Source organism: Rhipicephalus microplus, chromosome 4, assembly GCF_043290135.1.
Source record: "Rhipicephalus microplus isolate Deutch F79 chromosome 4, USDA_Rmic, whole genome shotgun sequence".
Taxonomy (NCBI): Eukaryota; Metazoa; Arthropoda; class Arachnida; order Ixodida; family Ixodidae; genus Rhipicephalus; species Rhipicephalus microplus.
This window is the reverse complement of record NC_134703.1, coordinates 110414869-110486957: the sequence shown is the minus strand read 5'-3', so window position 1 is coordinate 110486957 and position 72089 is coordinate 110414869.

The window sequence follows — 72089 nt, the reverse complement described above, 5'->3', positions numbered from 1 at the left end:
CCCCCCTCACTTTTTTTCGCTGATTTGCCATGTGGTCTTCACCGTCTAGGCTTGATGCGATCTCGGCTCCAGGCCTGAAAAGATTGCCTACCCCTAGTCTTCCGCGCACAAAGTTTATTCTCACTTTCGTTATATCTGCAGAAATGACCATGCGTCTTGATTTGGTTCTGAGGAGACATTTCAAATTGCTACTATCAATTTTGACGCTAGATAAAACAACGCTACGTGATTTATTGTATGTTATTTGCTGACAACAGGCCCAGGTAAATATACCACGGCAAACAGATATGCTGAAAATTCCTAGTGGAGGATCATTTACGACACAAGCGCCATGCACATTTCTGCATTACAACGTACCGACTATCAGAAATTATTGGTTCTTTATTGGTCTGTCAGCTGCCTTGAGAGAGGTTGCGACTGTCACAGAGTAGCACGAAACGGCCCCTGCAAGGGATGTCACCACAGTTTATTATTAGTGGGCAAAGCTGGATAGAATCTCGGACACTGCTTCTGGCGCATTCACTTACGTCAGATTGCTCGACATAGGCCTGGTCAATATGTTATCTCAAAAGCTCCCCGCGCAACGTTACATGTCACCACAGACAGTGCTTACGCGAAGTGCATGCGGATGCAAATAGAGATTTCGTGCATAGCAAACCTGTAATACGTGAAAGCTGAGCCATCTGCACTTGCGCAAGAGTGATGATAAAGAGAGATTGCGCAGCAAAGCTACAGATATTGTGCAATTGTTCATCGAAAGGACATTTGTAGAAACTCCTGGTACAACACTTATTAGTTCGTTTTTTTTGTAACCTAATAATTCATGAATACGTAAATTCATTTGCTAAATGCATCGAATCGAGAGACGCTGTTTTTAGTTATTTTTAATTGCTTAGAATGATGCGATAAGGGTCATGTGCAACGCAGATGTTTAATTCAATGGGTGCTACTTTACTCAATAGAATAAGAGCAATGTCAACATACACCCTAGCGTGAAATTTTAGAACTGCACTATGTGCCTGTTTACTACAGACATAAGTTCTGAAGAATTTCGCGATCTGGTACTTCTAAATCAGTACTGTCAATGTTTCGACGTAAGAACGCGGACAGTCTATTAAATTGAGGATTCTGAAATGCGTCAATGAAGAGTACATTGTTCTGCCTTAGAATGGCCGAAAACAGCACGCGGCAATGTTCACACTGTTCAATTAAATATCTGCACAACGCTAAGCTGAGCGAAATTCAGTACACAACTCGGTGATAAAGCGCAACAACGGATGGAGTAATTACCCCCTGAGATAGCCAGGCTAACATTACCTGGGGAGGGCCTACCGACTGACCAGTATCCGTCCAGTGTCCTGTCTCATTTTTTCAGACATCTTCAGCAGAATTTGTTCTTTGGAGGCCAGTTGTGATTCTTATTGGGTTGCGGCTCGAAATGATCACAGCCAGTGCATTTTGCACCTTTCTTTAAATGACACTCAGGAAACGCTTTCGAAACAATTGCGTTTTAGAGTTTCTCCGGATCAAGAATTTCCTAGCAAAACGTGACGGCCACAGTCGTCCGTAAACTTCTCATTCCTATTTCAACTCCTCTGCCACTTTCGATTGTGTCTAGCTACTGCGAGTCACTGAGAAATAATGCCCGATGACCATCAGAGTTGCACTGTCTTTTTATAGCAGAATTCTCTACTACTATATGCCGATCAACGCAAACTCATATGAAGTAATTTCTCTCTGCCCTAAGACAATGTTTCAGTTAAACACACTGACTAATTAACGCTTTATAGATTCTCACCGGTTACTCACATATGCAACACAGCTGTTTCAGTTAAACACACTGACTAATAACGCTTTATATACTCTCACCGGTTACTCACATATAAAACACAGCTCTAACGAATCATGATAAAACAAGTATTCGCGCTTATAAAGAACTTTTTTCGGGTGTAATAATTGAAATTGCATGCGTCTATGAATGGAAAGGGTGACACAAAAAAGCATAACAACATAAAAGCAAGATGGAAACTTGTTACCCGATATCGATGTTAACAGCCAACATTTGATTTCTTTCTTTTATTTGTTTTCGTATTTGCCACCATACCATTTCGATAAGAAAGTCTTGAAAGCTTACCATTTATGACTTCTTGTGGTCTGACAAAAGAAAGCACAGGCTGTTGTGTCAGCATCCTTATACGCTTCTCTCTTTTGTTTTTTCGTTACATCCGTAATGTTAGTACTTTAAAGCCCTACTTAACGTTTAGGTTAAAGTAACCCTGCTTCTCGCATCACGAAGTTTAGCTATCACAATCAATTTTCTTCGCCCACTATAATCTTCCAAGCCAGACTGACAGTTACTGAGCTTCGGGATGAACTTTCTATTTTGCGCCGGCAGAAACGTCCCGCTTTTTTTATATGCGCATGTCTGGTGAAGGCCAAAAGTATGCGTCATGGCTAGAAAAAGACAGCAGATCAAAAGATAAGTGTAAAACGTATATCTCTAAGTGCATGGACTGGACCACTTCTCTAAGTACTCGCGTCATCAACCTCTACAGAGTCGGCCAAGGACACAGCCTGCCAACGATCCGAGCATGTGAGGACTCTCTGCTAGAGACGTGTGTAGCGATAGCGCAGCATGATGCTCCACTGCGAGGTTACTGGTGAAATAACAACGGTGACCGATCGTTTGTAATAATAGTACAATGCTCGACCGTATACCCGGTGCGGGAAAAGAGTGAGTTTACGCCCAATGGAAGTGCACTTCAGCTTTTTTTTTCGACGTATGCCAAAACAAGGGTGTCCTTGTCATTTCAGATTCGTTTCTTTCACGGCCATGGCTATGGCCGGAAGAATTAAGAATCTGTATTTTACAAGAATTAGTATTAAGACAGGTGTACAAGTCAAGAAGAAGGCGATACTTATTATTCGCTGTGAATGTCTTTTGTAGAACAGGGTAAAACAAGCAGAAATGAGAAGAAAAGCAACTCGTCGTAGATGTTGACCTAGAAAACTGCAGGATGCTTGAGGCTCGATCAATCAACGCCACTTGCGAAAGATTCAGGAGTGGCGGCGGCAGGCGCAGAATCCTCAACGAGCTTCCAGGATCTCCAAACAAGTCCCATAGGCGTACAGACGTGACCTGGTAACACATTCAGTGCGTGCCACTACTTCCTTCATTTACTTTTCTTACTTTTATTTTTTTGGTAGCTTGTCACATGCGCTTTGTACCATCCTCTATTAGAAAAAAATGCTAGAAAGAGACAAAACATAACAAAACGAGCAAAGTCGACCTCACAAGCACGGTTCGTTTAAGACCATCACTCGTTTCTACCTATGAAGGCGCCGCTTTATTGGTACACTGGAGTGAACTTGTCGTTGCACCCTCGAATGAACTAAAACGTGGGAATGGTCGTTAATGTTATCAAATATTAGAAAACCACGGCGTTACATACTTAGTGTGTTACCTCAGGTATAAACCATACAGGCCACGTTACCTGAGACAAGTGGAATGACTACAGATAAATTAACAAATTTATTGTGATTTGCAGTGAATGCTGAAGTGCGTTCATGAATGACGATACCTATGACAATCAACATTTAAAGTCGTCACCCTCAGAGCCACCACAGAATCAGCAGCACACAACCTCATGACATACACTACAGATGGGTTGAGACTCGTAAATGTAGGACTACATGATACAAAATACCTAGGGTTTTACGTCCCTAAACCTTCATGTGATCGTTAGAGACGCCATAGTGGAGGGCTACAGAAATTTCGATCATATGGTGTTATTTAACGGGCATTGATGTCGCACTGTACATGGGCCTCCACCATTTCGCCATCCCTGAAATGCGACATCCACGGCCGGGATCGAACACAAGGTCTTCGGGTGAGCTGCATATAGCACCCCACCTGCTACACCACCTCGGCTGACTGCTACACGATGCCCGTACTTCGGTTGTAATCATCATAAGCTGGTGTTACGTCAGCATTATTAAGTCAGGAAGTCAAGGATAAAGGAAAAACATGGCCCTGTATTTACATGTCTTACTGCAAATGTCGTCGAAAGACGATAGTCTTGCGTGTGGAGAGAGTGAACAAAGCGTTTATTTGATGTCCTGCGCGAGAAAATTGGTGAATGAGTGAATCGGTGAATCGAGGAATTGGTGCTTAGAGTTTCGATCCGTGCAGCAAAGGTGAACGAGCGCACTGTTGTGGACACCCCGGGGCAAGATCATCAACTGTGCCTGGATTCGGACGACGGACCCCGAGGCGACCAAGCAGGTGGCTATTGCACTCACTATGCAAGATGGTCGGAGAGACATCGTGTATATCTACTCCAAAGCAGCCGTCAGGGCAATTCAGAAAGGCCGGGTAGCATGGCAAGTAGTTCATATCCTGAGGGTCACCAGAAACAGTGACAGCGCCACACACAGCATCTTCTGGTTCCCTGCTCACATCGGAGCGATTGAGGGGGTTCCTCTGAATCTTAACGAGTCTGCCCAAGAGGCTGTGCGTGGCTTTACCTACCGCGCTGCCCTCGGATTGGGAAACTTTCCTCCTGGACACAGGGACGCTCCTAGTACGCACAATGGGATAGCGAAATTCTTTTATTTAGATAGAACGCTCTTCCCGCCACCACAAACCAAGCTAAACAGAGCGCAGGTGGTCACGCTCAAACTCCTGCAAACCAACTCTTACCCTAATCCTGCGTTCCTTAATAATATCTATGCGCAAATTTACACAAATAGTTCTTGCTCGGCTTGTGGTGAAGTAGCTGCCTTGCCTCACGTGCCCTGGGAGTGCGGGTAGTTGGGTCTGACGTTCAACAAGCAAAAGTGGTACACGCTCCTGCAAAGTCCGATCTTCAAAGATTGAATCCTGGCCCTCCAGCATGCCCGTGATCGAGCCGCCAGGCTAGACTTGTCGGTTTCGTCGTTGGATTAGCCAAGTGTGCGTTTTGTTGCGTTTTTCCGGACCAAATAAAGTTCATTCACTCGCTCACTCACCAAGGCACGTTAGACATGAGCGCCATGTGTCAGTTATTTTCGAAAACAAAGGAAGGCATGAGCGCCCACCGCGAAAGATGCGCGCCTGTCTCGGAGGCGATAAGGTGTAGAACGCAAAGCGAGAGGCAGGTGCCACCACCATGTCGTCTTCGCCTTGGTCTTAGCTAAGCGTCAAACACTTGCCTTTTTGAGCGTCATGTTGCACTGCGAGCGCAGCGTGATAAACACTACGGTCCTTAAAATTGCTTATGTGTGCCTTTTATAGTTTCAAGACACAGATACAAAGCATCGACGTGTTGTTGTGGTGCATCAGATATTCGCAGTAATTGCTTTTCAATTGACAATCACACAAGTATGAACGGTGAAACTTGAGCTATATTGGTGGGCACTGCGGATAGAGTTGGCCGTTTGAAGTATCGCTTGGTGCCGTTAGGGGGATTGTTACCGCGGACAAACAGACGAATGTAGAGATGGACAGAGAGAAAGACAGGCAGACCAAGGTTTTGCGTTGAAGTTCCCCAAGAAACACTATCGTCTTCAAAAGTCACAGCTTTGCCACAAAGACAACCAATCTTCCAATTTTAGCGATCAGCCAAGAATAAGGCAGGCTGCCAGATTCAACGTAATCTCAATATTTCTTCCCACGATCAACACGGAGACGAACATGAAATACCACGCACTGTCCGTGCCAAGCTCACAGTACCACCCATACCAAAAAACATGCACCCTGAACACAACAAGGACAGACGTGTCAGTAGAGCAAGTGTCATGTCGAAGATGTTTGGGCGCTACCATGAGGCGGTCTTGGTGAACGCAGCACGCTACCACACATCACCGCTTCGTGGCTGCTGTCATAGACCACACAAAACAATCCAAAAGCAGCGCGTCATGGAACGTAGAAACGGCAGAGGAAATAGCTATGGCGATGGCCATCGCTCACAATGAGGCGTTATTGTGAGCGATGGCCATCGCTCACAATAACGCCTCATGTGTAATTAGTGACTCACAGACAGCCGTTCAAAACTGCGTCAGCGGTAGAATCTCCCCCGAGGCACTGAGGATTCTTAGTAAAGGCAAAATTCACGAGGTGGACGGATACGTGCATATATTTTAGTTCCCTGCCCACTCACCTCTAGGTAATCCGAAGAGCAGCCCTAATGAAGTGGCGCACAACGTGGCTCGAGGTCATACGTTCCTAGTTGCGTATAGACGAAGCGGCCACCCAAACAGACTTTTCTGCCCGATGTGGGAATGGGACAATTGGCTCACTAAATTTAATGACCAAACACTATCGACTACAAAGGCGGGAGTACTCACCAATTCACCGTAAGCTAAATCTGGCCCAGTTCGTTCAATGGCAGCAGCTACAAACACGCAGATACACGAACCCCCTTATCATGCACCACATATATCCCGACATCTATAGTTGTAATCTATGCCAGTACTGTACCACCAGAGTCACTGTTGACCTTATCATATGAGAATGTCTAGCATTATTAAGAAATTCTGAGGTCGTGGCCTCAAATGAAGACCATCGGGCGCGTTGGCAGATTGCGCTGCTCAGTTCAGTCCTGGACAAGCAACTTTGGGCAATTCAGCAGGCCAAGGAAGCTGCCGACAGACACAGTCTCTCTGTTAGCTCCTAGGTGGGAGCCCAGCCCAGCAATCTGCCAGAACTTAATAAAGTTTACCTCTCTCTCTCTCTCTTTCTCCTGCCACAAAGGTGAAGCAATTAACGCGATAGCATCAAATTGGAAGGTCAAGCACAGAATGGCAAGGAGATCGAAACGTGCTCTGCGTTTCTCCCGCACAAATGACGCACTAAACGTACTCACAGGTACAGATAAGCTCGAATAGCGTCTCATTTGTTACTCCGCTGTGTCTCAAAAGCGCACCCTTTTCTCAAACGTAGGCTGTGCAACGATTGGAGTGACCTTTGTGCACCCCGTAACTACAGCAGAATCGTTCCAGTACAAGCCCAACACCAGCCAAGACATATGATCTTCCTCTGAGGGAGATAAGGGCGCGCGAGAGATCGTCTACTCCCCTCCTCTCCACAGGCCAAAGTACGCGTGAGAGATGAGGGCCGCCGCGCGCTCATTGCGCCATCTTGGTGATAATGCTGAAAACACGATAGTTCCCTCCCGAGATGCCCGCCAACAGCGGTAAGTGGTAGATATAAACAGCTTGCCGTTTAAATATTCAAGAAAGTACCTCTCGGTAGCTCATTAGTTAACGCCTTCACGACGTAAAGGTCCAACGTTCGAGTCCGCGCGCCGGGGCATTTTTTTCTGGATTTTCTCTTTCTCACGTTTTCATATATATAGACACGTAAACGGTGCATCAGATCGATGCCGACGGCGTAATCCAGCCGAGAGTGTCCATATAATAGTCCTGTTCTTGTTTGTAAACAGTGTGACGTCACTGCGGTCACCCCGCCCACCATACCCTTTCTCGGAGCAGGTGCTGGTTGGCAAGAAAGTTTCGCCAGCGGCATCTTTCTGCATAGCAGAGCAGTGTGTCTGCATTCCTTTGACAAAAAATTCTTCCTTGCTATGTTCTAAAGTCACAGCTTTACTTTGATGAAGGGGGTCGCGGAAAGGTCACTGGTCATAGAGCGGAAATTTGTTCGTCGTAGTTGGATGGATGAAGAATCTTTATTTAGATTACTGAGAGACGTCACGGACACGCAGTTGGCTTCACCCACGTACATGGCAGCCATAAAAAAATCTGATTTTTTCCGAAAGCGAACGTTTTGAATGTACACGGTGACTGGCACTTTGAGAAATATTTGCATGGCATGGATGTAAACTTATTTCAATTTTCACAGTGACATAGGCAATGCAGTTTTAAACGAGGTGGAGCATTGGCGACATAGATTTGAGCTACTGTGCGCGACGTCACGGATAAGATTCTCACTGATTGCGCAAAAGTCGGATCGGAAATGAAAGAAAAAAAAGAAACACTTTTTGCCGTGTGGTAGCTGAGGTTAACATATTCTCGTGAAAAGTGAAGTGCCGCTGCGTTTCTGCCGCTGCGTTTATCAATAACCCAGAGAAAATCTATCTGATGCAAAACCCGACCACTTAATAATATATATGTTATCTGGCACAGCTACTTTGCTGCATTTGACGACTAAACGTGTTTTTGTACCTATATTGCTTCTTTAGCCCTGATACACAATATTTAATGCACATTGTTTACATGATAAGGATTGAGCCGTAAAAGTGCAAAAAAGATAAGAAACGAAAATCTCCACTGTTTGCTTTAAACGTATTAGGTATCCGATAATACGAGTTATAACCGTAGAGAAGCGTATATATGCAGATTCCCCAACGCTACAACATGCTTAGCTCACGCGTAGTTGTATATATCACCCGGAGATCATGCACTTAATAAAAGTTTATCCAATAAATAAAAGTTTATCCAACAAATAAAAGTTTATCCAATAAATAAAAGCTTATGAAGTAAATAAAAGTTTATCGAATGAATAAATGTTTATCCAATAAATAAAAGTTTATCCAATAAATAAAGGTTTATCCAATAAAAAAAACAGTTTATCCAATCCAATGCACCTATATTTTTCTGCATGCCGCGCATACGCTGAGATGTACCCACTCACAGATGATCGCGTCAAATGGACTTTACCTTGACTGAATTGTCAGATCGTAAAGTTCCATCGACAACCGATTACTTTAACCAGCCCACAACGAATATCAGTGTTTTCGCACACAGGTCGCATCACATTATTCTCACTTTACACACCACGCACAATATTCCCAGTTTCACCATCCGTAAAGGTGAACCAATATTGTCGATGCCTTTCAGCGCACCCAATATACCCGCCACAGTCAACACGGCACATTTTCGAAGACGATGCCCCGGTTCCTCGCACAGGCTGCCACGTGTGTTCAGTTTTCCGAGATAAACAGCCAGCCAACGTGGCAAGTATTTCATCACGCACTTTACCACACACCTAGATGTTCGGTGACACATAACACAGTTAATTTCGCCACTGTGAGGTGAAGATTACGCTTACAAAAAGGAAAAAAAAAGCTTGCCGCAAGCACCGAGTGACTGCACCCTATCCAGCCACTGGCGGGAGTGTTTTGCCAAGCGCCGCCTTACACGTGCACCGGTAACGTCAGGCTGTGGCGTACGCCGGTAGAGATCTATTGCTATCGCAATAATGAACTTTGTCGAGAACCAGCAATTCGAGCTGCACGGCTTAAGCCTCCCAAGTGGGGACATTAATGCATTGCCTTTTCACCGTCTCGCGGGCTTGCTGGTTGGCCAACAGCTGATTGTCGATAGGGGAGCTGCGCGCAGGATGTCACATTATTTTGACGAGGAGGTTTCGGCATTAACATTATCATGGTGAACTTAGCAGTCCGAGATCATGTCGGGAAGCTATGGTATACTGATTTCTTGCATATCTTACAAATACTGGTAATGCATATGAGGCAGTTAATCTTCTGATAAAAGGAGAAACCTGATTTTGAGTAACTAGATTCTCAGCGAGGTTGCGTTGTTATCTCGACAAGTGTGCTTAACGCAAGCGACACCGCATCTTTTTGTGTCGTGTTTTGTTCCGTGAAAACTGAATACATGAAGCTTCCGAGCCGCGTACACAGCTTTGATATTGCTGCATGAGTTATACCTGTTCGTATTAATGCTAAGCCGCCCCAATACGTTTGGGGGAGCTCCTTTTTTTTGTCATGCATTAGTATTCCTTACCTTTAAAAAAACACATTTAGGGACGTGTCTGAAAAAGAGAATGCCGGGCAACAGGGAAAAACAGAATTGCATGTATAAAGAATTCCTCACTTCATATTCATGTAGAAGTACCGTTGGCAGGTTAATGAATTTGTTGTCCCCATCTCATTCATGAAATGTATCACGTAGTGCCATGTAGTAGAGCCTGCCATAGACCTTTTCACTCAGGGCTCCCTTAGCTCCACCATAGTCCTCTTTGGGCTGCTTGATGCAGCCCAAAGAGGATAATATGTGTAATATGAGGGTAATATAAAGAGGTAAATATGTTGGGGCGCGTGACGCCCCAACATATTTACTGCCGAGGCTGTGACCTCGGCTTTTGTACTCTCGCGCAGCAGTGCAGAAAGGAGGATATCCTCCTCTCCGTAAAAAAAGTGCATAGAAGTAGAAGATAAATCTGAGTTTGTGGACGTGGCTATACATTTTTTTTGCTTTTGTGTTCACTTAGTCACTCGATGTGTTGTCACGTCACTTTTTCGTGTTGTGTCTCTGCCGAAACTATCGCGTATTACAGAGCTTACAGCCATCGGAGTAGCGCCATCACGAAGACGGCGCTCCCTTAATGCCAACTGTCAGAGTTTCCAAGCGACGCGCTTGGCGCCGGTTTCCAGCAACGAGCAACAACATCGATCTCAATTCGTCGCTGTCATTTGTGAGCGAAGCAGCGATGTTTCATAGACGTGAACATGTATTGACCGTTAACTGTCTGCGTTCGCTTATTTATTTTATACAATTCAAGAACGTTTTCTCGAGCGTTAAACATAAATAAAGACTTTCACTGACCAAATGAAACACACTGCGTCGTACATGAAAGTCCGTAAATCGTAGCGCTAGCTGATTAAAGTGTGTTGTTTACTCCATTTACTCAATAAAGACGCTTTCAATATAGGCGCTTCCCCAACACCATCTAGGTGTTCTTTACTCTATATACTCCATAGAGACGCTTCCTTGTTGCGATGTCATTACTAGTGTTGTGGAGTTGCTGCTTCAAAATAGGAAAAAATGAATGGGAATAGAATTGCGGGCATTTTCCGCGGAATTGGGCACATTTTCGTCGACCTGCTGTTTTTTTAACTTCAAACAATAATAAACCAGACACTTTAATTTAACAATGAAGCACGAAATAAAAAGACTTGCCTGATAACAAGCATGGCACATTTATAAGCAACGCATATACTGTAATTCTGTCCTTATAAATGCGTTGCTCTGAAGTTTTCTGCTATTTTTTGCGTAACCACGACTCCATGCAATGGCATCCGTCTCGCGAAGGTATATGGTGGCGGCATTCCCACCTTACACCTTGCGATACTTTGCCCCTCGGTGGCGCCTCAGCCGCTTGCTGTTTTCCCATCCTTAACTTTGTTTTTGCGTCTGCTGCCATCGGCGACTCTGACGCATATTCGAAAAAAAAATGCTAAGTTGTGATGGATATTGATGCCGGTTCGATGCTTGCATATACTGCAAGCTTTCGTATAACAGCTTTCGCGCAGCCTCGCCACGTTTTAACACCCACATCCCCTTTTTTTTTGCAATACTGACCCTCCTTCTTACTCATATTGGCGCATTTGCCTGAAACTATATTGCAAAAGTTTATATATAGGTCCGTGCATTACACATTCGTGCGCGATGAACTGTGTGCGGTGTGAGCTGCTTGTGCGAAGAACTGTTGTACAATATGAGCCGTACAGAGAGGGATAAAATAGATTTTCGAAAGCATTCGTTGGCGTAGCCAGCCAAAGCAGGCGATTTTACGTAACCGAGATGGCGCCTCCCTAAATCCCTACGTGACTCTTCGTTAAGTCGTCATTTTAGCGTTGACACATTTCAGCTTGAAATATTTAAAAAGACATCATTTAAACAGGCACGTTCAGAAAAAAAAAGGCCTGGTTATTCACTCCTTGCTAAACACTGATTGTTTAGTTGTCGCAAAAAACACTAACTTCCTAGTAAGTGCAGGTAGTGAAATGCTGATCAGTGAGACTTGCTAGCCTGCAAAATTGTTCGTAAATAGTGCCGACTCAATTAAGCAATACATTACTGAATATTTAGTTACGTGGCATATATATGTGCATGTACATTCTTCGTTAAGAAAATTCAATTACACATGTATATATAAGGTAATAAGCGAAGGGCAACTGTTCAAGTAAAATAATTAGTGGGCACTAATTAGTTCATGCAATTACGATGACAAGTATGCATCACAGCAACATATATATAGGCATGAATGAATCACAGACGAGTGCCCCGCCGCGGTGGTCTAGTGGCTAAGGCACTCGGCTGCTGACCCGCAGGGCGCGGGTTCGAATCCCGGCTGCGGCGGCTGCATTTCCGATGGAGGCGGAAATGTTGTAGGCCCGTGTGCTCAGATTTGGGTGCACGTTAAAGAACCCCAGGTGGTCTAAATTTCCGGAGCCCTCCACTACGGCGTCTCTCATAATCATAGAGTGGTTTTGGGACGTTAAACCCCACATATCAATCGAATCACAGACGAGTACGGACACGCAAACACGCACATAGTATATGAAGACCTAGCCGGTATCTTATACTGTATACCAGCCGTTTGAAGGTTATTTACGCTTTTTCTTTGGAATAGCACACTATGTATTGGTTATAAGTCATATTTTAGCGAAATAGGGGACGTTTCGTACACATCATCGTCTGTCTTTTTAGATATCTGTGTTACCATATAGCACGAATGAAGAGATCTTATTCCGAAGATATCGACAAAATTAGGAGATGTCTAAATTTTTCCTAAGAGTGTCACGATTACTGCAAGATATACGCTGGTGCTTATGAGAGATCTGGCAACGTATGTGGCTTTGTAGTTACCTAGTTAAAAGACAAAGAAAGCATTATTGGTTAGTTGCGGCAGATGTTTCAAGCATTACTACCTACTGGCTATAGTGAACAGTTGTCGCAAATATAGCAAAATTATGCGTCTTATGCGTCTGATAGATTATGCGTCTCATGACATCGGTTTTACGTTGTTACAATCATTCTTAGCCCGATAAAGCTATCAAAAGATGCCTTTCCGACATTGAGAAAATGTAGGAATGGAATTGACCTGCCTGGCCAATGCCGGGTCGGGAATGGGCCAAGTTTTTTTTTTTCTTAGGAATTGAAAAGAATGGAACTATGGTAAGTTACGATTCTCCGGAATCGAATTAAAGTTGAATGAAGGTACACATTCCACCACACTGGTCCATACACCTTTTTCTGAAACTTTCAATATTGTCGTACACCCGTATTAGTAATGGTGGTAAAACAACCATATCAATAATAGATGGAGCAAGATGTGGCACACATAACGAAATATTTAATACAGTTTTCATGTATTGAATGACCAGCATGACAACCATAAAAAAGTAGGGTCTAGCTCACTCACTACACCACGTATTTATAATACGCTGCATGTATGCATGCCTTCCTGGTTGTACAGAAAAAACACATTTCTAGAAATCAAACCCAACAGGTCTTTCCACAGACGGCCTCTGGGGCACCACCATAGTCCTTTCCAGGCTACAATAAATAGACCTGACCCCCCTCAAATGCATTGCTGAAGATTTAACTTCGGCCTTCTCAGAGGGCGGTAATATAAAAGCGCATGTTAACCTCGAAAACATAGCCTTGAAAAAGATCAGTCTCATATAAAAACGTTCATGAAATGCTAGGAGTCATTCAGTGTACAAATACAACCTACGAATTAGGCTTCTTGAAAATGGGTTGCAAAATACTACTACGCGCCTGATCTGCTGGCTTTTCTTTAGCTCGGCGCACTTAATCGGCTCAGCGAGCTTCGGTGGCGACGGCGCTGTGCGGGCCTAAAAAGCATCGCTCCTAAAAAGTTGTAGGACGCTTCAGCTTCGCCTTCAATAGTAGGTCGCGATAGCTTCAAAGGGCCTCGTATGCATCACTTTCTGAAGTTCCGTAACCTCCTTCGATTCTCGGTGTGTGCCTCAACCGTGCCGTAAGGAAATGAAAGTAGCTATAAATGCATATTGCAAGTATACTGTCATGCACCCTCTCCCATCGGCGGAGGGTGAAGGTGTATCGCAGTACCTCCTCTCTATAATGTCACTGTATGGTGCCGACTTTGCACCCCCCTCTTGCCCCTTTTTGACATATTGCCATTGTATGGGACAGGCTTTGCACCCCCCTCTCATCCCTCATCGTTGTAATGTTGATGATTAGGCTGGAATTGCACCCCCTTCACACCCCTCCACGCCATAATGTCAGTGTATGGGGCTGGCTTTGCGCCCCATTTCACCCATTCTTATATAATGCCAGTGTTGAAGCTGGCAGCTCTCGCCCCCTCCCCCCGTGCGCCCGCTATGTTGACTATGCCAGAAATATTTTTTTCTGATTCAGTGAAGGGCCCCCTATGCGTCCTTCGGGCATCACGTGAGCCCTACGCTTTGTAATGCAGTTCCGCTGAGCGAAATGCACAAATGAGTAACGGTGCGATGAATAGGACAGGTGGTGCGAGAAATTTCAACTGCTTATTTTCGCAAAAGCACATAAAGGATACAGATGAAGACATTGAAAGAAACAAGAGATCTTAGGGCACCCATGTTCAACGTGTGTATTTCAAACTTCCGTGGCGGTTGTCGTTAAAAAAAAAACTTTCTCGCTAAAAACGATAGATGCAGAGCTGACCTAACTGTGAAATTTAAATATTAAACTTGTCTCTATTATTTGAATATGCCTTCATTATTTCTCGTGTACATTCGAATACCTACTAGCCATAATTAAACCTTTGGTGAACCCTACGCGGCTGTTGGCATAGTTGAAGGCTTAGCTAATGATGATGATTAAGTATGCCTGAGCACTCTGAGGTAAGCGAGTCTTTGAAACACCTACTGATTGCTCAATTCACTTCTTCCAATACCTGGTGGCACAATTCTATGCTTCTGCCACACAGTATATGGTGCGTTAAAGCAGCCCTGCAACACATTAGCAGCGTGGTGAGACAACACTGCCAATCGGTAGTAGAGGCTTCCTGGAACACGCGAATACAAATAATATAGTGCTTTACGCCGCCTGAAATTCACAATAAATTATCGTAATCAGCGAAAGACTGCTTTTTTTCTCTCTACAAATGACGGAGAAATCAATTGTCACAGCCATTCGCTGATTTAAAGGTGGCGTGCTCGGTCGTTACAGTGATCGCCGCGGTAGTCCGCGACTTGTCCACGTGTGCCCGCGCGATCGCACCGAAAAAGCCACGTATTCGAAGAAAAATAAAAAAAAACAAGTTCTGGAGGTTGCGAGGCGTGCGTGACGTACTTTCTTTGGCCGTGCCATCTCTCCCTGCCTATTCCTGCTTAGTTTCGAGCACTTACGTTGGGACGAGGTGAGAGATAGTGGACGTGCAGCGTGGGACAAATTCTTGGAACTACGCTCGCAAAGGGTGGATTCTAAAAATTTTTGTGGTCATAAATTTGTGAGGCAATAAGCTCTTTTATCCATGGCTACTTGAAAGAGTGTTTGCAGAGCCCCTTCAAGAGACTGCATGCGCTACATGTCATTCATACAATGTTTTTTTTTTCCAAAGCTGTTAAAACAAATTAGTGGTTCTCAAAGACCTAAGAGATGACGGGATGAGAATCGCAGAGCAGGTTCAATTTGTAAACTCAGTTTTTGACCTTGTTGTTTTTTCCAACTTTTTCGCACAGCGGTGTTTGACGATGATTATGCAGAAAGTCTACTTTGCAGTTGGTTTTATTAAATCCCACTTTTCAAAAGAGTACTCGTATACAGTACCACATACATTATATAAAAACATTGTATCGATGCTCTTCCCTCCTTCATTCTACCGCTGATCACACTATTATTTTCAAGACAGTGATGTGTTAAGCCGAGACGCAAAATGTAGATATCTCGCAATGGAAAAACGTTCTGCTACAAACGCTATTCTCAAACACTACCCGTTTAAAATTAGCTTATTCGATGAAAGAGTTTTATTTTTCATCGTTTAACTGCGGTCTTCGTGACGTACTTGAAACAATAGTGCACTGCGTCATGAGCTGCAAAGACGCCACTTTATCATGGAATGTCGGATACTTTAACAAACTTTGCAGGAACAATTTGCAATCAGTCGTACACAGTTCGTTATCTTATGCCAACATTTCTTGATGGAGTGCCATGCGTTATATTTTTCTTTATCGGTATAAACAATCTGTGGAAGAGGTGTGTGCAAGCCGCCACGCAGAGCCAGTCGCCTCTTCGCGCACCTATTTTATTCGAATGACTGTTCACTTGTGCCCCGCCGCGGCGGTCTAGTGGCTAAGGTACTCGGCTGCTGACCCGCAAAGGCGGGTTCGAATCCCGGCTGCGGCGGCTGCATTTCCGATGGAGGCGGAGATGTTGTAGGCCCGTGTGCTCAGATTTGGGCGCACGTTAAAGAACCCCAGGTGGTCTAAATTTCCGGAGCCCTCCACTACGGCGTCTCTCATAATCATATAGTGGTTTTGGGACGTTAAACCCCACATATCAATCAATCAACTGTTCACTTGTTTACTTAAAGAACGTTTGCGATAAACCTCACTGCAGGCTGGGTTGGTACTGCTCGGAGTCGTTTTCATCTTGGCATGGTGCTTAGCTTCGCCATACTTTTTTGGCAAATCATAATATCAATAACTCTCTCTGGAATAGCGGACATTATGTTAGCCTTCGATTTCACGCATAATAATAAATACTACTGTTTTACACATTCCATTAAATACCAAGATCGAGAAATAATTGTCAGGAGTCTATAGTACACCTGTTTGCCACACAAACGGCCTGGGCTCGGTCTTCACTCAGACCCAAGAATTTTTACGTTAATTGAATCTTTCTCAATTTCTTGTAATGGGCAGATGATTCTTTAACACTCACAACTAAAGATGCCGACGTATAGACCAGAATTCGTGCGAAATGAGCTCTGTAACGCTATCGCCTTAATGGATGATTTAACCTGTTTGACCCTTTTGACCCTGGCGTCCTATAAAGAAGACCTTTTTCTGTTATATGTGACATAATGATTTCCGACATCGAAAAAGGTGTTCGAAATATTCTCATTACATCTGCGTAAGCATAGGTAGTATTTTGTCGTCGTCGTCTTCTTTGGAACTCTGCAAAGTGGAAAACAAAATGGTGGAATGCGATAACGTTGACACTCACCACAACCAAATAATAAATCAAGCCTTACTGGTTAGGTATTAGATTAGTAGCTATCATATTGTTTTGTTGTTTCTAAGATATTTACCTTGCTATTTTCACAGTTGGTTTATCGTAAAACTAACGTATCGACCGCAGCAGTGGGCTCAGTGTTTGTCAGACCACTGAATGCATTCAGGCTCATCCAGGTTTCTAGCTGTTGTAAAAGGTCCCGATTTGTTGTTATTCTAGTCGAGTAACCTGCCCTCGTCAGTTAGATAATATGTAAGGGTTGTCTAATAGCGAGATAGTGTGTAATTATTTTAATTATTTTTATGAAATTTAAAACAGAAGAGGACGACAATGAAATGTAGTTCAATCAGCTTGCCCTTGAAAACTAGGGTGGAATGATTTCTGGCGCTGCGAAGCAGGATTCGGAAATATTTTATGATGCTGGATCTTCCAAAGTGTTCAATAAGTAGACGGTGGCCATTCAAGTGCAATGAGGGCCTGTGTATTACGAGCGCAAGGATGTGCTATTTGACAGTTTTGGTGCTGTTACTAATACGCGGTTGTTTTATGTTAGTTTCACAACGATAACTTGCACTGACAGGGTTAAATAAATAAATGTATTTAAATTCATCATATTTCACTTTACAACCACTAAGACATGGTGTACTGTAGAACATGGAGCTATTTTCCTTGTATACTGAAGGGATGCTCAGAAAAATTATTTTCGTGTTCTTGAGGTTGTAGTAACTTCGTATCAATGAAAAACAAAAATATCTGCCAGTTAAAAAAATTCAGGACTGAAAGGGTTAAGCTAGCATAAACTCCGTTAGCGGCGAACTAAAATTATCACCGTGAACTGGCAGGCACTCTCTTCGTTTTTTTATTGTTTGATTCGCTCTAAGAAGACGAGCCCCGTTTCAGTTCGGCGTGCGGTGCGAGAACTTTTATGGGCGGAAAATGGACGTTGAGAGAGAGAGAGAGAGAAAGAGAAGCAGAAAATGAAAAAAAGGAAAAGAATGCAGGAAAACATAGTAAGAGAGAGAGAAGGAAATAGACAAAATAAGACTGAAATGAAGGAAGACAGTGACTCCGAAAATTCGACACAAAAAAAGATAGATGAAAAAGACCAAAACTGAAAGATAACAAAAAAGAGAAACAAAGTCGATGAAATTAGACAGAAGGAAAGGGGAAGGAAAAGATAGACAGAAAAAGGATACGAGAAATAGAAAGGAAAACAAGAGAAACGATTGATAAATTCAAGGCAAGAGAGAGATAAATAAATGAGAAAGTTATTTGAAAATACAGGCGGAAAATAATTGTTCGAGGCAAGATTAAGGATACCATATATCAACCCCCCTTTTTTGACATTGTGCAAAAAAATGTGATGTTGCTAAGGTCTCCTTGCCGTAGTGAAGCTTTGTAGTTAGCTTTATTGCGCACTGTGGGTATCGTGTCTTGACTGCAATTGCATCCAGCGTGTTTAATCCATGTATATACCGTAATTATTACTCAGTATATGACGCTGTGCGCTCGGTGATCAGCCAGGCTAACGTCCCCGTGAAGGTAATGTCGACGGCGTCGATATCCGACACGGGATTTCTGTGATTTAAAGTGCGTAGTTTTTCACACTCGTTGCTATATCAGTTAGTACTATAAGCCTAAACCATCCCAACTTATCACAATACACGAAATTATGCTGTAACTTACCATTGCAAAATATGCATTCAAACTGAAGTGTGCTGGATTGCAAGGAACTTGGCAGAGCCCAGCTGCCTACTTTATAAAGCTGTTATAGTTAATGAAATCAATTACAATATCAAGCACATCGAGATCTTTTACCGTGGCACGAACATTGCACCACTCTTTTTCTTCAATTCTTTTATTTCTGCATGACGATAATAATTGTGTAAAACAAAGACGCGTGCATTCATCCTTTACCCCCCCCCCCTTATACACACATGAGCGTAACAACACGTAATCTACGACTTCAATAACACCTCTACCTTCAAGTACACTTCACAAACATTTCACAAACATTTTGCTTGCTAGCTTTTATAGGGAAAATATTGTGTCATTATAATCTTTCATTGAACGCATTCAGAGCGTTTCTCTCATGGTTTTTATTGGTACTTTAATTTTGCTGAGCCACATTTCGGTGACAGTACACAGCCTATATGTACAAGTTTGCGGCAAATCTGCTTTATAATTTCCACCATTTCTCCCTCCTTCATTCTTCTTAAAAATGAGCTGTTTCACCCTTTTGTACTGAACATATCATTCGAATGTTTTTAAAATACTTTGTTTGCCCCGCCGCAGTGGTGTGCTGGCTAAAGCCATCGGTTGCTGAATCACAGTTCGCGTGATCGAATCCCATCTGTGGCGGCTGCATTTTTAATCGAGGCGAAAACGCTGTAGGCCTGTGTGCTCAGATTTGTGTGCACGTTGAAAACCCCAGGTGGTCAAAATGTCCGGAGCCCTCCACTACGGCGTTTCTCAGAACCATTTAATAGTTTTGGAGCGTTAAACGTCCGTCATTATTATGAAAGATTATTTTTTTAAAGCAATACATTCTTTGAAGAAGCAACAGGGCTATCCTGTTGCCTTATTCAGTGGTTTAGGACGTGTCAGGACAACATGCTTTCTAATCGTAAAACTTTTCAAGTTTTTTTAAATATCGAACTGATCGCACTATTTACCAAAAACAATACATATCATTACTTAAAAAAATCAAATCCTTGGCGCACGAAGTTCAGTCTTTCTAGATTTTATGACAATGTCTACTGGAAGTGAAGAAATACGCAGCATGAAAGCTCCGGCATAATTTGATTATTTGCCCAGTGGTTTTTCGCTTTGCCGAAGACATTTGTCACCCTCGTTTCCTTCACGTAGACTGCAATAAAAATTTTATACGTTTATTCCGCTTGAGCTATTCAATTTTGTTCCTCTCTATCTTGCATTATTCAGCTGAGGGGCAGTGATCGATTGCATGTCGCTGAAGACCCCAGTTCTGTACTTTCGTGGAACACTCTTGTACTGTAACGTCATTCATCATGAAATTCACCGTCCTTCTACAACTCCATTGCTGTTGTTCCTCAAAAGAGGGCGGCAGCAGACTTGAAGGTCGTTTTTGCCAATAGCATTTACGGTGGCTTGGCCAGCTATAGAGAACGCGGACGCCTCGAGCTGCCTTTACTGTCATACAACTTAGGCCGGGCTGGGCAGGCACTGGCGTTAACGACAAGTCAATCCAGTCTGGCCGTGCGACAACGTGCACCCGTCAGCAAAAGTTTACGGACGTGCGTTCAACAGAAAATGCGAATTTCTGTTTTGTTAAATTATGGCGCTTCTAATAAATTGGCTAACTGCATATGTCTCGACTACTACTACATGCTAGAAAATTTAAGTAAATGATATGCTTCAACGCACAGTGAGAATACAGCTTTCACTAAAATTTCCAATACGGCAAACCATTAATTGAGAGTGAACATAAATGTGTTGGTGCTAACTTATGTACAGTGATTCACTCAGTTATATTTTTTGCAAGTCGCAGCATCTAAACTACCAGAACTACCAACGACCATATTTCAAGAGTGGACGATTAAAAACGGCATCTACTTTTTTCTCGCGCACTTTCGAGATAAAATATTTGACAAAATCACAACCAGGCATTGCATACACTGCTTCACTCAATCATCACCGATTTTATATGGTAAAAGGATCAACCATGTTTTTTTTGTTTTTTTCCTGTAATTGTGATAGCCTACAAAATCAGCCAAGAATTATTCGCTAAACTCGTTCGAGCAACGATTCTAACTTGCCACATTTCATAGATAAATCTCATGGCCCTCCATTATTTTGCATTTTTATTTTTTTTTATTTAAGTGTACAGTTGCCGAATGGAGGTCGACACCTTCATATACGCATAAATACCTGAGGCGTTTTACATCACTATTACGTGTAAAAAGAAAGACGCAGTGCTATCCCAGTGAGGTGCGCACTATCTAACTTCTATTTCATTCGTAAATAAATAATTTATTTCAAATCAAAGATCGTAACGTTTCTTTCATTTAAGAAAGGAAACAATTGAGAAAGGGTACTGCTACAATTGCCCCTTCAGAACGCCTGTGAAAGCACTTTTCATATCTTCAATTTAAGGGAATGTAATGTAAATGAAAGTGTCTACTTGAATCTACTGAACGTTTCCATCGTAACAGGTGATAGCAACCATCGGCTGACATCAGTCAATAGCAACCGTCGGCTGATATTAGTCAAATGTAGGCAATATCAGTTAACAGTAAGGCAACGTTAGCCAAGAAAACTAGTGAAAAGTTTACTTTTCCCACAGCTGTAACTATGTGAGTACGCAATTTACGTAGCCAAGAATGTATCTTCTTGAGACAAGTTTGATTCTGTATAAAATCATCATCGATATCAACGTTCGCCTCATGGATATGGCCGTGCTTCACCCCTGAGAAAGCAAACACTTGGGAGCGCAAAGTTTAGGAAAAAAACTCACCTATGTTGTCGATGGCCGGTGAGATGGTGAGGGTAACGGCGATGAGCACAACACTCATGAGCAGAATGAAGAACGCCACTGAACTGATCACGAATATGATAATCCGACGCTTGGGAGAGTCAAGTTCATCGTCGGGCTTGCGCTGTTGGCCAGTCTCCTCGTCGGTGACCAGGAGGGATGGTGCCTTGGAGGCCCTTCGGCTACCGGCGTCCCCATCGGGCGGAAGCAGGGAACTGCCCTTTCGTCGGCAGGCTTCTGGTCCGGCGATCAAGGACTCCCGCCTGTGCGGGTGGTGCGAGCGGTGGTGTTGGTGGTGGTGGTGGTAGTGCCTATCCTCTGAACACCGCCGCTCGTCGTCTCCGACACTTCGCGACGAGCGGCGACTGCTGTGTCCGATGCCACCGGTTTCGTCTGTCGCGCGTGACGAACGTCGACTTTCGTCGCACTTGGAGGACCTGTGAAATTAGGAAGTCAGAATACCTGTCATATTTCGTTGAACCTGTAGTGCGGCACAGACGATGGACAAGAAAATATGTTAATGTATCAAATCGCACAACTTGCCGTGTTATTGCGCAGCCCTTAGTTATTTTGGGCACGTAGAAAAAATAACGCATAAAAGGCGATTTTATTTAAAGTAAGAAATTTAAAGCTTGCAAGAACGTAAATCGTAGAGACCTGTAGGAGCCACTTGTAGGTGTATGAGAAGCAAATAATAGGGAAGGAAAAGTATTTAGAACAAAGTGATTGTCTGAAGCATTAACCACAAAATATAGAGGCAGCTTTGCTCTGGGGTGCCAAGCCTGATTAAAGTGCGTAGCTGGCTGGCCTTATCTGTACCGCTTTGTTTTCGTTTTTTTTCTTTTTCTGTTTCTTCTTTTAACACTAAAAGTGAGTTATGCCGGGGTCCACAAAAACTTCAGTGACTTATTCTTGCCACGCATACGACGTTGTAAAATTAACGTTACTAAACTAGAAAGGAAAGAAAAAAGATTCAAGAAAACGTGCGCCCCATGGTCGTCGAACCCCTGACTTCTCGCGAAACAATGAAGAGCACTTGATGCTCTACAGACTGCGTTGTTGAGATAATCTGAGCCGCGTATGAACGCGCCTCATATCTTTTACACATTCTCTCTGACCCCATGCTCTGACATGACGAAGCGGGACGGCGCCACCATCTGTGAGTGCTTAAGAGAAGTGACGCGTGACGCACACAAACCATGGCGTCTGAGATTTCATACCAGCGCACAGTTTTGGAGGCTATGGTTAAAGCTTCTCAATAGCAGCGAATAACCCTCACTGAGCTGTCTACCTCACAGCGAACTTTTTACCTCCTCGGTGCTCAAGGGATGCCCCGTCGATATTGTTAATGACCTTCGTCAGGCCACTCCACCTCACCACACCACAGCTAGTACGCAAGCCTGCTCGAGGCCGATCTCCAAGCGCTTATTCAAAAAATTAAGCTCAGCAAGCGGTGGAGGTCTGGAAATCTTGACTGCTGGAGGCCACTTGATAACGCCGGTTGGAGTTTGCACAGCCACGGTCACAATCAACAAGTGGACTTATCGTGGGAGCTTTTTTTATCATACAGCAGTGATCCAGGGACGCGAGACTTGGATGAACTTCTTAAGTCACCACGGACCTGAGGTCTGAATCAATAACACTAACCTCAGAAAAAGTGCTGCCACCCTACACGGCACCTTAAAACCATGCCTTGAGTGTAATAGAAGAGCAAGTCAGCGTGCCGCCTTTCTCAAGCGTCATCATTTCCGATGGCGCCCTTAAAGCTGAAAACCTCGAAGGCATCAAGAATCATGGAAATCGGCAGGATATATGATCCAACCACCATAACCAGTGTATCACCACAGTGGGTTGCTGAAGAATCACGTAGGTAGTCTATGGCCACACGAAAAGACCTACAGGGTATATAGAAACGAAAATTTGAATGAGATTTTGATTTGCTGCAATTGATAAGTATTCAGAAGCAATTACGTTATTCAATTTCACTGTGAATAAATAACCTGAGCGTACGAATAAATAGAATACTCTTCTTTCAGTTGTCATGCATCTCAATGTCTTATTCGTTCGTACGAATAGAGCAAGGGAAAATGCGCGGCGCCAACAAACCTGCGGCTTCCGTCGTCCGCCCGGGACGAGCGACGACTGTGTGGGCAGCTCTCGCTGTCCCGGGACGATCGGCGACTCTGGCTGCTGGCGCTAGAGCGACGCGAAGACGAAGGCGTTACGCTCATGGACTCGGCTCCACTAGACACCGTCAGGGCGTGAGGAGCCATCGGGCTTCGACTGCCGCGTCGACGTCGGTCCGCCGAACTGCTCATGTCGGGACATGATCGCTTGCGGTCCCGATGCCGTCGATGGTGGTGATGGTTGTTGTGCGCACTTCGGCCATCCTGCATAGAGTGTCTCCGGTGTTCGCCGGGACTCGGCAGGTTCAGGAACTGATTGGGCGTCGCGCACAGAGAAACGGCCGCCGAGTTGCCTCTGGAAAAGGGCAAGTCTGGAACCCTAAGTACAACGCCGGACTCGACATCGGGGTCGATGTTGATCACTGGAGCCTGGTGAAGGTTGCTGTTAGCGCTGACGTTTACTTGGACGTTTCGGAAGTTTTCTCGATCAGCGCTTTCCTGAACCGCACCATTTTCTCCGAACGCCGTTGTCCCGTTTACTTCATTTGCGGCACTCATGGCTCGGAATCAATGCAGAGTACGTGTCGCCAAGTTATTTTACGCTTTCACTATTCTTAACTAACGTGATCGTTACCATGCTCGCAGCTCTGGCTCCGAACGTGAACTTACTAGCCAATGGCACCAATGGCACATGTTTTCCTTAATTTGTATTCATCGCGCATTTGAGTTTGTTATTGCTTCTTTTTTCGATCAGCTATAATCACCTACTCACATAATTAGCTTAATTAAGGTCAAGTAAGATAACTTACAGCGTACGATCATGACGAGTATTAACACTGTACTGTACTTATAGTTTTTTCTCGTTTATTTTAACATATCTCGCAACAAAATCAATGACATAGGGTGCACATAAACCAATTGCATTGCTGCAGTTTTCATCAGGCTAAATATTTAGGAGTGTCATAACAGCTGTAGCGTATCGCTGCTGTTTGCTTACTGGGTATTCATATGCTTGTGCTGCTTTTTACTTTCGCCCCTTACTGATGTGCAGGACACAGCTTTGAATAAGCCGTCCAATTCAAATTTCTGGTCAAGTGATATCATAGTTTGAGTTATTAGGTAGTGAAAACGTTAACGAAACTTTCATTCGACTTTCATTCGAGAAGGCAGCCGCTGTACCCTCAAACAGGCCGTTTGGCGTCGCATCAAAAAGCTGACGAGTCGTTGGACACCACAAGCGCAAGAGGCAGCCGACACGGAGGGATCTCGTAGATTCACACTGTGTCACATCTCGGCACACACACACGCGCGCGCAGAGACTCGTGGGTCACTGTTATCCAATCGCGAAGAGCAGGAGCGTAGAAGTTCAGGAATCCCACGTGCACGCGGCGCGCGCGAATCGAAAAGGGCCCGCTGGCAGGTCCTCCCGCTATCACATCGACATCGCGCTCCAGTCTCCTCCAGATTGCGTGCAACGAGTGAGCGTCCTCAGATGGAGAGAGACAGCTCTCGCCGCGGCGACGTCCAGACGGCAGGCGCAAACGTCTGCACTTCTTGTAGGGTTGCTACGATGCTCGCGCCAACAGCGGTGTTCTCTCGAAGTACGCTGGCAAGAGCGCGAAATTTGAACGCTGCGCAACTGCAGCACCACTTCAACAACTTTGATCCGTTGCCCTTCGACGACATGCGTTATTTCTACTACATTCATTTATAGCTTGTTTGCTTAACGTGCTTCAAAACATCATTCATTAAAGACGCCACATGATTCAGTACTTAAACGTCGCATCACACAGCGACCCTATGGCTGCCCGCGGAGCAAAACTCAGACACAAAAACAAAAAAAAAGAGCCAATCAATCTCGCTGCAACTGTCAGCGGTTAGTGACAAACTTTTTTCAAAATTCTTTGGTTTGTTTGCAGTGGCTGGAGTGCTTTTTGTTTTATGTTTTTTTTTGTCGGCGCCTGCATAAATTGTACTGGGGTATGCGCCCATGAGTCTGTTTTGGCTTTGGCCACAGTTGGAAACTTCCAAATAATTTTAGGTTAGAAAATGTTTTTTAAACCACAAAACACTCGTGCTCTTCTATACCGTTGATGGAACCCACAGTTTGAGAACCCAAACTCTGATGCAAGCATCGTCGCCCCTACCATCTGCGCATAGCCTTTTTCTACGATGACGTCACTACCAGCGCAGGGCTTAAGCGGGTGGCTCTGCAACAGGTTCTTCAGTGGGCATGGAGGCACGCACCGAGACTGCATGCTGCAAATTCCACGTTTCTGCCTTTTACAGGTGTGTAAACCATGCTCCCTGTATGCTAAGGAAAGTGATATTCGATGTTTGATTCTGCTTCCGTGCCTGCAAATGCTTGCTGTTATTTCATGCGATTGTTTTCGATGGTTTACCTGTTACTTCTCTCTGGTGATATTGAAGCTAATCTGCGCCCTGACAAGCGTACGAAGCTCTTGCTTGATATGCATTCATTACCTGATGATCCCTCCAAAATGATTGCAGTCATATTTAACCTCATAAAGGACCTTCAAACCCGGTCAACTCAGTCAGCCGAAGTGCAAAGCACGTTAGCAACCGACGTCAAAGAAATAAAGTCAAGCCAGAAGAAAATCGAAACTCAAGTTGCAACGAAGAAGAAGAGGCTGAATGAGTTAGAAGCAAAAACTAATTATATCAAGCACTTAGAACACGCTGTTAATGATGTGGAGGCGTCGATGAGATCGCTGGATAAACATCTTGAGAACTTGAAAGCTCGCCTAAACGAACAGGAGGACCGTTCCAGGCGTAATAACGTAATCTTTTGCGGTATTCCAGACTCCCAAGAATTGTGGCAACAATCTGAAACCAAGATAATGTCCATCCTAACAAGCACACTCGGTGCGCTACCAGACAACGCAATCATCGGTTCGGTTCGTACGCACCAACAAAATGTCGGCCAATAATTGTTAAATTTTCGGACTTCAAATCTAAAGAAAAAGTGCTTTCTGCACGAGTAGCTCTTAAAGAGTAAGGTATAGGTGTGACAGAAGATTTATGTGCAGCTACTCGTGATGTGAGATGAAAACTATTCGAGTTTTCTAGCAATCAACCTAGCGTAAACACATATCAAGTGCGCTACAAAACGTTAATCATGAATAACAAGCAGTGCATCCACGACTCGATAAGCCAATGTGTAAAAGAAGTCGAGGCATTACGAACACCCATAGCTATGGCCGGCAACACAACACATGTTTCACCGTCCGCATCTGGTACCCGGCACTTCAATCGCTCTGTGAAATAGGAATGCGACAGAGTTAACAACCGTGAACCGCTCAATACATCTTTCCTTTTTACTTTTCTTTTTACTAGAGAGGAGGAAGATGAAGTGATAATTTGTAGAACACCTATCGCTCGTCTCAGTGCTTTTCTGAACTTTTCGCTGCAGTTGTGGGTTGTATTGCCCCCTAGGTTGCGGTAATTGATGTACAACCTCACGAGGTGACGTCCGATTCTAGTTCGACCACGGCCATTACCTCGAGGAAGCGAGGAAACACATCCAGTGAGAGCGATGACACTGAGCTGTACTCCGCATCTTGCGACGAGTCCTCAGACGACGGCTTTCAACCTGTCCTGCACCGCAAGGCCAAGCGACGGATCATCAATCCATCGCCGGTGTCAAGTACAGCCACCGTGAAAACGGCGCCCCAGCGATGGCCCCATTCCATCCTGTTTGTGCCAAAGAACGCTTCCGAAAGTCTGCGTGTTGTGAACAGGCAAGCGCTTTCGCTCTATTTCGAGAACACTGTGCCGAACGAGATCAAAGACGTACGACTTAATTCAAGGAGAAACACCCTGGCTGTCGATGTGCGGCACCCGAGTGCGTTGAGCACGCTGCAACAAGTAACACAACTGGGAAACATTGCAGTTAGGTCCATCATACCAGCCGATGGTGCGACCACACCAGGAGTCATTTACGACATTAACACGGAAATCCGAAACGCAGACCTTCCAATACTTATAAAACCAGCGAGTCAAGACAACGTAATTGTCAGCGTTGGACGGCTTGGTAACACACGCTGTGTGAGAGTAACGTTCAAAGGCGACTGTCTTCCCGCATACGTGAAGGTTGGCCACTTTCGTCAACAGGTTCCACCGTTCATTCCTAAACCCGTGCAATGCTTCAATTGTCAGAAGATCAGCAATGTAAAGGGTGTTTGCAGGAGCTCCGCAGCGGGCCCCGGTGCGCCGAACCACACGCGGAAGAGAACTGTAGCGCTACCACACTGAAGTGTCCTAACTTTCAGGATGCTCACAAGGCTTCTTCGAAAGAATGTCCACAGATAAAGAAAGAATTTTCTATTCTGAATCAAATGGTACGAGACAGGTCAACCCACAAAGAAGCTGCCGAGAAAATCCGGCGAAGACGACGTCGCCGTCGAAGGTCTTCACGTCGGAGAGCGCCAACTTCAGGCGATAAGTCAACGCATCAGGAAAGATCGCCAGCTGCAGTTTACCGCACGGCAAACACACACGTTGGAAAAGAGCAAAGGGGCAGACCAGTTCCTACAGAAGAGTGGCCTCCACTTACGCGTGCACAAGGCTCAGAAGAGCCACAGCAGAAGCCGTCTTCATCAGAGCAAGCTGCTGCAATGGAGGACTTGCGGAACGCAGATCAGCAAGTGATAGCTCTTTTGCGACCCTTAATTAACGCCATCCGCTTGTTGTTAAACAACATGCACACACCGTCAGCAAGAAGTGCATTGCAATTACTGGACGCTTTGAGTCCAGTACTCGCAGCGCTTGAGTTAACAATGGCTCACCAGCCACTGACTTTCAGAGAAGAGGTCCGAAAAGCAACTATTATTCAATGGAATTCCCGGGGACTGAGGTCACGCATCGCCGATTTCCGTCGGTTGGTATACACCAATAAGTTCCCCATCATTGTCATCTGCGGGCTAAATTTGCAGAAAGAAATCAGACTTTCTGGTTATGAGTCATTCATGTCGTCTACAACTGCAGACAATAGCAGAGTTTTGATGTTTATTCGCCGCGACCTCACCTACATTCATCATCCGGTGTCACCCCACGACGACAATCAATATATAAGTATAACCGTGAAAAAGAGACTTACCATTACGGCTGTGGGTGCCTACCTCTCTCTGTCAAGTCGTTTCGACCATACAAGACTACAAGGTATCCTGTCAGCAACTTCTCGCCCATACATTATAATTGGTGACTTCAACACCCATCACACAATCTGCGGAAATTCCAAGACCAATGTTAAAGAGAGAAAGTTGGTATCCTTCACCTCCGACAACCAACTTTTCTTGCTAAATGATGGCAGTCCAACGTTCCTACGTGGTTCAAGGTATAGCAGCTGCCTTGACCTGGCCTTTGTCTCACGAGGCCTCGTCAGGCATGCTGAGTGGTTTCCAGACATAGAAACGCATGGAAGTGACCGCATTCACACTTACGTCAAAATCGAAGGATTGTCCCATCCTAAGATACGCGATAGTGTTCAGAGAGTGGACTGGTTGAAATTCCAGCCTCGCATGGAAGAGCAATGTGAAGCAAACATATCCCTCGACATAGAGGAGATAACTAAAAGCACAATACACGATACTACGTGTACCCTCACCTGCTCTCCCAAAGTAACGGAATTTGACATCGAGCTAGAACGACTTCGAGCAATCCGACGGCGTGCTGAACGAAGATACCGACGCACGGAGGCAATAGAAGACTTACGGATTGCTCGACGTATACAAAAGAAGATTCAGCGCCGGATAAATAAACTCGAGTCACAACGTTGGACTGCTGTTTGTGATTCACTTGACCCACGAAAACCTTTATCCCAATTGTGGAAGACGGTACGAGGTCTCCGCACAAAACCCACTCAGTGGTCACCATTCAGGGCTCTCGCACTTTCTGAACAGAGACGCGGCATTGACGTGGTAGAAGACTTCTGTGCCAGAGTGTCTGGGCCACTCGCAGTGCCAAATAGCCTACTGCCCTCGACTAACTGTCCACAAACACTGGATTCCCGCATGGATATGCCTTTTTTCATCGTGGAGCTCAGAGCAGGACTAGCTTTGTGTGGACGCACGTCGGCATCAGGGCCGATAGAATTTCTTATAGGGTCTTGTGTCATCTGGGTGAACGCGCGAGAATCGTCCTTTTGGGGTTGTACAACAAATCCTGGCAAGATGGAACGCTCCTGACAAGCTGGAAGACAAGTCGCCTAGTTCCACTTCTGAAGCCAGGCAAGTCACCGTTGGACCTCTCATCTTATCGTCCGATCGCATTGGCCAGTTGTGTAGGCAAAGTTATGGAGAGGATGATCCTTGGACGCCTGGAGTGGTTCTTGGAGTATAACAACATCTACCCAGATGCCATGGCAAGATTTCGGCATGGTCGAGCATCGATTGACAACGTAGTAGACCTGGTCACTTACGTCCAACACGAGAAAGGCCGTAAGCGTCTCTGCGCATCTTTGTTCCTAGACGTCAAAGGGGCGTATGACAACGTTACGCATGAAGCTGTTCTCACCGCTCTCGAAGATATAGGAGCAGGTGGTCGGATGTATCGCTGGATACGTAGCTATTTGTCAATGCGATCCTTCTTTTTGAGCACTGAAGATGGTCCAACCTCTCCACAAGCCACCGTGGCGTCCCCCAGGGTGGCGTACTCAGCCCTGTGCTGTTAAATCTTACGTTAATTGCTCGCACTGAGCATCTGCCAAGCAAGGTCAGGCTATCAATGTACGCAGATGATATCTGCGTTTGGGCATCGGCTGTAACACGCCTGCAGTTACGAGGGAGAATTTAAAAAGCTGCCACTGAAACATTACGCTACCTCCGAAATCAAGGCTTGGAAATTTCTTCCGAGAAATGCGCCCTCGTAGCTTTTACACGAAAGCCTATGGATAAGTACAGTATAAGCATCAATGGTCAAACTGTACCATACGTTCGATCGCACAAGTTTTTGGGCGTCATAATTGACAGGAATCTATCATGGAGCAATCACGTTTCGTACATGAAGAAACGGTTAATGGACATCTGTAATATACTGAAGTTCTTTGCAGGGAAGACTTGGGAAATGTCTCCCTGTGCAATGCTACAGCTGTACAGAGTACTTTTTCTCGGTTCCTTGCGGTACAGTTTACCGGCATTGACCAATGCAAGCAAAACAAGCCTTCGAACGCTACAGAGTGTTCAGTCCCAGGCACTCCGGATTTGCCTCGGCTTGCCTAGTAGTGCGTCAACAATGGCTACTATAGCTATCGCCGTTGACCACCTCATCACGACACATATCGACGTTGAGGCACTCAGGACACATATAAGGCATATTGCTCGGACACCCTACCACCACCTAGCCTCTTTACCAGCAGACAGACCACGTTCGTCTTTTTGCCAAACGGTCACCACATACCGCGATTCTTTACCAACATGCTTCACACCCGCCGCCAGGCCTTCGACTCCTCCCTGGTGCCTGACTCAGGCTAATATCAAGCTAAATATACCTGGCATCAAGAAAAAAGCAGATATGTCGTCACCTGCTCTTAGACAGCTTGCTCTGCTCTTGTTATACGAGACGTATCAAGGCTGTATACACGTATACACCGACGGCTCCGTCTTACAGAAGAGTTCAATGGCATCATTTGTTATACCGATAAAAGACACGACAAGAAAATTCTAGACCTCCCACCTCACGAAATCAACGGGAGCAGAGCTCACAGCTCTTCGTGCCGCATTGGAATTCATCAGCGATCAACAGCCACAAAAATGGACAATTTTCAGTGACTCAAAGGCGGCACCGCAATCCCTTTTATCACCTTTACGCCACGGCCCGTACGAACAGCTGGTATTTGAGGTTGCAGAATAGACTCACAAACTTATTGAGGAAACACATTAAATAGCCTTTCAATGGCTTCCAAGTCATTGTGGAATAATTGGCAGTGAACGGGCCGATCAAGCTGCCCGTTCTGCCCATTCTGAAAGCGATGAAATATCCATTCCGCTTTCCAGAACTGACGCTGCACGGAAACTCCGCATGCTTGCTCGCAAGCACGCCACGTCACAATGGAACGAGTCACATTTCATCCATGCACGGTTAGGTACTTTAGACCCAACCCTCAGTCTTCGAATTCCTCCGGAATTACGCAGACGAGACGCTACCATGCTGTGCAGGTTATGTTTGGGCGTCGCATTTACCAATGCGTACGTGTTCCGCATAGGAATGGCTGACACTGCTTCATGTGACCATTGTGGCAGTGATGAAAAAACTTGGCACATTCTGTGTGAATGCCCACAATACTGCTGGCAGAGACAGTCACTCTGCAGTGCACTAGATGAACTGGACAATCAGCCTCTTTCGGAAAAAAGACTCCTGCGCTGCCGACAGGAATTTATGTCGCAGAAGAAGGCTGTGAAGGCGCTCCTGCGCTTCTTGCGTTCAACCGGCCTGTCCAAACGACTGTGATCGGAACTCCCTGAATGTGTGTGCATGTTTTTTTTCCTAATTTATTTTATATCTCTCTATATCTATCCTCTTTCCGGCCCTTTTCTACACCTCCGTACAGGGTAGCAAACAAGTTCGTCTAGGTTAACCTCCCTCCCTCTTCCTTTTAATTATTTCTCTCTCTTCTTTTTACTAACATCAGAAGCATTATCAACAAACGCCCTTTATTGAACTCGGCCATTGATACATGCGAACCGGATATAATCACATTGACAGAAACGTGGCTTCAACCAGCAATCAGGGACCATGAATTATTTGAAAATTCACGCGATTTGTCTATTTACTGCGGTTACCACAATAATCGTTCTGGTGGTGGCGTGCTTTTGGAGATAAATAAAAGGTTGCCTTCAGACTGCATTCAAACGGCTTCAAACTTGGAGATTGTATGGGCAGTCGTAACACTAGCCCACCAAAAAATAATTTTGGGTGTTTGTTATCGCTCCCCATGTTTCACTACAACGTTTGTGTGTGATTTACATGATGCAATTATTTGTGTTTTTTTCCTAATACACCACACGGCCGATTTTCCTACTTGGTGATTTCAATATGCCTAATATCTTATGGAAAAATGAACCCGTCACAGTGTACCCAAACTATTCTATGGCGCAAGACTTCTTAGAGCTGTGCAGTACATTTTCTCTAGCACAGTTGATTAAAGAACCAAAAAGGATAACACCGTTCGTTTCAAATACACTCGATCTTGTATTGACCATGCAACACGATCTTGTTTCTGATGTAACTTACCTGCCTGGAATAAGTGATCATGCCTTTTCTCGTTTAACATTTGCCTTCCGCAACCTAAAGCCGTTAAAACGAATAAAACACTACGAGATTACAACAAGGCCGACTTTCTTACCATCAACAATGAACTTGCTGTATTTCTTGATGATTTGTTGAATGATTTCGACTATTGATTGATTTTTGGGGTTTAACGTCCGAAAAACACCATATGATTATTAGAGACGCCGTAGTGGAGGGCTTCGGAAATTTCGACCACCTGGGGTTCTTTAACGTGCACCCAAATCTAAGCACACGGGCCTACAACATTTCCGCCTCCATCGGAAATGCAGCCGCCGCAGCCAGGATTTGATCCCGCGACCTGCGGGTAATTTCAACTATCGTGACGTTCAGTTAAACTGGAGTATCTTTCTTGCTAAGGTTGTGGAACTAACAGATAAGTACATACCTGCTTACGCTATCTCCTCCAACCTAAAAAAAAAACATGGTATAATCACCAGCTTAAACGCTTGTCTAATAAAAAGAAGCGTCTCTTCGAATCGGCTAAAGTTATCAATAGTAGGGCTCGTTGGTCAGATTACAAGAATAGCGCTGAAGTATACGCGCAGGCCTTAATAGTTGTCAAAGATCGTTTTCTAAGCAACACCTTACCTACGATGTTGAAGACTAACCCTAAAAAATTTTGGCGAGTGATCAATCCTCAAGAAAGTGGTCTTATAGTACTTAATGATCTTAGCGGTAACGCTATATCGACCGACCAATGCTCAAACATGCTTGATGATGTTTTTTCAAAAAAAATTTCTTTACCCACCGCCACCAACCCTCCCCATGTGCAACCATATCACCACGATCATATGTTTCTTGTCATTCTCAGCTACGATGATGTCGCAACCATTATTAAGTCACTGAAACCATCCTCGGCACCGGGTAGCGATCAAATAAGTAGCGATCAAATTCCTCCTAAATGCTGTCTGTTATTCATCTATAATACTAACCAAAAATTTTCAACAGTCGCTCAACGACGGTGTTCTCCCATCTGAGTGGAAAGTCGGGAAGGTAGTTCCAGTCCACAAATTGGGTAACAAGCATTCTCCCTTAAACTGCAGACCCATTTTTATCACTAGTATACCATGTAAAATATTAGAACACATTTTGACTTTTCACCAAGCAATTTTTTTTAAGTCACACTCATTTTTCACTCAATCGCAACATGGATTTTGCATATCCTACTGTGGCGAAACTGAATTAACACTTTTCGTGCATAAACTAAACACCATTCTCTGCAACAGCTTTCTCACCGACTGCATTTTCCTCGATTTTTCCAAAGTTTTTGACAAGGTGTGCCACAAACAGCTCATTTTTAAATTACGACTACTTAACCTTGACCCCTGCCTTGTAACTTGGATGGAATGTTTTCTTACTAACCGCTCACAATTCGTTTTGGCTAATGGAAATATTTCCGCGGAATGTGCGGTACATTCTGGTGTACCACAGGGCTCCGTTCTTGGTCCGCTTCTTTTTCTAATTTATATTAACGATCTGCCATCTTGCTTCCCCTCATCTGTTCATCTTTTTGCCAATAATTGCGTAATTTTTCGTGAATAACTGGACCTAACGACGTCGCCCTTCTTCCATCTGACCTCACTGCCGTCCTTAACTGGTGTAACACATGGCTCATGGAATTAAACAGTAAAAAATGTAAATTCATGCATGTGTCAAGAAAGATCACCACTTTACCTACTTATAACTTACATAACACACAATTAGACAGTGTCACCTCACACAAGTACCTCGGAGTTCATATCAGTAACAACCTAACAAGGAATACTCATATTAACTATGTTGTTTGTAACGCTAATAGCATGCTCAGATATCTTCGTCGTAACTTCATCAAATCACCTTCTTCTGTCAAGCTGATGTTGTATAAAACACTTGTTCGTAGTAAACTTGAATATGCCGCATCTGTTTGGGATCCATACAACCATAATTTGGCGCACTCTTTAGAAATGGTACAAAATAACTCTGTTCGCTTCCTAACAGCTAATTACGATCGAAACAAGAGCATCACACTAATGAAATCTACCCATAAATTACCTTCACTTGCCTCTCATCGTACTATGATCTGCTTAATCCTTTTCCATTAAATATATCACCACTCATACTTCTATGATTTACTAATCCTTCCGCCGCTTTACGTTTCTCATCGTTTAGATCACGCGCACAAAGATGGCATCCCATCGACTCAAACATAGTCATTTCGACAATCATACGTACCACGCACTTCACGCGATTGGAACTGCCTTCCCGAATCGTTTGTAACAATTCCAGAACATGACGCATTTGTGACTGTATTAACCAATTCTTTGAATACCTGGTCGCAGTATTTTATCTTATACATTTCTAAAAATAAGATTTCACTGTTACCTGTTGTATTTCTTGTACCTGTTGAACTGAAGTGTAACAATGCTCATTGTATACTTAGAGACGTTATTTTTATCTTTTTATAACAATATATCTTTCTATTTTCTTATAACCATTTGATATTTCTCATTTCTTTCTTTCTTTTGTTTTGTTTCAATCTGATGTTGTATAACCAAAAACGGTGCATTTCCTCACGTACTTACAAACTTGTTTTGTTGCCTTTACCACTCCCCTGTATAATGTCTGTTGACCCTGAGATAAATAAATAAATAAAGAAAGAAAAATAATAAATGAGATGTTAACAGTATAATAATGCGAAGACTATTCCATTACATTTGAATAAGTATACCGCATCACAATAAACGTCAGCAAGCAACTATTCGCACCGCGACAGTCACAGGGAGAAATATGATATCTTTTTTGAAATCTAACAGCCATTACTGACAGCAGCGGTGGGAACAAACAGAGGCAACAGAGGATTATTTTTGCTGTAATCAAGGTGAGTAAAACAGCCTTTACTTGCAAGAGTGCAGAAGAAGTCCTGTTTAAAAGTTAACTTTACGCTGCAAGCACTTTCTTTTAACTGAGTACATTCGGGCCCACAATTTCATCATCGACAGTATCATGTCTCCTGGTAATGTCAATAAAGACATCAAACAAGGCTATAACTGAAAATCAGTTCAAAAGAATCTAGCAAAAAATCATATCAACTTCAGAAATAACTGACAATTATTCACTGCATATTTACCTAAAAGTTACATGACATCGCAGCTTCGACAAAAGCGAGCCAATCAAGGAGGCACGGCGATGCCAGCAGAAGTGAAAAAAGCCTAAAATGCCTCCGACATCGAAGGCAGTGCTATATAAAAGCAGAAAGCACTAAGGAGGCTGCCTGGGAGGATCACTATATCGCCTGAGAAAAAAAAAACAGCTTTTGCTCACGACTCAGAGTTTTCGGAGTTTTTCTGGCTCACTGAACAGCTGTCGTAACATTTTGTTTACAATGTCTGAACTAGAAGTCGATTTGCTAGGATATGTGGCCTGCTTCAACCTATAAAGGCGCCTTTTAAAACACTCTTTTGGTATTTCTAATTTTAGCTTTTTACTATTTTACGACCTCAAAGACATTGAAAATTGTGCACAAAAAGAGTTGCTCCTCGCACGTCTTCCTTTGATTTAGCTCAAAAGTTTTGGACTTTTCTCGTGACGGCCTTCAAAGTACACTTCCATCTTTAAGAACGTTGTTCTTCTTTTTCTCTATACATAAATCTGTAACACAATACATATCTACTTATTTACTTGCCCGCCACCCAACAGTCCACCATGTATGGGTTTGTGGGTGGGCAGGTGGGTATGTATGGCTCTCCGTCTAAAGGATATTTATAATTAACTCGACATCAGAGCAGGCAGGCACCCTCACTTCATGAGGTGCTCATCCTTACCAGCCACCAGTTCGACAGGTTTTGAAGAAGTTTTCCTCTTGTTATAGTCTTGCGCAGCATGTATGTAGCCCTACGCCTTTAAATGATTGGGCAGTGCTTGTGCGATACCGCTGAGTGAATACATCTCGCCGTTTTATAGCAATAGTGATATTATGAAATACGCGTTATAAAAAATATCACGGAATAATAAGAAAGTCACCATTATGCAGTGTATATTGTTCGAGGCACCAAAACCGAGCAATCAAGTGTTAGACGCCTGCATACAGAGTTTTTTTCTAGTTTAATAGGCGAAGCATTTCTTAGCGAATTTTAGCGACTTTGAGCATATCTATCTATCTATCTATCTATCTATCTATCTATCTATCTATCTATCTATCTAGCCGCCTACGACTTTTAGCTCTCCTGGCCGTTTCGACAATGCTATCGATAATAAACTTGGCATGGCGTAACATGACTGTATGAAAAATATATTTGACTTGCCATAACATCAAAATCATTATATGTATGCATCAATGTCATGATTTACATTTCATGGTCCTGCAGCTTTTGTGGTGGTTTCGTTCACATAGCATGTTGCAAAACCGGTATGGTATGACATGATTACTTGGCGAACGCAAGCGACGTACCCTAACATGAAAATCATGACATGCGTGTCATGTAACAACAGGACTATATGTCATGCTCTTGATGTCCTCGCGACCGTTTCGCTAGCGTTACATATACCAAATTTGGTATTATCGTGCGTCAATGGATGACAAAGGTATGTGACTGGTGCAAACAATCATCATGAGATGCGTGTCATGTAATACGATGACTACATGTCACGTTCACGATGCGCTCACGGCTGTTTCGCAAGCTTCACATGAACCAAACTCGATATTTCTTGACGCAAACGGATGACATTGGTAAATGACACATCCACACATGATAATGACGACATGTGTGTCATGTAACAACATGACTACATGCCACACTAGCCACGCTACATGCCACGCTAGCTTCACATATGCGAAATTTCGTATTACGTGACATCAGTGGATGACTGGTGCAACAGTGATCAGTGGATGACTGGTGCAACAGTGGATGTTACTGGTGCAAACATGATAATCATGAGATGCGTTGTCATGTGAAAACATGACTACTAGCCACAGTCAAGGCGCCTATACATTTCGACGTGACGCGGTGCGCGCGCTCGCCAGCGTTCATTTCGTCGCGTGACGCCGGCGTTGCCACGCCAGGCGCCTGTCCTGCCATATATATACTCGCACGCGCGTGCCGTTCTGCATTGCTTTGACGCATGCGCGTTTCAGCGTGTCCGGCGTCCATCCGTCACGAAACAATGGAGAAACAGTGTTGTCTGGGTGACGCATCTGCGCAAAATGCAGCATGTCGCCTTTCGCGCTGGTTGCCTTCAGGCCGCGCCCACGGACGCTGGTCGCGCCGGTCGCACCTGGCGTCAGAGTATAGAGTGCTCGCGTTTTGCTGACGTAGCGTCGCTGTGCCCAGAGTGCGCGCGCGTCATTGCTTCATTGGAGTATATTGGGCACTTCATGATGCATTCGCGGCCGTTTTGCTAGCTCCACATATACCAACTTTGGTGTTACGTGACATCAATGGATGATGAAAGTATATGACTGGTGCAAACATGGACATCCTGCCACGCTTGTCATGTAAGAACATGACAACATACCACACTCATAGCGTGCTCGTGGCCGTTTCGCTAGCTCCACATTTACTAAACTTGGCATCACGTGACGTGAACAGATGACGAAGGTAAACGACACATCCAAACAAGATAATCACGATACGGAAGTCATGTACGGCATCATTTACCTCCACCTCGTAACGTTCAGCTTACTTTAAAGTGACATATAAACCTTTCTCATTCGTGCTTCGCATATCATCGATTCCCGTTGTACGTGGAATCTGCCAATTTTTGATCTCTCTCTATCTCTATCCTCTTTGCGACCCTTATATCCCCACTCCTGTACAGGGTAGCAAGCCAGTTCTTCTATGTTAACCTCCCTGTCTCTTTCTTTTATTTATGTATTTCTCTTTGTCTGTTTCGAATCTCTGCCAGTCGTGCATTCCTTGTACGTAGGCAATGTGGCTCAACACAAACAAGTTAACTCGTCTTACAAAGTTGTCTTCTCGAAGCCCATGATATCTTGCGTGGAAAGATCATGTCTGAAGCCTGTCATTTGTTCCAGTTTTTAAGGACGATAGTCTTTCTTGGAGACCTTTGACAGAAAAATTTGGTCTGTCTGTCTGTCTGTCTGTCTGTCTGTCTGTCTGTCTGTCTGTCTGTCTGTCTGTCTGTCTGTCTGTCTGTCTGTCTGTACAATTGTCCGTTTGTCCACTCTTACCGGCATTGGGTACTTGAAACGGCCGACCCCATCTGCAGCGACCACCAATGTTGCTCAAGGTTGAGCGTTCATGCTTGTCAATTAAAAATCAATTATTGCACATGTCTGGGGTACCACAACAACACGCATATATTCTGCATATGCAGTAATTTTAAGCACAGTAGCGCTTATCACGCTGCGCTTACCATGCAACGCTTGCACGGAACAGGGAGTGGTTTCAACGCTTTGCTAAGATGAGCTGGTGGTACCTACCCGGCGCCTCGCGTTCTACACCTTATCACCTCTCAGACGGGCGCACACGGCCACGCGCTTTGTTTTCCAAAAGGAACAGCCAGGTGGCGCTCATGTCTCACGCGTGACGTCACTTGATGCGCTCGTTCGCCTTCGCTGCCTGCTCTAGGCACTCTAACGCAGCGCCTCCGGAATACCATTCACCAATTTTCTCGCGCAGAGCATAAAATAAATGTTGTGTTCACTCTCCACACGCAAGACTGTTGTCTTTCGATGACATTTGCAGATTACGTCCAGATACGGGGCCTTTTTTTCTAATTTCGCGTGATGTGGTTACAGACACCAGCGACGTCGGCAGCGGCGGAGGCGGTAGACAAGCGCGCGTGACCCGAGTCGTGATCTCATACCAGCTTTCGCTGTAAAATAGACATGCGTATAATTCAAACCAATGCCTACCAAAACCTTCTCGGACTGCGTAAAGTCGCGTCGGCAGCGCCCGAGCACGCTGTTCCTTCGTGCGGTGGTTAACGGACTCTGTCGACACCTTTCGCACTCTTATGCTATTCGTGTCAAACAGAATTCTCGCAACTCATACCAACCTCAAGCTTATAGCTCGGCCATGCAAGACGGCACTCTAGTGGTGAGATCTGGCGTGACATATAGCTTCTGCATATTGTTAAGAAGTGTGGTGGCATCCCACCGCTGCCACCACTGTTATGAATGTGGGTGTGATGGCATTCACGTCTACAACCACTGTTAGGATTTCCTGTTTGTTGCGATGGAAGCGGTAGCCGAGAGCGGTGAGTAGTCAAACAGATTTCACTAAAGCCTTCGCCCAGAGGCGGAATAGGGTGGCAATCAGTTTTGAGAACAGCAACACGTAGGAACGTTTACTTTAGCAGGTTACCGTTTTTACAGAGCCTGCCAGCTCGACGAAGTCAGCTGGGGCAAAATCCTCTCAAACATGGGGACGGCACGGCCTTAAATAACGTCTTTGGTCCATTCTCTAAGACCAGTTCTCGGGGCTCGGTGGAGGAGACGCAGCCATACCCGGAACTGCAAGGTGGCTCGGTGGAGGAAACGATGTTTTCTCCGGAACAGAACGGGGACTCGCCGCCGTCTGCGTGGAAGGTAGCGCTGGGAGGGAGGGGGGGGGGGAGTTCACTGGAACTGCGCTGGTTCTCGTGGGAACAAGCGCTCTCGAACGAGGACCATGCTTGTGACATAACAATATCAAGCCCAGCCTGCAAGCAGCCTCGGTGAAGCTTTACACAGAGGATGCCAACCTTCAAAAACCATTGCTTGCTATATTTTCTGTTTTGAATAATTGGTTTATTGATACGTGGGGTTTGCCGTCCCAAAATCACCACATTGTCACGGCGCAGGCACACCAGAAGTTGGATATAGAAGAGCTCACTTTAATTACATACAAGGCGCTCGTAATGAAGACCGGGCAAGAACTTCGTCTTTATTTCTTGCTGCGCGAGCTCTTTTCTGCAGGTTGAATTTGGCATTTGCCTCCCTCCAGGAAGAGCATCATCCCGATGCTCTACTGCAAAATACGCGGTGTATGTAGTTGACGTATTATGCCACTGGCTGACTGCAATATGGCTTCATCCGCACAACGTGCCCGATTTCTGATTTCTGCTGGCGAGTTCGCGAGTAACTGTCAGGGATGACTTCATACATTCTTAAAAATAAGTTCGTAAAAAGCTAGTAACCACGAGCAAAATGTTAGTAACAGCAGCAGTTACTAACCTTCTAGGGCCATTACCAACATTTCACTACCCACATTAGCAAACGCTTGAAGGTTGCGATGGTTACTAAGTTTTGCGCACTGATAGTAACTTTTGGTCATGCACGTATTTAATAAATTTGTTAAACAAACTTTACAGAATATTACTACGGGTGTCTAACAACCTATTTAGCAGCATGGGGAAGTATTCATGTTCATTGAGGCAATATGTTCAAGATTATTACCTAGTGTTATGTCTTGAATATTACGCCACGTTGAAGTAATAATATGCAAAATAGACATAAATGATTGTTCTGTTAACAGGCTTGATTAAAAGTCCTACACTACGTTACCTCACTCACCTAAAAAACTGTACGTTGCACAAATAAAGGCGCCTTACTTGTATTATACTTCCTACAGCATAGTCACTCACCGGCACCAGCTGCGCTCTCCAATGTTAGGGCTATAAATACACTTGAAACCTAAGGAACTCAGTTATCCGCATGGACTTGTGTATATGTGCTGTTCTCCTTTATGACATAATGTGCGTTATTGCTCAGTAATATATCGAAATATTTATGCTCGCGAATAGGACTGTTATAAAGCGGGTGGTTTATAAGGAAAGATGATCGCGCGTGGTACATTGTTTTTTTTTGTTAGCAACCTTTACTGCCTACGTTATAACCATTACTAACGGCGTTAGTAACGGTGGAGATATTAACGGTTACTAACCTTCCCATTACTAACCCCCCTTACTATACCCGGTTAGTAACATATCTGAGAAGCAGTTAGTAAACCGAACTTAGTAAGTACTACAACCTTTTTTTTTTCAAGAGTGTAGTTCACGTCACTTAGGCGCCGTACAACATTGTAGGGACCAAATTACTTCTTCAGTAACTTTTCAGAAAGGCCGTGTCGGCGGATAGGGCTCCAGACCCACACTTTCTCGCCTTGTGGATAACTGACGTATTGGTGTCGCAGGTTATAACGTTGTGCGTCGCAACTCTGCTGCCGTGGAGCAACATGGCATCAAGCATTGTCGTCACTTTACGACCATAAAGAGGAATAAATGGCGTGCTTCGGGTAGTTTTCTGCTGTGCCGTATTATAGGCAAACATCACGTATGGTAGAACGTCGTCCCAATTTTTATGCTCCACGTCGATGTGCATACTGAGCATATCAGCAATTGTCTAGTTGAGGCGTTCTGTTACGCCGTTGGTTTGTGGGTGGTAGGAGGTAGTTTTTCGATGCACTGTTGTACTGAGCTCAAGCACTTACTTAAGGAGCATGGCTGCGAAAGCAGTACCTCTGCCCGTTATTATAATCCTAGGAGCACCATGCCTCAGAATGATGTTTTCAATGAAAAATCGGGCCATATCTAATGCGTTTCCGTTTAATAAAGCCTTTGTTTCTGCGTAGCGAGTAAGATAGTCGGTAGCAACAATTCCCCACTTGTTTCTAGTATGCGAAGTCGGAAATGGACCAAGGAGGTCTATTCCAATGTGTGCAAAAGGCACAGTAGGCACTTGAACAGGTTGCAACAATCCGGCTGATTTTAAAGGTGGCGATTTTCGTCGTTACCAATTGAGGCATGTGCGGAAGTAATGCATTACAGTTCCTGGAAGCTACGGCCAGCAGTACTTCTGTTGGATTCTGGCCAATGTGCGCATGTGTCCGAGGTGGCCGGAGGTTGGCTCATCATGGCAGGCGCTCAGGATCTCATCCCGAATGAATGTCGGGATGACAAGTGAGTGGGCGCTTTCGCTGCAGGAAAAGTTCTTCAGATATAGGACACCACTGCGCAAGCAGAATGATGCCAGGCTCCTTTCAAATATCTTGGGTACACTTGTAGACTGGCCATCAGGAAAATTAATAAGAGGAAGCAACTCGCTGTATTCTTTCTGCTTAGATGAAATGGTGACCGCGTCGACCACTCCTAAAAACGCCATGTTATCCTCTTCTGGGACAACGCCTTTCTTTATAGGTGACCTGGATAAGCAATCAGCATTGGAGTGCTGCCGTCCCAACTTATAGATGACCACCATATTGAATTCTTGAAGGCGTAAGCTCCAGCGTGCTAGCCGACCAGATGGGTCCTTCGAGTTGGTCAGCCCTCAAAGGGAGTGGTGGTCGCTGACTAAGTGTAAGGGATAGCAGTAGATGTATGGTCAAAACTTCATAACTGCCCTTACTACAGCGAGACATTCCTTTTTCGTTGTGGAATAACGGGACTCGGCGCGGGAGAGCGTCCTACTTGCATATGCGATCACTCGCTCGGCTTATTCTTGCCACTGGACGAGTACAGTGCCTAAACCTACGTTGCTGGCATCGGTGTGAATCATGGTAGAAGCGTCCTCGTCAAAGTGAGCAAGCCCAGGTGGTGTCTGCAGGTGCTGTCGTAGATCGTCCAGTGCTGCTTGTTCCCCTTCGTCCCACAAAAATGGAACATTGTTTCTTGTTATGCGTGTTAACCCTTTGTGAGTTCCCCTATATTTTCCAAGACAACCGTAATTTATTTTTTGCTTTTTTGAGCTTTTGAACACGCTAGAAATGATATGCAAAAGATTTGAGGTTGATAGCATGGTTAGTTTATTAGAAAAAAGGGGGGCGTATATGTCCCATTGGTGTATTCAGTGGCTGTTCAAAAGTGGGACAACACTGTCCCATTGTCCCATTTAGGTAACTTCCCGATTTCACTTGCGTGCCTACTTAGAGTGAAAGGCACCAAAACAAGTGGGACAGAGGGGCACTTTGAAAGTGCCACATGTGAACTTTGTGCGGACCTCATTTCCAGCTTTTGAGCACCACCTGCACCTTCTCCATGAGGCTCCTTCTTTCGGATTGTGGTCATTTCCGGTGAATCTGATTTCATCCGAGATTCCAACCATCTTCTGTCCCTTCTTCTGTCCTTGCTTGTTTTTTCGGTATGGCGCAGTTCTGGCGTAATGCCTCAAAAGTACGTCCATTCGTCAGTTGTCATCCCAGGACAAGACGAAACCACAAGTAGCTTATGTCAGTATTGGCGCTGTGCTGTATGAACGCGTTGACAACAGAGGCGTCAAAGAGGAAATAAAAGATGCGGTACCAAGACTTCTTGGAATGTCTGTCAACAGTGTAGGAATTTCGCTTTAGGTCAAACCTGTCAACCGCTCCCATCCACAGGTTGTAGTCTGCCACGGCTTTGGGGCAAACTGCAGCCACTGAAGAGCCATTGGTAAGCTCTCGTGACACTTCCACAGTTTCTGTCGGATAATGAAAGTTCGACAAAAGGTGGACATCTTTGGTGTCGTGCCATTGATAAGCTGTGACCTGTCCTTTGGCGCGCCACAGGTACTTCTTTAGCTTATTGCTTTGTTTGAGTTCCTCAGGCAAATCCTTCCTGTTTGTACGGACAGTACCTGCAGCATGGATGCCCCTCACGGCGAGAATTTTCATCAGCCTGGTGCACGTAAAGTAATTATCAAAGAACAGCTGCGTTCGAGGCTTTACATTCTCTGAGAGGGAAAGCACGACATGCTCGCCAAGGCTTTGGTGGGCTGGTCGTGATGCATTCTTTTCTTCATATACCTGAAATTGTAGTAAATAGCCTGTCCTTGAGTCTGCCCTACACCAAACTTTATATCCACGCTTTATGGGCTTCATTGGAAGGTACTGCTTCATGAAAGATTTTCCTTTGAAAGGAGTCATGCTCTCATCAATGGCCTGATGACATGATGGCAAATACTCCTTCTGAAAGCTCCTATTCAGCTTATTGATGAGGGGACGCAGTTTCCCAAGCCTATCGTAACCATCTTCCCCTTTTTCTTTTCTTTGCTGTGATCGTTCACACGAAGGGAGCTCATGATGTACTGGAAACGCTTGAACGACATCACTTTGGCGATTTCTTCGGAGTTGAAAAGTGGATCGCGGCTCCAGTAATGGTAAAAGTGATGTCGTGGTGACACGCTCATCAGCAGAAGCAGTCCAAAATAGGCTCTTAGCTCCTCTGCTGTGAGCACAGCCCACTTCGTAGTGTACATTTGCGCACCAGCACGGTTAGTGTTGTTGTTGTTGTTGTTTTCCTTGTGCAAATGGCTCGTACCCAAAGATGGGGATTGGCCGATTATAAGGTGAATTTGCCCTAAACTTTCAGCATTGCCTACAATTTTTTTTGTAACTTAATTTTGATTTGAAATACCGGTATCAAGTTTGCAGAAAAAAAGAAGAAAAATAGTGAGACAGCAATTTAGCAAGAGAATCGTTTAGTCGCAGTGATGTATTCTTGAACGGCGAATAAAACATCCCTGTGGCTGAAACCCAGTGTAGAGGTCCCAAATGAAAGCAGATCAGGTTGTGATAGTTGCAAGCCCAGTCTTTGAAGAGGTGGTGTTAGTATGCTTTGCCTGAATAAATTGAAACGGCGACAATGTAATAAAAAAATGACTGATCGTTTCCTCTTGATTACAGTAAATGCACATAGGGGAATTCAATATGCCTGATCTATGCAAGTAAAAATTGAGGGAGGTAACGCGGCAACGAAATTTCGTGATGACTACTTCCATCATCCTTGAATTAGTCAGTTCACTGCGCCAGGGAAATAACAAGTGTTTGTACTCTGGAGAAGCTGTCAGTGCAGGGTCAGATAAATTTTGCCTGATTTTAAGTGTGCGAAATCGCGCCACCGTAATGTATACTGTATTAGGGAAAATAGGAATAATTGGTGTCGAAAGGGATGCCTTCGCAAGAGAATCAGCTATTTCGTTGATATTTCAATGATTGTACTTGTGGGATATCTTGAAGCTTGTAATTAATAGATATGTGAACGGGATCTTTGATTGGAAAAACGAGAATAGCACATTTACCGGTATTCAGGTTCAGCATCAATCCATCCAGCCAATGTTCTATTTTATTAAGATATGCTTGCAAGATAGTGTAGAGACAGTGGAAGTCATGTGCCATAGCAAAAAAAAGCAATGTCATCGGCATAAACATAGGTTTTCACATCTGGATGAACGGGCATGGTACTAAGCAATATGTTGAATAAAACCGGGGAAAGTACTGACCCCTGAGGTACACCTCGGGTTTGCTTGTGCTTACAGGAAGAGAAACCGCCTTGATAACAATAGAATTCTCTTCTACTTAAAAATTCCGTCACCCATGCTACTATATAAGGTGGAAGTCCATGACTCCATAACTGATTAGTCAAGATAGAATACTCTACACTATCATATGCTTTACATATGTCTAACGTTACTAAAGCCGCAAAGTGCTTTTTGTGACAGGCAATATGAATACGACTTTCCAGATCTACATGTGCATGCCATATGGAATATCCAGATCTAAAGCCAATTTGGGAAGAACTCAACAGTTGTTTCTCGTTAATAAACCTAATTATACGACCATGAAGTACCCTTTGAATAAGTTTCACTACATTAGATGTTAAGGCTATCGGTCGTATGTTGTCTAAATTATAGCCTGCCCCCTGTTTCTTAAGCAATGGTATAATTTTCGCAATCTTCCATTCAGGAGGGATCCATACTCTTTTAAGGGAATAATTGACGAGACTTAACAGATCATTCGGATATTCCCTGTGAAGTATTTTTAGCATTGTATTTGTTATTCCATCGGGGCCTGGTGCTGCATTTGGCAATCTTTCCATGGCCTGATTTAATTCGGAAGTCGATATTTCTGTGTAGTCGTAGATGGTTGTTGTGTAAGCCGAATTAGGAAGATGCGTTGAGAACCTGTTTTCTAATTCTTTAGCCAACTGATTCAATGATTCCTGTAGTTCCTGTGAGGTGTAAACTACTGAGTCAACGTTTCCTGGTATAGGGGTCTTCTTCCTACCACGAAGGAAGTTGAATAAAGCACGTTTGTTATTTGATTTAGACAGGTATTCGAAATGTTCTTCTTCATATTGCTCTTTCGCTCGCGATACAGTGCGTTTAAATGTTGCCGCAATGAACTGATAATCCTTCCAATTTTTTGGACTCTGATTACATATAAGTCTTTTCCATGCAGATTTTCTTCTTCTATAATCTCGTGTGCACTCATCATTCCACCATTTACTAGGTCGGGCACTTTTCGATGACGACGAAGCAATTACAAATTCTGAAGTGTTCTTGGAGATTTTTAAAGCAGAACAGAGATTTCTGCCGAGGTCTTCATTTTGACCACTGGACACTGCCCTAATGTTGGAACGCAAGCAGTCTTTAAATTTTTTGTAATTGATCAATGTTTTCTCTGCCCTTTCAAAAGATTTCACAGCACATGAGATTTCAAAGTATACAGGAAGATGGTCACTGTTTGAAGAGAAATCAATTGTTTTCCAAGACTTTATTGAAACATTTGGGCTGCAAAACGTGAGATCTAATACCGATCGTGTCCGTCCGCGAATAAATGTAGGCTGTCTATCATTTAGGCAGGTAAGATTTTTATTAATCATCCAATCCCAGAGAAGAGTACCAGAAAGATCTGTTCGAAATCCCCATGAAACATGATGTGAGTTGAAATCACCAGTCAGAAGGAAATCATTCTTGCAATTAGCTAAGGCAGTATCTAATTGTTGAGTATTATGCAAACCCGTTGGAAAATATGCGTTTATAAGTGAAAAAGGGTGGTGCCCTGGCAGACAGAGGTCTATTGCCAAAATTTCACAGTCTGTGGACATAAGCTGAAAAGCTATGCTCGCTGTGCGGCAAAATTTATTCGAGACTAGTATAATTAGACCACCTCCTAGTGATGGACGGTCTAACCGAAATGCTCTAAAATTGTTTAAATGATAATTCTTAACGGGGTTAAGCCAGGTTTCTTGTAATAGGATTATATCCGGATATAACTGATTAATTAGGCAAAGTAAGTCAGTAGAAGCAGAAATCAAAGACCTACAATTCCACTGTAGTACTTTCAAGGTATCTATGTTGACGAGCGAAACACTTCAGCAACGGCAGCTTCTAAAATACTCTCCTTAAAAAGTGCACTGGCATTTTCGCTGCCCTTTTTGGGTTTTGTGTTTGGGCAAGGAGATTTTAATGGAGATCCAGTGCGCTTCTGACGCCTGAAATCTTGGCATACGTCCATTTCATTCTGATCCTCCACGTGGGTCGACGTAGAAGGAACGGACAAAATTGGGGTTTTCTCCTCTCGGGATTGTCGCTGTGGGGCTAAATTCGGTATCTCATCCACTGCACAAGGTGCCGACTTGGCCATCGGTACTGCTACTGCAGAAGCCAGCTGTGTCATCTGTGAGCAAAACACTTGAGAGATGCACTCACTCACGCTCGTAACTATGTGTTCCAGCGCTTTCGACATCGCCTTTTCTACTGCAGCCTCAATGAGATTAAGAATCTTCGTCTCACTTAGTTGTTCGTGCCTCGACGCGACTCCGGCATATCCAAAGGCTCTATCCTTCACAACTGTTATTGCTTCTCGCCGCGAGCAACGACGTCTGTCCATGATTTCTAGAAGTTGCGTTTCATTAGACCTTGCGGTGCAGTTCAGATAATCGGCCGCGTGATTTCCTGCACAGAGGCAGCACTTTTCGGTTTCGGCGTTGCACTCCTTCGATGGGTGGGTATCGCCACAGATGCGGCAACGTGAATTTGATTTACAGCCCCCTGAGCTGTGACCGTAACGCCAACAGTTTTGACATTGGAGAGGACGAGAAGCGAGACGTTTGACTCTGAAAATGAGCGGCCATATTTTCAACTCGGATGGACAGGAAGTGCCGGCAAAGGTAGCAATAACCGACTCAGTGGGGACTTTCTCACCGTTAACTAATCGGTTGCATCGGTACACAGCTATGACCCCAGCATCAGACAGCTTTTCCAGAGTCTCAGCGGGCGTTAATGTAGAGTCGACTCCTCGTACAATTCCCTTAGTGCACGCTAAATGAGGCGGGATAAATGCACTTACCGGGACCGAAGCAAATGTCTTGCATTTTAGGATGTCAGAAACGCACGAAGGATCTGACGATCTGCATACCAAACCACCTCTTCCGAACTGACGAACATCACTTATCAGCTGAAAGTGCGGCGTCATGGCCTGCAACCCCACCTGGATTGTCTTCGGGTTGTTGAGCCTAATAAATCCACCACTCGAGGGCACCAGCGCAACAGGGATGCTTCCAACACCACTGCGGAAAAAATATTCCAATGGCAATTCATCATTAGGCAAGGAGGCTGACCAAGGGCTGTGCCCTTGGCCAGGAGATGAATTAGACATTAGCACTAATTCGATTGCTTAAAGAAGTAATATGCAACGTCAGCTAGTTTCAACAGGTCAAATTCACCCAAAACTCAGCCAAACCACCGTCCGAAAGAGACCGAAGGGACCAGCTACTGCAGGAACGGTCAGTGTTCGTTGCTCGTCACAATTACAGCTCTCGTTCGCCAAAGCACACCACGAAAGACCATACGCGATCGAGTGTGCTCAAATATCATCTCGACCACTTCTTCGTCAAAATACAACGCGAAACAATCTACTGCGCGTGGCACTGCTTCTTTGGTGAACTCGGGGTCCCATAATTTTGTACAGCCGACCAAAATGCTTGGTTCACTTTCACCACACTCTTCACCAATTTCTTCTTCAGCAGCATCGGCTTCGACATCGGGCTCCATTGAATCCTGGCTGGCTCTTTTCCTGCTTATTGAAGTTCTTTGTCGGCGTCTCTTTCGTTTGCTTGTTGATGACCCAGGTTCGCCTTCGTCGCCACTTGAGTCTCGTGGCACAAGCTCCAGCACGAACTCATCATCACTGCTTTCAGCTTCATCCTCACTTGTGTCTGATTCGTCGGGCAGGCTGAAGAATAGCTCCAATGTCTCCTCACGTGAAAGTGAGTCCACTGAAATTGATAAACACGGACATATCTCAACAACAGGAGTTTGCGTTAGTTAGGCCTAGAAAAACGTCCCTAAACTTTTGGAGTATGCTGACATCGACTGCCGTAGCTCGCCTCCAAATACTTCGATTACAAAAATATTGGCACCAAAGCATGTGGTAAACACATTTCTAGAAGGGCAAGAAAGGAAAATTTTACCATTCATCCTGAACTCTCGTAAATCCAGTCCTACGGGAGCAAAAACTCAGAACACTGCGATCAAAGCAAAACAGATTTCAATTTATTGTGTATCTAGCGCTATCTATGAAATCACTTTAAAACTGCCACAAAAAGTATTACCCACGCTTCATAATAGATGGCAGCACAATTCTTTAACGCCAAGTTTGACCACTTGTTTGAGACAGCGTTTTCTTCAGAGAAAAAAGTGGGACGTTTCTGTCCCATTATCCCTCAAAGGGTTAAGCTCGACGCTATGTGCGAGGAATTGGCGATAAATCTGTGGTAGTAGGCGCAGAGGCCAAGAAAACATCTCATGGCCATCTTAACCGTTGGCACCGGAAATTTTCGGACGGCATCGATCTTGTCGGGGTCCGGACGAACACCTTCATGGCTCACCACATGTCCTAAGAATCGGAGATCCTTGAAACCGAAATGACATTTCTCGGGTTTCAACGCTAGGCCGGCGAACCGTATTGCTTGAAATACTTATAGCAACCGTCTTAGATATTCCTCGAATGCTGCTGAGAAAACAATGACGTCGTCGGGTATACCTGACACGTCTGTCACTTAAGGCTTGATAGGACGGTATCCATCAAACTTTGAAATGTTGCTGGAGCTGAGCACAATCCGAAAGGCAAGACTTTAAACTCGTAAAGCATTTCAGGCGTAACAGAAGCAGTCTTTTCTCTGTCTCACTCATCGACCTCTATTCGCCAATATCCGCTTTTCGGGTCCATCGACGAGAATAAGCGTGCATGTCTCAGCCCATCAAGTGAATCGTCAATACGCGGTAATGGGTCATCATCTTTCTTTGTCACGCGGTTCAGCTTGCGGCAGTCCACACAGAAGCATAAGCTGCCGTTTTTCTCCTTAACTAGCACTACCGGTGATGCCCAGGGGCTTTTTTATGGCTGAATGGTGTCATCAGTGAGCATTTTCCGGACTTGTTCTTGAATTGCTTCGCGTTCTTTAGGTGCCAAGCGGTATGAGTTTTGTCGAATCGGTCTTGCTGGCTCTTCCGTTATAATTCGGTGCTTTGTCAGGGGCGTTTGATTTTCCCTCGAGCAATCTTCGAACTGGCCGAGAACATCTAGAAGATCGCCTCTGCGCTGGCGATAAATCTGTGCTCACGTCGACAGGTGGTGGTGTTGAAGCAGCTGGCGTCTCTGCCTGTTGCAATGAGTCTCTGCCTGTTGCACTGTTGTGCTGCGGCTGGCGTCTCTGCCTGTTGCACTCGCAGAATCGTACAATTTCTTCAAAGCATGCAACTGTGGTACCCTCTAGAATGTGTTGACGCTCGTTGCTGAAGTTCGTAACATAGACATCTGCTTGCCTAGACACTACACTGACGATACTTCTGGCTATAGCGATTCCTCGAGAAAGTAAAAGCGTCGATACTTGTTCCGCGACACCTTCTCCAGTTTGCTGCGTGTTACACGTGATAGAGACGAGGCGGCATGACAACGGTGGCATAGTCACGTCGTCAATGATGCGCATGGGCTTGCGCTGCAGCGCTGCGCTATTGTCCACTGAGAAGGTCAGTAAACCGTCCAGTATAGTTATGTTACCGTACTCCCACTAGAAATTCACACCCAAGATGGCCTCTTTACAACACTCAGAAAAAAGAAACGAAGGTTGCAGCGTATAATGAATCCCCGATCTTGATTCGTGCGGTGCACTTTCCAGTAGGCGTCAACGCCTGGCCTCCAGCTCCTCTAATTAGCGGTTCCGTCCACTCCATTTTCACCTTCTTGAGTTTGTTGGCCATATTCACACTCATTATTGAAAAGTCAGCAGCAGTGTCGACCGTTGCCGTCACTTGGTGACGGTCTATTGAAAGTGTAAAGTCGGTGGTGACAATCTCATATTTCATCGATTCATTCAAAATGTGCGGCGTTTTGTGCGGCGGTAAGGGGGGACTTTCAACTTTTTGGTATTTCCCAACCTTCCCTCTTAAGGTCGCTGCTTTTAGTTTCCCTGGCGTGGGCTGGGAGATTTCTCTGTCGCCATGTCCGTGGTGCTACCTCTATTAGATTGGAGGAAATAACCAGGAGAGGGCAAGCGTGACCGGAACAGAGGAGAAACGTCCCGCGGGATCGTCGTGCTCGTATCAACGTTGCGTCTTCCGTTGAAATCGCGTCGAGGGGTAGTGGACTGAAATCCTTGGTACTCGGCGACGCGTTGAGGACAATACCGCACGATGTGGCCTGCTTCCTCACAATGGAAGCACAAGGGCCTGTAGTCAGGGATGCGCCAGATGTCAATTTTGTGGAGTGGAGGCCGCATTGGCATCAACGTTTTCCTGTAGTACCAAGGCACTGTCGGCAGCTGTTTATGGTGGTGCTGCTGTGGTGGTGGCACATTGGATGGCTGCTGACGGAGCATATCTGCATAGGTTGGCCTAAACGTGTCAGTGTTCGGCTCGGGAAGTGAAAGCGCTTGCCTTAGCTCTTGGCGCACAACATCTGTGACCGACGCAATCGCGCAGTCATTTGGTGTGGCGGCGAGCTTCTTGCACAATTTCGCCTATAAGGTCACGCAAAGAACGCTCGTCAGGTGTCAGAGTCATCACGGCGGTTGCACTGATTTGTCCGCTGTTGTTTGGGTGGGTGTACTAGCGGAAGTGTTGCTGTAGTGAGCGTTCGATGGCGGTCGCCTCCTTCGAAACTTCGTCGACGCTTGATAGTGGGTTCCACGCGAGACCAGCAAAAGACTGCTGTTTAACACCACGCATGAGGTGGCTCATCTTTCTGCTCTCGGACATATCGGCTCCATGGAAGAGACGAGCCATGTCCTCAACAAACATAGCAACAGATTTGTTTGGCTTTTTAATCCATGATTCAATGAGTCATCATGCGGGCTCCCGCCATTCGGTGTTTGCGAAGGTGTCCAGGAACTTCAGCCGGAACTCGTCCCACGTTGACCACACGCGATTCGTGAACCATGTGTGAGCCCCGTCCTAAAAAGGGAAATACACGTACTTCAATTTCTGTGTGACATTCCACCCGTTAACATTGGCTGTGCAGTCGCACTCTTCAAGCCAGTCATCTGCGTCCTCATATGTGTTGCCGTAGAAGTCCGCAGGAATTTTAGGGGTAAAAACAGTCACCTTTGTTGTGCTTGGGCTCGTCATGGCGGGGCTACTGCTTGCGCGCGCGGTCACGTTTTCCGGCCAAGGACCGAACTCTGGGCTCAGCCCTAACAGGTGGCGGCTGACGCAGTGAGCGGGTGTTTCGACGTGCGGAAGTGTTTGTGGACTAGATCCCGGGCGGTTGGAAGGTGTCTTGTACATGTACCCTGCACCTCAACCAGTGTCACGACGCTGACACAGCTGAAGTTGGATATAGATGAGCTCAATTTAATTACAAGCAAGGCGATTGTAAAGAGGACCGGGCAAGAAATTCGGCTTACTTTCTTGCTCCGCGAGCTCTTTTCTGCAGGTTGAGTGTGGCAATATGAATATGAGAGACGCCTTAGTTGAGGGCTCCGTGAGTTTCGAGCACCTGTCATTCTTTAATGTGCACATATATCTGAGCACATGGGCCTACAGCATTTTTGCTTTCATCGAAAATGCAGTCGCCGAAGTCGGGTTCGATTCCGCGATCTGCGGGTCAGCAGCCGAGTACCTTAGCCACTATACACTACTGCAGCGGGGCTTCAGTTTTCCATAAGACTTCCTAATTTAACACATTGCGCTACTTTGAAATAAATGTTGCATTCTTTACTTATTGAGACGGAATATTTAATGCGTGATACAGCTGATCATTGTTGAGAAAGGGGTACCAGATAACGCTTTTAGTTTTTGCCTGCAAACCGCTAGCATGCCGTCTCCTTCTGCCACATGCATGCCGAAGAGTTTAAAATCACCCAAGCATCGCGTATCATTCATACAGTACTAATAAATCTGTCCAATTATAATAGTAGCTCACCATATCCTGTGGCTGCCGACTTACCGATACGTGAAGCTCACCTGCTATTGTCCGAACAAATATTGAAGAAACGAGCCGAATATGCCTAAAAAGTCACCTATCTCTATCCATCCAGGTGAGAACTAAGATTACTGTGCATTCGCTTCATAAATAGCAAGCAGCGATAACGTGAACATCAAATAGAATTTTAGGACGTTTTCGCTCATAAATTTGGATTTGATGAAGGTAACGTAGAGTTTCGTAGAAAACACCAAGCGATATATTTTCAGCACCTCATACTCAACGTACGGAGGGCCAGCTATGCGGTTTTCATGCGCGAAAACAAACCCAGAGCTCACATGTGTTTTCGAAGCTTCGATTCCCCTTCACACCCTTGAATGTCGGCCTGAAGGCCAAGATGAATAAGATTCTCTGATGCATTTAAATAATAGAAAGAGACAAAAATTATATATCAAAATCTATTAAAGCAGATGTATCAGGCTTCAAGGCTCGCAAGAGCAACGCATTTATCGACAGATGAACTTGAAGACTTCACATATGCACAATGAAACCGTGATCGTCTATGCCAGCCCCGCTACATCGATGAGCTGTTGTAAGAGGGTGGTACCATTGTTAATGACCCGGACGAAGTTCAATAAGTTTTCCGGGACTACTTTGCAAAGCTGCTTACTGCAGACCATGACGCACAAGATGACCAGTTTTGTGCCAAACTCTCAGCCTTTTGCGAAGGTTTGCCATCGCTAGGCACGGAAGTCGGATTAGTATTTATATGCAGAAACTGATAAGGAAGCAGTAGGATACTCCCTAAAATCAATGAATACGTCCACGTCACCAGGCCCAGACGGATACTCACGGGATTTTATCTGCGCTTCTTCGATATCTTGGGAGATGCGATCACCGATCTCGTGAATATTTTGTTGCGTGATAGAAAAAAACACGGTCTTTCTGCGACGGAAGGGTGATTCTATTGCTTAAAGAAGGTATAGAGCCGTCAGAGCATAAATCGTGGAGGCCTATTACCCTGGTAAACACAGACAATAAGTTAGTCCTCATGCTGCTATAATGGTGTCTGCGGCCTTTCTTGGAGGATATTGTGTCCCACTTGCAGTCATGTGCAGTGCCAGGCCGTTACGTCTTCGCACTTCTTACAATCATCAGAGACCTCTTCTTATATGCCAAAGAAAAACAAATCCCACAAACCGTGAGTCTCTTAGGCATACCAATGTTCACGAGAGTGCTTGCTCCAAAAACAACACATACGCTCTTCGATGACAGCAACTACCCCGGGTATCGTCTCTTAATGTACTGGAGCAGTACACTAAAATTAACTTTCATGGAAAATCCATACATTGGACCACGAGCGGAAACTCCGCGTTTTACAGAGCTGCCAGTGGCTTAAAACGACCAGGGGAATTATTTGGTTCGTGCAGTCTGGAAGGTGTTTCATCGCAGGAAATAAGTGAAATGATGACAAGTAGCACACTGAACAAAGAGGAAGAAAAAGCATCCTGCACGAAAAAAAGGAAACGATGGCGTTGCAATCACTTACTTAACAAGGTGTGGGAGTTTAACTGGTTGAGAAGATGGAGAGTATTGTCTGCGTGTGGCCAGTTAGCACATAGGAGAGTCGTTCCAAATGACCACTGTCCAAACTGCGGCAAAAGAGAGACGGCCCAATCACCTCTGTTTCAGTGCTCGGTAGCGAGGGGCGTCTGGCACATCGTACAACGCCTGTTTGGCTTTCACACAGCGCGCATGGGAACACAACGTGGACTGTTTGCAAGACTGGTCTTTACAGTGACCTTGTACTTACTGTGGCGGCGACGCTGTTTGGCAGAAGTATGGCACAAGCCGCTTAGAGGTGCCTATCCTGAACTTAGAAAATACGGCTCATTGTATGGAATTACCTAGATTAACAGCGGGAAACGCACGGCGAAGAGGCTTTCCTTCGACGATGGCATAGACGTTTCTTCATAGTAAGGGAGAGCAGCTGAAGTTTCCGGTAGTTCCGTATTAGCCATGCGCCCATTGTAGTACGCAAGAATGCGTGTTATTTTGTAATATACGTTAAGCTAATTCATTTTAATTTTCCCTTGACTTGTAAGATTTGGATACCCAGTGATCAATTAGATTTTGATACTCATTTTTACGACGTATACACTGTTGTTACTTGTTTTCAATACTTCGTTTGTGTATGCACAAGTTAAGAGCACAATAAACTTCTCTTTCTCAAGTATTCTGTAGATAGTGTAAATAAACTTTGTCTTAACAATTCACGAAACGGCCGTGCCGCGAACGACGGTTCGGTGTCCGTTCGCGTTCCAAAACTGTAGCGTGGAACATACCGATTTCGTCATTCTTTTGCTGACCGGAGAGAAAGTGTGCAACGCGTGGGTCTATTGCGGACGATTGTGCTTCGTTAGAATTGGTGGGCATATGACTGCCTAGATTTTTTTCCTTTTTTCGCCTTGTCGGCTAACAATCAAACCATCATTTTTCTCTCATGGTAGCACTATGCAGCGGTAAAATTGTGGCCGCTGATACATTTTTCTTGGTGTCAGGTGTTGTTATCGAGCACCAAAAGCTACAGATTACCAGCATGTTAGGATGCCACCTGATCCTCTTTAATTTGAATAATAATATAGTAATAATAATAATAATAATATTAATAATAATAATAATAATAATATTATCTACCTAGAAATAAACGTCACCAAGCCACAGCAAGATTATGAGAGACGCCGTATTGGAGTGCTCGGGAAATTTCGACGACCAGGGTTCTTTAACCAGCACCTAAACCTAAGCCCACGGACTCAGGCCTTCTTTTCACGATTGAAAATGCGGCCGCCGCAGTCAGTATTCATTTGATCCGCCGTTAAAAACGAACTTATGCATGTGAAATTGTATGTGATAGGCAATTTTCTGGACAGTATGTCCTGCTGAAAAGAAGTAAAAAAATGGCAGCATATTCACGGAGTGAATGATGGAGAGTGGGGCGAAGCATTCATCCGTCCATGCGTCCGTCTGTGTGACCGTCCATGCGTCTGTTCGTGCGCCCATCCCTGCGTTCGTTCATGCATCCGCCCCTGGGTCCGTTCATGCGTCCATCCATGCATCTGTCTGTGTGTCCGTTCGTCCATCTATTCAACACTCCAAGTCCCACCATCTCGCATCTTCTTACCATATATTCCCCATATAGAAGCACCGCCATTCAGTGGACATTCCAAGGACTAAACGAGAGGTGACACACGCACACTTTCTTACGGCTTGCGCTTCGGGTCTACTTCCCACCTTCAACCACCTTGAGTTCATGGTATACTAGTTCACTGTATTCATGGCACTGCGGCCCAATGCTCGCTAAACCTTTCTAAAACCAAAGAGGTTACGCCCAGCGAGTATAACGTAGCAACCTTTTCCTGTCAGATAGTGCTCAATGTACATGCCAGTGGCTGCTAATGTGAAATGAGAGACAGGAGAATTCAGCTTTTAATTTCTTACGGCTTGCGCTTCGTATCTGCTTCCCCCCTTTAACCATCTCGAATTCATTCATGGTATATACTAGGTCATTGTATTCATGGCCCTGCGGCTCAACGCTCGCTAAACCTTTCTAAAACTAAGGAGGTCACACCCAGCGAGTATAATGTAGCAACTTTTTCTTGTCCGATAGTGCTCAGTGTACAGCCAATGGCTGCTAATGGGGATCGCAGCGTGCGCGTTGACTAAAAGCTGAATGCTCCTGTCTCTCATTTCCCATTAGCAGTCATTGGCATGTACATTGAGCACTATTGTTTATTGTTAAACAACGCACATAAGAAATCTTTCACCGGCACGACTTTGGAGGTCAAATGTTATACCTTTTTCGGGTATGGGCCACTGGTGGTTACGTACGACGAGGGACGCACAAGCCACGCCATAAGGAGCTTCGCCCCTAAAGTTCGGCAGATCCGACGTATCTGAGAATCGACGTTACGCAAAGCATGCGGAGGAAAGGTATAGCGTGTTGCATTTTTTCAAATTAAGCGACACGTCATGAAGAGACGATAAATATATGTACAAATGTTGCACGCACAGACATATGTTAAAGAGTGTCAGATGTTTATATAACTTGTTGCTTGCACTTGTGCAACGATGCCAACTGGAACACACGCATTAGCAACACCGGAAGCTGATATGAAGTGCTGATGCTCGCGAGGATGCTGGCCCTGGACACTGCTCCATGAATCAACCTCAGCGCATGGCAACTAATCACAATTGAGGTTTAACCAACGTGATGACTCTGTCAAAGGAGCAAATATGGAAAGTTTATAAAATTGGGTAGGCAAAACTGCAATCACTAACGACGTTTCAAGAAGATTAGCGTCTGTTCGAAAAGTAGTTCCGAGATCTGGCGTAGCTCGGAGGTACAATGCTTCATTGCCTCACAGATTGCTTGGGTTCGAATCCAGCTGGGATCCCAATATTTATTCTTTGCATTCGTCGGGTCAACGCTACTGATGTCGGGTATTTCTTAATGCTCGCGCGTTTAAATCGCCCATGTGTGTTCTCGTCGTTCCTGGGTAGATGCGAAGTGTCAATCACCTGTGGCAGATACCCGCATACCAGTGGCACATACACACCCGTGGGTATGCGCCACTGTCTGGCGGAAGTGCTTGACGACTATACGTGACGGGACTGTGACATTATTCGTGTCCTGACCAGCGCTTCATATTAGTCAAACCATTTTACTCTCCCATGCTAATTTTGGTTCACGCCAAGTTAAGGGGGTGACCACGAGAGCACCCAAACATAAGCGGCTAAATAGATAGATAGATAGATAGATAGATAGATAGATAGATAGATAGATAGATAGATAGATAGATAGATAGATAGATAGATAGATAGATAGATAGACAGATAGATAGATAGATAGATAGATAGATAGATAAATAGATAGATAGATAGATAGATAGATAGATAGATAGATAGATAGATAGATAGATAGATAGATAGATAGATAGATAGATAGATAGATAGATAGGCTCAAGGTCACCGAAATTCGCTAGGAAGTGTTTCGCATTGATTAGTCTCTGTAGAATTACCCGGTATTTTACAGTGAACTTCTTGTAGCTCGCTTTAGGAAGGAAGGAAGAGCTAGAAAGTGTGGCACATACCCACGCAGGGGGATTGGTCAAGTTTGTGTGGTGTCACCAAACAGGAAATGAGTAAACCCCGCCACCGGGTAAAACAGGCGAGTGTGTGTGTAACAAAAACTAACAGGAGAAAAAGAAAGACGGAGTTATTCAATGGTAATATAAAATAGAGAAAAGAGAAAGGAAAAGGAAGCGATAGAAGGGAAGTGAACAAGAGAAACAGAGATAAATAAAGGGACTGAAAACAAAAAGATAGAGCGAGAAAAACAAACGGATAGAGAGAAAGTGTTGAAAAAGTTACTAAAAATAAGAAAGAAGGGAAGAAAGAAACAAACAAAAATCGAGTGTAAAAAGAAAGTAAAAAAGAAAAAAAAAACATCAGGCGGAGAAACAAAGAAGGGGAAAAGAGATAAACATTTATATAAAGAGCGAGAAAGCGAAAGAAATGTATATAAATTAACATAGAAAAAAGTAGAAAGAAACAGAACGAAAGTACACAAAAAGGTTCGAGAAATAGATAGAAAGAGAAAAAATACACAGAAACAAGGAATGTTATCCAGCTGAATTTCACCTAGAAAATTATTTTCAGTCCTGCTCACTGCCGCCGTGACGTCCTTCGTTTTGGTCGAGCGAGCACGCGTACCGGAGGCTGTGAATCAATTGCCATCGTCGTCTCCCATTAAAAGACGAGAGTGTTGGCTGCAAGTTGCATGTTTTCTGAAATTTTATAGCTATGCGCCAAGACGATCTGAGTATGATTTTATAAATGACCCAGACAGCTTTTTTCTTGCCCATTGGCCACGCTTTCGAACACCTCAAATTGTTTTTGTCCAGAAACAACTAGATAGGTTAAATGTAAAAATTCGAGATGTGATTGCTGCGCAGGATACAAATCACATTCTTAAGATTGAATTCGATGACATTTTTCCCTCTAAGGCTAAATTGCAATCCTATAGGGTATTAAATAGCCGACTGCAGGATTATCTTGCACACGCGGAAACGAATAACATTATTGCCACAGATGCTTCAGTATTGGATGAAAAGACAGGTGTAGGTATATACTCACATTCGCTTGACTGGTCTTTTTCATTAAGATTACCGGATTTCACCCCAGTTTTTGAAGCTGAGCTGTTGGCAATAGTTCTAGCGCTGCGAAAGCTACCTTTGAATGCCGCTAATGCGATCATAATAACGGATTCCCTGTCAGTATGTACGTTGATTACGGCGTCAACAAAATCGATGGCCTTAAAGACGCTCCTTATGCTAGTTCCTCCTCAGCTGCAGCTACTGAAATTAGTATGGGTACCCGGTTGTTACATTGCAGGTTCTTAGTTAATGGGTGTCCGAGCCGTCGCCCCAGACTCCCACGAAAAGACGAGGCCGTTTGTACGCCACACTTTATACACACAAAAAACGAACACACATAACATGGACAGGCTATTTAAAGAATCCTTCACTATCTCTGTGAACTATCAAAGTCCTAAGCTAGCCGTCCCTCCTTTTAGCATGGACACAAGACATGAGGTCGGTCTCACCGAGGTTCGTTGCTACGTCTTGAGCTGGCTCGCGTTGTCCGCACGGTCAACCAGGCGACTAGTTGATGGGTAGGCTCCGCCACCGCAGCCGCGTCGCGGCTGGACACATCCGCTGGAGCTCGTGCCCGTAGCCCGACAGCTCCGCGTTGCTCGCACGATAGACGAGGTGGACCAGTTGGCACGGTAGACCAGGCACTACCACCGGCCGCGTCCCGGCCGGACACCTCTGCTGGAACTCGTGCCCGTAGCCCGACAGCTCCGCATGTCCTCAAGCACAGGATGCTTTGAAGCCGCAGCACGTCAGCGACGCACGGCCGTGGCAGGTAGAACGTGGCAGGTAGGCCGGGCTCGACTGTTACTAGGCTCGGGTCCGGAACCCAACGGCCGAGTCGAGAGCCCCGTCTTCCTCGTTCCTTCTCGTACCTTCGCCGCCACGCTACTCAGCGCTCGTGCTACCTTCGTCGTTGTCTGCTTCAAGCGCGCACTTTGTATGGCGCGCACTTTGAATGGCGCGCACTTTGAAGCTTCGCGCACGACACATATCACAAAAGCCCCCCCTTAAATGAGTTTTTTTTTTCTTTTTTTTAAAAAAAAAAACTGCTGACACGTGCGCGGTCTGTAAGCCGCTTCACTGTATATGTCCTCTGTATAGTTCACATGTCGAGGTCCAATATTTACTAAATACACAAGAACACCGTTAAATACACTGACATACTTCGAGTGTCCAACACCCAATATCACAGTGCATGAAGTCCGAACTCTTGGCTCACAATCTACTCATGAAGTCCGCACCGGTATTCTCCGACCCTTTTATATGCTGAATGCTAAATGAGTATTCTTGCAATGCCAGGCTCCACCTCAGGACCCTACTGTTCAAGTGTTTGGCTCGGGCTAAGTACTGTAGAGGTTGGTGATCTGTTTGTACAACAAACTGGTTCCCATACAAAAAAATGTGAAACCTCTGTACCGCCCATACCAATGCCAAACACTCCCTCTCTACGGTAGAGTAATTCTTTTCCCGGGGCAGCAACTGGCGGCTTGCATAAGATACAGGGTGTAACAATCCGTCATGTTCCTGCATTAATATCGCTCCGATGCAGGTGTCAGACGCGTCCGACCGAAGTACAAACCTTCGCTCCGGATCAGGAGCCTTTACAATTGGTCCAGAAGCAAGGGCTTGCTTAAGTGTTTCGAATGCCGCCTCTCTTTCAGGATTCCAACAAATCTTATTTCTCTCCTTTTTCCTAGTTAGTTCGGTGAGAGGCTGAGCTTTCTCCGCATAATGGGGAATCATATCGCGGTAATATCCAGCCAATCCAAGAAACGATCGAAGCTGCTTCTTTGTTTGAGGTTTTTGTGCATTGGCAATCTTCTCGACAGTACTATCCACTGCTCGGATGGTCCCTCCTCCTAAACGATGGCCTAAAAATACGACGGAAGTCATAGCGATTTCGCACTTCTGGGGTTTGATAGTCAATCCTGCTTCTCTCACTCTGTGCAGGAATTGCTGCAATGTGTCTAAATGCTCTTTCCATGTCATAGTAGCGATGAGAACATCGTCTATATAATGCGCTACGTTCGGGAGGCCTTGGAGAAGTGTTCTCATCAAACGCGTGAACACTGCAGACGCAGTTTTGATTCCAAATGGCATGTAGATAAAGTGGTAATGTCCGGTCTGAGTTGAAAATGCGGTTACCGATCTCGACTCCGGTTCCAGTGGAACTTGCCAGTATCCTTTGGTAAGATCGAATTTCGAGAAAAACCTCTTGGTCCCAACCTCTGCGAACATCATATCCGTCCGTGGTATGGGTTCAGCATCTGATATCAACACCTCGTTGATGCGACGAAAGTCTATGCATGTCCGATAAGTTTGATCTGGCTTCTTAATTAGCACCAAGGGGGAATTGTATGGCGAATTGGATCGCTCAATCACCCCGAGCTTGAACATATCTCGAACTTCCTTTTCAACCACTTCTTTCATCGCCAGTGGTAGTGGGTACTGCGGAGTGCAAATCGGATCCGGTGTTGTCAGTCGAAGCGGGCATTCCAGCAAATTGGTCTTTCCTGGCATTTCGGAAAACACATCTTGGTATTTGGTCAGAATCCGATGGAGCTCAGCAGCTTCCTCTTCAGCCAGCCCTTCACCTATATTAATTGTCTCCACCCCAGTCCTTTGGTCAATGGTGTAAACTGGTATAGGTGAATCTGCCTCCTCTTCTTCCATCACTACGAATGACGCTGTTTGTGTAAACCTCTCCGGTTCGCGATCCTCGTAACGCTTTAACATGTTGATGTGGAACAACTTGGTGTCACGTCCCAAGTCCAACCAGTAGTCATGACTGCCCTTTTTCCCTGTGACCTTAAAAGGTCCTTTCCATTGCATGAGTAATTTATTTTCCGTAGTAGGGAGTAGAATAAGGGCCCGGTCGCCTACTTCAAGCTGACGTTTCGTGCTTCGCCGATCATAGTATTGCTTCTGTGATTTTCTTGCTCGTGTCAAGTTCTCATGAGCCAACTGCAGTGTTTTTTCAAGACGATCTCGCAGATCCAATACATATCCGTAAGTTGTCTTCGCCTCGTCGCCGATGTGTTCTCCAATCCATAATTCTTTTAACAAACTAAGTGGTCCTCTGACGTCACGCCCGTAAATAAGTTCGAAGGGAGAAAATCCCGTGCTGGTCTGAGGCACTTCACGATAGGCAAAAAGGAGTGGGGCAAGCAACCGATCCCAGGATTTTGGTTCCTCCTGGCAGAGCTTCCGCAACATCTGTTTTAACGTACCGTTAAATCGTTCCACCAACCCGTTACACATAGGATGATAAGGTGTAGAACTGAGGTGCTTAATGGCCAGTAACTCGTTGACTTCTTTCATCAGTTCGGAAGTAAAACAAGATGCTTGATCACATAGAATTTCACGCGGGAATCCTACGCGTGAGAACATCTCCACCAGGCCCTCTGTTACTGTCGCCGAATCGATTGCTGGCAGGGCCACCGCGTCCGGGTAGCGCGTGGCGAAGTCCACCATGGTCAATATGTAGCGGTTTCCGTTTCTCGACACAGGTTTTAAAGGACCGATAATATCGATTGCCACTCGCTCGAAAGGGGTGTCGATCAACGGCATTACGCCCAGAGGCGCCTTGCCTACTTTACCCTTTGGATATGCTCTTTGGCAAGTGTCACAGGATCGCACGTATCTCTTTACTTCTTCCTGAACTCCTGGCCAATAGAATGATCCTAGTACTCGGTCAATTGTCCTCTTGATGCCTTGATGGCCCGCCATCAGACTTTCATGAGCTAGCTGCAGTACTTGGCTCCGCAGTTTGCGAGGAACAACTACCTGCTGTACTATCTTGCCGGAGGATAACCGATAATGGCGATATAAAACTCCCTTTTGCATAACAAACGAATATTCTGTCGATCCTCTCCCAAAAAACACCTGCCCAACTTTGTTCCTACAGAGATCTAGGCTCTTGTCCTCCGCCTGCTCAATCTTGAGGATTCGTTGGTTGATATTCAAAGCGGTTGCTTTCACCGAATCCAACGAAGTACTTGAATTCTTGACTACGCTGATCATTGGTTTCTCGTAGCGATCTGCTTTCATCACCCCTAATCTCTCCTTGACGCTTTTAGACTTCGTCTTCCTTTCCGACAGTCCCTCGCTCCACCTGCTATCTGGATCATTGGGATCACGGGATCCTGGCACGTTTCCCACGATGACGTCATACAATGGGGAAGTCATGCATTTAACGATCACCGTGCCAGAAAAATAGGGCGAAAATATCTCCACTTTTGCTTCGGGAACTTTTATTCTGCTCCCATCGGCTAAAAATACTGTCGTCATAGCTCCTGTCAGCACTTCGTCGGGCACGAGGGAACGTCGCACAACCGTCGTGTTACTTCCTGTATCCCGAAGAACCGAGACAGGCTTACCAAATAGGAGACCCTGGAGAACTGGCATCTGATATTTCGTTGCCATTTGTCGCGTGTTTACTGCCCCCGACACATTATTCTCGGGCCCGCCGCCGGATGCGTTATCATTGTCTTTAGAGTTCTCTTCGGACAATATACATGAAGCCTTTTTATACGTGGCGGGTTTCTTGGTGCAAACTTGGGTATCGTGTCCTGCCCTACGACAATGCCCACAGTAAGGTTGCTTCGTCCGAGCGCGACAATCTGAGGCTTTATGGCCGATTTTGTTGCAAACAAAACATTGCACTGAAGTTTTTGAGGTCGTGCTCCCACTTTTCACAGCCATGCCGTTTTCAGCCTTTTCTCGGAAAACAAGCAGGTTAGACTGTCGCTGTGCCTCTAAAAACTGATCTGCCGCTTCAGCCATTTCTTCAAGTTTACGGCAATTCTTTTCACGCAAAAAGAGCGCCACTCGATCATGACACTTACTGATGAACTGTTCAGCTACAATCAGGTCACGAACTGACGCGTATTCTTTGTCTACTTTCGACATTTCCACCCATCGGTCGAAAAAACTCATTAATCGTGCAGCGTACTGCCGGCCGGTTTCTCCCTCTTGAGGCTTACTGTGCCGGAACTTCTCACGGTACCCTTCCGCTGTGAAGCGAAATCGCTGAAATAGAGCCAGTTTCACTTTCTCGTAATCAAGTGCATCTTCAGGGGATAGGCGACCAAACACTTTTAGCGCTTCTCCGCTTAGGCACAAACTCAGAGCCGTGGCCCACTTGTCTCTAGGCCACTCTTGCCCTGTCGCCACATTCTCAAACCTTTTTAAGTACGCATCTAGGTCATCCCGGTTTTCATCAAATCCTGGTATAAAATTATGAGGATTGACGTTGGAAGACACCCTTGATGATCGACCTATGTCTGCCCCGACAGGCTCTCTGGCGGTTTCAGTCTGAGTCAGTTGAAGGCGCAATTGGATCGTCCTTTGGGCCTGCTCCTCTACTTGTAATTGCAACTGCATTTGTTCCTTCTTCGCCTCTCTTTCTGCCGCCCTTTCCTCACGAGCTCGAGCTTCTCGCTCATCAATCCAAGTTTTCAATTCGGCACCTTCCAAACCCATGCGCATGGCCAACGCCATTAAATCTGTCGAGCTCATCTTTTCCTCACTAATCGTCAGCCTCACTCAAGCGATACAAATGGCCTCGTCCTGTCGCAGCGGACGCCAGTGTTACATTGCAGGTTCTTAGTTAATGGGTGTCCGAGCCGTCGCCCCAGACTCCCACGAAAAGACGAGGCCGTTTGTACGCCACACTTTATACACACAAAAAACGAACACACATAACATGGACAGGCTATTTAAAGAATCCTTCACTATCTCTGTGAACTATCAAAGTCCTAAGCTAGCCGTCCCTCCTTTTAGCATGGACACAAGACATGAGGTCGGTCTCACCGAGGTTCGTTGCTACGTCTTGAGCTGGCTCGCGTTGTCCGCACGGTCAACCAGGCGACTAGTTGATGGGTAGGCTCCGCCACCGCAGCCGCGTCGCGGCTGGACACATCCGCTGGAGCTCGTGCCCGTAGCCCGACAGCTCCGCGTTGCTCGCACGATAGACGAGGTGGACCAGTTGGCACGGTAGACCAGGCACTACCACCGGCCGCGTCCCGGCCGGACACCTCTGCTGGAACTCGTGCCCGTAGCCCGACAGCTCCGCATGTCCTCAAGCACAGGATGCTTTGAAGCCGCAGCACGTCAGCGACGCACGGCCGTGGCAGGTAGAACGTGGCAGGTAGGCCGGGCTCGACTGTTACTAGGCTCGGGTCCGGAACCCAACGGCCGAGTCGAGAGCCCCGTCTTCCTCGTTCCTTCTCGTACCTTCGCCGCCACGCTACTCAGCGCTCGTGCTACCTTCGTCGTTGTCTGCTTCAAGCGCGCACTTTGTATGGCGCGCACTTTGAATGGCGCGCACTTTGAAGCTTCGCGCACGACACATATCACACCGGTCATTGCGGCTTAGAAGTAAATGAAATCGCCGACTCTCTAGCACGAGCAGCATTGGAAGGGCCAGTACTATCAGTCCTTCCCGAAGTGGCCACTATAACGGCGACAAGATACAGAAAGCTTGCGCTCAGTGCAGACGCTATGGAAGCAATATTGTCAACAGCAGAATTTACTCACTTAAGATTTCCATGGAAAAGTCACTGGTGTCCTACAAAACAGTTGGAAACCATAATAACCAGATTTCGATGTCGTGTCCCCCCGTTAAATTTCTATTCACATAGGGCTGGTCTGGCAATATCACCACTATGCAACTTTTGTTCAGAATTGGAAAAAATAGAGCACTATTTTTTATTATGTCGCCGATACAAATTGCTTAGAAAAACATTCTTAGCCCTCCCATTCGCTAGCCTACGGTTGAACTTATCTGCAGAAAACATACTTTCCTTCGGTGCTTACGATCTGGGCTTCAGCCACGAGAACGTTTTCTACGCAGTTTGCAAGTACCTGAATGAAAGTAAAAGAATTAAGCTTTTAATTGCGTGATTATTAATCATGCAAAAAAATAATAATAATTCCAACGAACACAAGAGCATTGTTTAACTATCCTGATTCTTATTCAAGGTAATGAATAGTTGTCTTATCTGCACGAGTGACAAGCAACTATTGCATTCCATTCATTCTGACTAGGGTGTCTTTATTTTTTTTCATTGTTTTTTCTGGTGGGTGGTTTCGATATTAAAAAAAAAACTTACCTAATTAAGTCATCGATTCTTGGCCAATCCCCCTGAGTGGGTACGAGCCATGTCTGTGGATTCATCATCATCATCATCATCATCATCAAGTTACATGCTTAACATATTTATTCCGCTTTTCCGTAAAACAAAAAGACGCTGGTTGAAGGGATGTATCACGCTTGCAGCCACTTGGAAATTTACCTGTGAGTGATTTCTTCCACTCTAATGTCAGATTGTACGCTATCGAACGTGCGGTTGATCTAAGAAGCTAAATTTGATGAGCCAACAAAGCGACAATAATATAAGGAAAACCTAATTCATTCTTCATTTATTTACACTCACACGCACGCAAGCACACGCAGAAATACAACAAAAACATGTAGAAAAACTGGTTCTATTCATTTGCCAAGTGTCTGCCGTTTTATCTGTACTCTTTTGAGCATCTGTCTTTATAGACACGATATCGAGGAGAGTGTGTGCTGCGGCCGGAAGTATGTCATTCAACACCATATCAGGGTGATGATCAATGCAAGAGGAAAACAAAATATCTCGTTTCACAAAAATGCCTTGTGAGCGACACAAGAAGCGACCGATTTCCTTTTTTTTTTTGCTTTGGCACTTTCTGCAGAGGTGTGCAGTCGCTCACATAACCTAGGGCCTAAAAAAATGTATGTACTGTTTCTAAATAAACAGCCTAGCCCCCATGGGCGCTTGTACCCTACGGCTGGTTCTTGGATTAATATATTTGGCAGTCGTTTTTAATTATTACAGCTTCAAGTAGAGCTCACACACTTGACAATTACTTAAGAAAGCGCTTCACCGTAAGTGTCTCCATGCATCTCAATTCTAAAGAAACATATTAGGCTAAGGTGCTAGCAAGAGTGGTGCACAATTATAATACCGGAATAAAGTGATTGTAACACCGGAAATAAAATATATACAAAAAACCGAAGCACTAAATAAAGCAACCAAATTTCTTCCTTTTTTTCTCAGCCAGGTAAACAGAAGTAACAAAAAAGTCAACTGCGCTTATCGCCTATAGCAAAATTTTTACCGACCCTCAAGGGAAAACGCCTGTTCTGAAAACGTACTGCCACGCGGTTTTAATATTGTAATGCTAAGGCTTACAATAACAAGTCAAAAGCACACGGTACACCTTCCTTCTATAAAATAAATATGTAAGACGAACGCACGTAACTTCGGGTCACAATAAAAAACGGTTGTCGAATTCGGCCTTAAGAACGACCTGCTCTCATTTCCTTCTTCGGTTGTCCTTAGAAATTAAACGACAACACTCGCAAATTTGGTCCCTCTGCCGTGCAAATTCACCAGCATCGCCCCGCCGTACGGATTAGAAGCCGTACAATATCCAGTGCACAAAGCGCATCACATATTCACCCTGCAGTTATTCACGAACACTTAAATACACAGGTTTCTCGAGTCGCCAACAATCATATTAACACGCCACGAAAACGTTCGTCAGGCTTCGCAATGCATGTCTGTGCAGGGAAACACACCGGTCTAAAAAGTGCGACGTCAGAGCCCACTCGAGAAACGGTTAACAGGACTGAGAAAGAGAGAGAGAGAATAAAATGAGGGAAAGGCAGGGAGGTTAACCAGAAAATGGAGCATCCGGTTTGCTACCCTGCAATAGGGGAAGGGGGAATGGGGAAGAAAGATTGGAAAGAAAACGAAGAGGGAAATAGACGCGCGCGAAAAAAAAGGGGGGGGGGAGCTGGGGTGCTACAGTCTGTACAATAGGCCGCTGCCACGCAAAAAGTTCAGTAAGGCCTTCACTGATTTTCTGTGAGCACACAAATCATGTCGTCTTTCCAGCACTGATTGTTCAGACAAAGGTCTGTCGTCAAGGCGAGCTAACGCAGCAGCTAGTTGCCGTCTTTGCGCGCTGTAACGAGGGCAGTGACAGAGAACGTGCTCTATAGTTTCATCGCTGCCGCAATAACCGCAAGCAGCACTTCCATGCCGATTCGGAAGGCGAAAGCTTTGGTCAAAGCCAATGAGACCATACGTTATATCAATCGATGGCCAAGTCATACCATATGTCAGGACGCACAGATTTCTATGCGTATTCATTGATAGAGACCTCTGCTGGGGCCCACATGTGGCCCACTTGAAGAAGAGGCTGACAGAAATGGCTAACTTATTCAAGTATCTCGGAAGAAAAACCTCGGGGACTTCAGTACATGCAATGATGCAATTGTGCAAGACGCTTTTTCTTGGCTATTTGCGCTACAGTTTGCCTGTGTTGACCAACACCTGTAGAACCAACATTCGGACTCTCGAAAGTATCCAGGCTATGGCTCTCCGAGTTTGTCTGGGACTACCGCGATGTTCATCAACAGCAGAGACAATCGAGATCGCTAATGACTACCCGCTAAAGACGCATATCATGATGGAAGTGCTCAGAGCACACGTGAGGCATCTTACTCGTGCCCCTGCCCATCATCAAGCTTCACTGCCAGAAGCCCGACCTCGTGCCTTATTTTGCCAGTCAGTCTTGTCATATCGCACACGCATTCCTACGGGATATACAACTCCATCGAGGATTTCAACTCCCCCATGGAGTATGTATGACCTATGCACATGTTGAACTCACGGTTCCAGGCATAGGGTCAAAAGCCCGGCTCTCGTCTCCAGCGCTAAAGCAGCTTTCTCTTCTCTTGTTATATGAGAAATACAGTGAGCATACTCATCTATATACTGAGGCTTCAACTAAAGTGGATGGGTCTGCAGGGTCGGTGATCTTTCCTGCAACAGCGACAACGGTGAAGTTTCGTTTATCCCACCAGACATCATCGACAGCTGCGGAACTTGCTGCTCTACGTAGCGCAATTCAAGTCATTAAACACCAAGAAGCCAAGAAATAAAGCGTGTTCACGGACTCTAAGGCAGCACTACAGTGTTTGATATTCGCCTTACGCCGGGGACCTCATGAACAACTAGTTCTGGAAATTAGAGAGCTGCTTCACCACCTCTTCGAGAAAGGACACAGAATCACGTTTCAGTGGCTTCCAATTCACTGTGGCATATTGGGCAACGAACATGCCGATGCAGCTGCCCGATCAGCACACGAAGATGGTGAAGAAAAATCTATACCATATTCAAGAACTGATGCTGCAATGACCATCCGAAAAATCGCTAATGCAGAATTAAAATCCCTGTGGAACACCGAGTGCTTACGGCACATGCGACTGCGTAGACTGGACACGTCTCGTCGACTCCGGCCTCCGTCTGGACTCTCTCGACTCGAGACAACAGTGCTTTGCCGACTATGGCTTGGTGTCGCCTTCACCAAAACAGGACTGAAATTATTTAGGTGGCATTGTCCTGCCGCTCTCTTCCTTAATCGTCAACAGCTGACATACCTGCCCGTTTCTTTTTTTTTAAATGCGAAGCATTTCTTTGCGAACTTCGGCGACTTTGAGCGTATCTATCTATCTATCTATCTATCTATCTATCTATCTATCTATCTATCTATCTATCTATCTATCTATCTATCAATCTATATATCTATCTATCTATCTATCTATCTATCTATCTATCTATCTATCTATCTATCTATCTATCCACCCACGACTTTTAGCTCTCCTGGCCGTTTCGATATGGTATCGATACCAAACTTGGTATGGCATAACATGACTGTATGAAGAACATATCTGACTACTCATAACATGAAAGTCATGACATGCATGTCATGAACGTCATGCTTTACATTTCATGGTCCTGCAGCTCTTGCTATGGTTTCGTTCATATTGCATGTTGCAAAACTTGTATGGTAAGACATCATTGCATGGTGAACACAAGCGACAGACCCTAGCATAAAAATTATGACATGCGTGTCATGAAACAACATGACTACAAGCCACCCTCATGATGCGCTCGCGGCCATTTCGCTAGCTTCACATATGCGAAATTTGGTATTACGTGACACAAATGGATGACGAAGGTATGTGACTGGTGCAAACACTATAATCATGAGATGCGTGTCTTGTGAGAACATGACTACATGCCACAGTCAAGGCGCCAATACTTTTCAACGTGACGCGGTGCTCGTGCTCGCCGGCGCTCATTTCGTCGCGTCACGCCGGCATTGCCACGCTAGGCGCTGGTCCTGCCATATACTCGCGGGCACGCGCCGTGCTGCGTTGCTTTGACGCATGCGCGTTTCAACGCGTCTGGCGTCCCTCCGTCACAAAAAGAAGGAGAGGCAGTGTTGTCTGGGTAACGCATCGGCGCGAAATGCAGCATGTCGCATTTCCCACCGGGTGCCGTCAAGACGCGCCGACGGACGCTGGTCGCGTCTGGCGATAGACTACAGGGTGCTCACGTTCTGCTAACGTAGCGTCGCTGTGCCCAGCGTGCGCACGCGTCAACGCTACATTGGAGTATATTGGGCCCTTCATGATGCGCTCGCAGCCGTTTTGCAAGTTCAACATATACGAAATATGGTGTTAAATGGCGTCAATAGAAGGCGATAGTACATGCCTTGTGCAAACATAATAATCCTGACAAGCGTGTCATGCAAGAACATGACAACATACCGCGCTCATAGCGTGCTCGCAGTCATTTTGCTAGCTCTACATATACTAAATTTAGTGTCACGTGACGTGAATAGATGACGAACGTAAACGACACATCCAAACATGATAATAATGTCACAGAAGTCATCTACGGCGCCATTTACCTCCACCTCGTAACTTTAGGCTGACTCTAAAGATGCATATCAAACTTTCTGATTCGTGCTTCGCATATCATCG